We start from the raw sequence: 72,089 nt of genomic DNA, 5'->3' as shown, positions 1-72,089 counted from the left end.
AGCTTTAAACTAGTATATGTTGCTTAGCAAGCAAAATACCCCTATATCTGGCATTACCATGCCCTGCTAAAACACTTCTAAATGGTCAAAGTAACTGACATTAGGAAGAAAGTGCTAGCACAGAGAATATTATAAATGCAAAACTTGAATATAATTATAAACTAATCATATTTATGTAAGGAATATTTTCTGGGCTGGGATTGTAGCACAGTTGTCCAGTACATACTCAGCATGAAAAGGACAATGGTTCTCATAAGAAATCATTTACATCAAATCAGGTACTACAAGATTCATAAACTTAAGGAACTAAATTCTAATTTTCTTATAATAGTGAAAACTATTGTGTATTTTATCCATGATATGTGTGGGTGTGTATTCTGTGGTGTACATGCAGAAGTCAGAAGCCAACTTTGCATGAACCTACTTTCTCCACCAACTTCTACAAGGATCCCAGAGATCCAACTTAATTGGTTAGGCATATGTGGCAAGAACCTCTCAAAACATTTTTATATAGTCAGGGTGTAATAGCTCTTGCCTATAAACCTAGCACTTGTCTCATTGCTACCAGAAATTTGGTTGCATGAAAGGTTCACTATCACCACTTTGGTTTTCTTTACTTTTCTCAGTGATGCAATTCTTGAATGGTTCAAAACTATTTGCAATGCATAGATGTTCAATTTCAATATATTTTACAATATTTTCAGTTGGGAGTATCTTGGACAACAGCAAAAGTGAACACATTTTCTTTCTAAATTTATCAACTATACCCTAAACTTTGGCCTGGGGATGTAGTTAAATTGATAGAGTCCTTGTCTATCATACATATCTTCCGTGGCTAGAGCCTAAGCACTCCATAAAACTAGGGGTAGTGGTACAGTGTCTGTAATTCCAGAAGATGGAAAGGAGAGAATCTGGAGTTAATGTCATCACTACATAGGCAGTCTGGCTTCCATGAAATATCATTTCAAACCAACAAAGATGAAAATCAAAAAACCTTTTAAGGAGCCTAGGATGGTTCTCAGTGGTAGAACACTTGCTTAGTGAGTGTAAAGTCCTGGGTCCAATCCATGAAAATAAACAAATAAAACAAACAAACAAAGGAAAATCTAAACCTAAACCAAATCAAACCAAACCAAAATTAGTATCAAAAATCTCATCCTGCAAGTTCTAGACCACTTTCTGTCAAACTCACTTGTTCCAGTCAGAAGGAAGTATTTCATCTCTGCACCACAGAATGGAGACTGTGCTTAAAATTGTAACCTATTCCTTCACAAAATAATGTTCCCAGAATTCCCTCTATGTGTGTGTGTGTGTGTGTGTGTGTGTGTGAGAGAGAGAGAGAGAGAGAGAGAGAGAGAGAGAGAGAGAGAGAGAGAGAAAGGGTGAGAGCACATACTTATTAGCTTCAAGGAGGTTGAGTGAAGGTGTCATCAGGTGTCCTGCTCTTACTTTCCAAATTCCTCACTTGAGATAGGGCCTCTTACAGTACTTCGAGCTAAGTCACAGCTAGTCAGATCCTATCTCCATTCTAACAACACTGGGATTACAGATGTACCCTTGACCAAGACCAAGCTCTGCTTTTTGTATGGGTTCCAGGTCTTCATTATTCTTCTGCATGTGCTCTTACCCTGCAGGCAATTTTCCTGTTCAACCACTGTCTAACACCAGATGCCTATATAATACCTTAAAATGCCCTATCCCATTCCCACTCTCCCTCCCTCTATGAGGGTGCTCTTCTACCCACCTGAGCACTCCCTTCTTCCTGCTCTGGCATTTCCTTACACCAGAGCAATGAACACCCTCAGGCCCAAAGACCTCTCATCCTTCTCTGCCTCATATGTGACCAGCAACATGGGTTCCTCCATGTGTATTCTTTGCTTGGTGGTCTACTTCCCGTTAGCTATGGGGGTGGGGGTGGTGGAGTCTGGCCTGTTGACACTGTTACTCCCTCCATGGGGCTGCAAAACCCCCTCAGCTCCTTGAATCACTTCTCCAACTCCTCCATCATGGAACCCCAAACTCAGACCAATGGCTGGCTGTGAGCATCTACCCTACCTCTGTATCTCTCAGGCGCTGGCACAGCCTTTCTGGAGACAGCCATTTCAAGTTAACATCAGCAAACACTTCCCAGCATCCAAGCTGCCTTGGATGCAAGCTGCTTTTCCAGGTGGTTGGCTGTGCTGAGGATAAAACTCAGTACTTTGTGCATGCTCATCAAGCACTCTGCAAACTAAGCTGCACCCTACTTCTGAACAAACACAGTTTACAAATGCAGGCCTTTGACTGTTCTCCTGTTTTTATTTTATTTTATTTTTATTATTCCTTTTATGCATTTACGTTTCAAATAACATCCCCTTCCCTGTTACCCCTCCACAAACTCCACCTCCCCATTCTCCCCACTCTCCTTTGACTTGATGAGTGTGCCTCCATTTTGCCTGTGACTCAAGTGTGTACCTGATGCCTGTGCAGTCCAGAAGATGGCCATGTGATGGGAATCAATCCATGTTGTTTGAGGAAACAGCCCACCCAATGTTCTTAACTATATGGTGTCAGAGGTGAGAAAAAAATAGGATTGAAAGAAAGATGAAATTTCAAGACCTGTAAGTCATAAAATGTACTCAGAAATTGTTGGTTGTTTGTGAGCCTAGAGGCTGCCTGGGGCTGAGAAAAAGGAAAAACAAACCCAGGTATGCCCTGTAGTTAAAACATTACTGGGAATAGCTTAACCTTAAAGATAAAGAGGAATGTGAGGACATACAGATCTATCTAAACTGAGTCAACAACTCACAGAACTCTGACACCCTGCACATACATGTAATTTTTCTGCTGATGTTTGAATAAGACAATAGTGTGTCACTATGCTCAATTCCACACCCCTAAGCCCCTTACTCCATAAAAACTCCTAGCTTTCGAGCCTCGTGGCTGACATCCTTATCTCCTGTGTGGGATGCATGTGAGTTTGGAGCTCCATAATTAAACTACCTCGTCTAATTACATCAAGATGGCCCTTCGTGATTTTTTGGGTGCACACCATATAGGGTATTGAGTAGGGGATTCCCCACTATGTTCTATCATTTGAAGGTCCCACCGAGATCTGCGTGACACCAAGGAACCCTGAAAGACCCCTTGGAGGTACGTTTGTTTGTGTGCGTCTTGTATGTTGTCTGTTGTCTAAGTGTCTAAGTGTGGCACCACTGAATTTGTGTCTTGGTTTATCAGTTCTGAGATTGTGGGTTTGAGTCCCACCTTGTGTCTTGGTTTTTCAGTTCTGGTATTCTGTATTCTGGCAGCTGCCACTGTGGACTGTGAGGGCCTAGTGGCTGCAGGAGGAAGACATTCTAAGGCTCCTTAGGCTGCATCCTTGGAAGACATTCCAAGGGTGACCCTGGAGGAAGTGCCCAGGGTGAGGGACAGTTAGAAAGGTCTGACTGTCATCTGGCAGAGTAAGAAAAATAAGGTGCTTTTTCTGCCAGAAATGGAGTCGATGTGGAATCTGACCCCCGTCAGGAAGTCAGGTTTGGCTGGTTGTACAAGTCCAGGCATGGACAAGTGTGCTTAGATATATTGGTGTTTTTTCTTTGTTGCTGTTTTGTTTTTGTTTGTGGTTTTTGTCATGGGACATGGACACTGTACATAGGAGGTAAAGTGGAATCCCTTCCTGCTGGTCTGTTTGTATGTTTGTGTTTGTATGTCTGTCTGATTTGTTCACTTGTGTGTCCTCCATTATACCACCTTCTGATTCTGTTTTGCTTTTGTTTTGTCTGGTTTCAAGTCTGGTTTTGGTCCCAAGGGGTTGACTAATTATCTTGGTTTTCTTTTAGGCCAGTCTCAGGTTCTGGGGGCCTTCCCATGGAGAGAGGCCCATTTGGGTTGGTTGCAGTGACAGTGAGACATGCCAAAACGCTGGTGGATGCTCTGGTGTCAAGCTGGGAAGTTGGATCTGAAACAGTCCTTCTCAACCCAGCAGCAGCTAGGGTTCAGTATATGCCTGGAACAGATAGTGTCAGGCTATCTCTGGAAACTGAGTGTGAGACGCCCTGTATTGGTCTTGCTTGTGTTTGTCATTTCTGTGGTACTGTGATTCTATGGTGGTTGCTTGAAAACGGTTTCTGTGTGTGTCTTGTGTGTCTCTTTGTGTTCGGACTTGGACTAACAACTGACGACTCTTTTTGAGTTATGCCCTCTGAAATAAGCCTAAGAATTCTGTCAGATACCTATGCTGACCACTTCCTTTCAGATCCTCAGCTGCCCTGCCTCCCACTCCAACTCCAGGGAGCAGCCAGCAGGTCACTGTGGTCCTGCCCATGGACCTGGAGCCTAGGGAGAAATAAGATCAGGAAACTCGGAGAAAAAGAGGGGTGGTCTCTGAGAAGTCAGTGGCCCTGGATATTGTGGCTGCTGAAGGGGAGATAGAGGAGGCTGTGGGAGTGGCCGGCCAAGTGCGCCACGGGTTCCCTGGCTGCTTCTCATTCCCCTGTCCCCTGTATCCAGTCTCTTGTTAAAAGAAAAAGTGCTTTCACTTTGAGATATTGGTGGCCCGGTACAGCCAGCTGTGAGAGCTGTGCTCCCTTCCCTGCCCTACATGTTTTCTCTTCTAGGGAAGCCCTGAGCTGCTGGCAGTGAGTCTGTTCCAAGCTCCAGTGAGGGAGGAATTTGCCCACTTGGGGTTTCTGTTCAAGGTAAGGAGCACCTGCGAATCTAACTGCCAGGCTCTGATGGGGGTCTCATCTCTATAGGACTAAAACGTGACCCAACAATCTGACCAAGCTAATAGGAAGTTACAGAAGTTAAGAGAAGGACAGGGTAAGTCGATAAGAAAGTGCAGAGGAGGAGAAACGAAGGAAGGATAGAGGTCTGCAAAGAAGTGAGCTAAGAGCAAAGCTTCAGCATACTCAGGAGAGATGGATGACAGTGGTAAATAGAGATCTTAACAGTGAAGAAAAGTAAAAATAGAGATGAAGGAGATTAGAGAAGTCTGAGATGAGAGAGAGAGAGATACTCTAAATGAATAAATATTTAGAGGAAGAACCAGTAAATAAGAGTCAGACAGGAAGAAGAGTTAAGGAAACATGAGGCTGACAAAGACAGAGACCAGAGACAGAATCAGAGATGTGCTGTGAGACAGAAAGATTAACCAGGGTAGAAGAGAACTATGAAAGAAGATAAGTGACAGGATAAAGATGTGATAATTAGATAACATCCAAAGGAAACAAAGACAAAGAGGAGGAACAAAAGATATATATATATATATATATATATATATATATATATATATATAGAGAGAGAGAGAGAGAGAGAGAGAGAGAGAGAGAGAGAGAGAAAACATTACATGAGATCTCCGTTACAGTTAGGAAACAGGAGCAAAGAGAGGTAAATGACAAAGACTAGAACCTAGCAAAGTGGCACATGCTAATAATGCTAGCACTTAGAAATGATCTGTAAGAAACAGGAAGCCAGAGAATTAAAAAGAGAAAAGAGAAATGAAATTCTGGCCACAAAAGTCAGGGAAAATAGAAAACTTAGATAGTACCTGGCAAAAAAAGAAAGCTTTTGGCTAAAGATCAATGTGTTTACTGTAAAGAAAATGGCACTGGGTGAGAGACTGCCCCAACAAAAAGAAGAGGAGCCCCCCTCATGTCCAAACCCTTCACCTGTTCGTGGCTAAAAGTAAAGAGATAGCAAAAGGGGTGCTAACACAGAAGCTGAGTCCTTAGAAGAGGCCGGTGGCCTACCTGTGGAAGCAGCTAGAATACAGACTGTGTTTCCTATTCCCCCACCGACCAGTGCAAAACAAGTTAGAAAAGTTCCTGGGCACTGCAGGCTTTTGCAGATTGTGGATTTCAGGTTTTGCTGAATTAAAGAGATAAACAGCCCTTCATATAGAGAAACAAGGAACAACAGGCCTTGGATGCCATTAAGACTGACTTAAAGTTGTTCCCAGCTTTGGGACATCTCAGATGTGACTGAGAACAAAGGTATTGCTAAAGAGGTTCTTACTCAGAGATTGGAACACTGGAAAAGACCTGTGGCATACTTGTAAGAAATTAGACCCGGTGGCTGTAGAATGACCTGCTTGTCTGCACATAGTGGCTTCTGGTCAAAGATGCAGATAAATTGACTCTGAGACAAAACTTGGCACATGCCCTAGAAAGTGTGGTTCAGCCCCCCTGACCGATGGCTGACTAACGCTCTTGAAAACATTATCCAACCGTTCTCCTGAATGACGGACACATTATCAGTGCTTTTTGTTGACTGAACGAGTGACCTTCACTACCCTACTGGCTGAGACTTCACCTACTCATCACTGTGATGACATTCTGGCAAAAGAAACTGATACTCGAAATGATCTGAAGGATCAGATCAGCCTTGGCCTGAGAGTTTGAGCTGGTACATGGATGGCAGTAGCCTCGAGGTTGAAGGTAAGCAGAAGGCGGGGACAACAGCTCAGTGGTAGACAGAAAGCTGAACTTGTGGCTTTGATACAAGCTCTATAAATGGTAAAGGAGGAGTCTACACTGACAGCAGGTATGCTTTTGCCACTGTACAGAGCAATATACAGACAAAGAGGGCTGTTGACATCTGCAGAGAAAGGCCTAAGTTGCTGTGGCTAAAAGAAATCAGATGGCAGATCAAACCACCAAACAGGTATGCCAAAGAGCAATGATCCTGGCAGTCTGAAGACTATCAAGTTATAGACAAATTAAGACTGGTAAAAGAAACCCTGTATAGAATAGTAGAAACTGGAGAAAGAAAACTAGTCCTACCATGGGAAGACAGACCCGACATCTACTGAGAGGTAGACTTTACTGAGAAAAATATGTGTATGAATACCTTCTGGTTTTGTGAACATTCTCAAGATGGAAAGAAGATTTTCCCTGTAAAAATGAGACTGTTCAGATAGTCATCAAGAAGATTATTAAAGAAAAATTTTCCAAGGTTCGGAGTGCCAAAAGCAATAGTGTCAGATAATGGCCCTGTCTTTGTTGCCCAGGTAAGTCAGGATGTGGCCAAGTATTTAGAGGTCAAATAAAAATTACATTGTGTGTGCAGACCTCAGAGCTCAGGACAGATAGAAAGAATAAATAGAACTCTAAAAGAGTTCTTGACAAAATTAATCATGGAGACTGGCACAGACATGGTGCTCCTTCCCCTTGCCCTATTTGGAACTCGAAATACTCCATCTTGATTCAGCCTTACTCTTTTTGAGATCCTTTATGGGACTTCCATGCCCATCACTGTCTTAAATGATGTGTTTAAACCCATGTTGTTATAATAATTATCTGTATGATAACTTAAAAGGTGGTGCAGAAAGTAGTCTGGTCACAACTGGCTACAGCATGTGAGCAGGGTTCCCCAAAGACATCTCACTAGTTCTAGCCAGAGATCTGATCTATGTATATCTACATCATGCACAGACCCTCAAGCCTCGCTAGAAGGGCCCCTGCCAAGTCCTCTTTACTATTCCTTCATATTCTATTTTTGTTACAACTTATGGTCCTCCAGCATCAGTACCAAGCTATAGTTAAGATAGAAAAAGAATATGATTTCTATTCTCCACATAGAGAAATAGACTTCTGAAATTCTAAGATTAGAATTACTTACTAGAAGAAGAGGGGAATGAAAGAAAGATGAAATTTCAAGACCTGTAAGTCATATAAAGTACTCAGAAATTGCTGGTTGTTTGTGAGCCTGGGGCTGAGAAAAAGAAAAAGAAAAACAAACCATACATGTAATTTTTTTGCTGATGTTTGAATAAGGCAATAGTGTGTCCTATGCTGAATTCCACACCCCTAAGCACCTTACCCCATAAAAACCCCTAGCTTTCGAGCCTCATGGCCGACATCCATTATCTCCTGTGTGGGATGCATGTTGGTCCAGAGCTCCATAATTAAACTACCTCATGTAATTACATCAGGTCAGTCTATTCATGATTCTTTGGGTGCACGCCTAATCGGGAATTGTGGGGTTTCCCCACAAGCTTCTATCAGAATATGACTCAGGGGTTCCTAGAGGAGGATAGAATGCAGACTATGGTTTTATAATTGGAAAGGGCAACTAAGCCCAAATCCGAAAGAATTTTTAAACGTATGTACTTCCCATTCAAATTGGAAGGAAATTATACATTTGAAGTACATGTTGTATCTACATTTTTGAAGTATTCCTGTCTGGTCATGAACTTATGCTGTAGCTTAAGAGGCCATGTAAATAACTCTTATCATCTTGACCTACCCTCATTACATTTTCTTACCTACACATATTCGAGGATATTATTAGGTTTCCAGTACATTATCCCGGGCATCAAACTCAGATTCTCATGCTTGCACGCATGCACTATGTCCCAGAACTCAGCCTAGCCAGCAGACATTTAATGTTCCAGTGGATTACATGAGCCTGGTATTGTAGTTTTAAAAAATCAGATTGTCTATTTTGAAGAGTACTCCAGGTAGGACTGTGTATATGTAAAATCCCAGCACTGTTAAAAGCAGAAGTAGGGGGCATTTCCTGTCATCCTCAACCACAATGGGTGTTTCCAGCCAGCAGGCTTTAAAGGAAACATGTTCCTAAAAACCAATCCAAACAAATGAAAATATCACATCCATGAATGAGCATCACCTGCAGATTATATCTACAATTTCATGTCTAAAACTGCAGAAACAGAAGGATTGCATTGGAGGCCAGGCTCAGTAAATACTGGATTTTAGGACAGCCTTTTGACTACAGTATTGTTTCAGGACAGGTTGGCCCTACACTATGAAGTTTCACATAAAAAATCAAGAGGTGAATAAACAAAGTAATGAATACACAAACACATGAACAAATGCAGCACAATTTCAACTGAAAGGTCATTACATTGTAATAGGATAAGTTTTCTTTGCTCTCAAACTCTCACTTTGCCCCTTCTTAGAATTGGGAACAAAACACCCATGATAGGAGTTACAGAGACAAAGTTTGGAGCTGTGATGAAAGGAAAGACCATCTAGACACTGCCACATCTGGGTATCCACCACATAATCAGCCTCCAAACGCTGACACCACTGCATACAGTAGCAAGATTTTGCCGAAAGGACCCAGATATAGCTGTCTCTTGTGAGACTATGCCGCGGCCTAGCAAACACAAAAGTGGATGCTCACAGTCAGCTATTGGATGGATCACAGGGCCCACAATGGTGGAGCTAGAGAAAGTACCCAAGGAGCTAAAGGGATCTGCAACCCTCTAGGTGGAACAACATTATGAACTAACCAGTACCCTGGAACTCTTGACTCTAGCTGCATATGTATCAAAAGATGGCCTAGTTAGCCATCACCGGAAAGAGAGGCTTATTGGACTTGCAAACTTTATATGCCCCAGTACAGGGGAAGGCCAGGGCCAAAAAGTGGGAGTGGGTGAGAAGGGTAGTGGGGGGGGGGGGCGGGGAGGGTATGGGGGACTTTTGGGACTGCATTGGAAATGTAAATGATTAAAATACCCAATAAAAATATTAAAAAAAGAAAATATCTAATAAAAAATAAATAAATAAAAATCAAAAAATAAAAAAAAATAAAAAAGAGAGACTTTTCCTGAAAGCTCTAGAATAAAAAGAAGCAAAAACATGCAATAGGTTTAGATGGCAAAAAATAGTCAAACTCAGGGTTGAAATAATCAATCAGACACAAAGAGAACAAAACAAAAACTCAGGAAAATCAAGAGCTGGGTTATTTGTTTTTTGTTTGTAATTAATTTATTTTTTTATAAAATCAACATGATAGATAAATCCTTAATCAAACTCACTAAAAGGCACTGAAGCAGTATCCAAATTAACAAAATCAGAAATGAAATGGGAGGCATAACAACAGAAAATGAGGAAATTAAAAATTCATTCAAAAGCATGTACTTGACAAAACTGGAAAATCTGAATGAAATGGCTGGTTTTCTAGACAGATACCATGTACCAAAGTTAAATCAAGATTCAAGATTAGGTAACCCGACTAAGCTACCAAACACAGAAACACATGGAGGGACCCATAGCTCCAGCTGCATATGTAGCAGAGGATGGCCTTCTCAGGCACCAGTGGGAGGAGAGGACCTTGGTCCTGTGAATAGATCCTCCATTATAGGGTAATTTTAGGTCAGGGAGTTAGGAGTGGGTGTAGGAACACCCTCAGAAGTAGGGACAGGGAGGATGGGATAGGGGGTTTCCGGAAAGGGGGGGCACTGAAAGGGGATAACATTTGAAATGTAAATAAAGAAAATATTCTATAATAAAAAGGGTTAGTTAAACCATCTAAACAGTTCCATAATTCCCCAAGGAAATAGAAGCAGTCATTAATAACCTCCCAACCAATAAAAGCCCAGGGCCAGATGGTTTTAGTAGAGAATTCTATAAGACTTTAGCGAAGAGCTCAATGAAATCTTGTTTCTTTTGATTTGCATTTCCCTGATGCTTAATTATGTTGACCATTTTTTCAGGTGCTCTCAGTCCTTCGGTATTCCTCAGTTGAGAATTCTTTGTTTAGCTCTGTACCCCATTTTTAAATGGGGTTATGTGATTTTCTGGAGTCCAGCTTCACAAAAGAGGTCACTTGATATGCACTCAGGAATTGTACAGACTAGTGATTGTTACTCTGTTCTGGGTCTCTGCAGTGGAGTTGGAATGTTCCAGAGAACATCCACTCCTTCATCATGGGTTGTAGAGGGAGAATATATGTGCAGCTCAGTTGAGCAGTGTCCAACTGAGCTGTAGAGTGTGAGCAGTGGAGAAACTTATTGATGTACATGGTACCACTTGTCATTGAAGCTACTCTCTATTGCTCTAAATGGGAAGTCAGGCAGGTCCACTCTTGACGCCTACCACAGACTGAGACTGACACTGGAAAAAACAGTATCTTCATAGTTTGGCTCAAATTTAGGGAGTAAAGATTATCTCAATTTTCTTTTGTCTCTAGCACCTTTAGGGTGTATAGAAAAGACAACAAGATTTGGGGAAATGGCTCAGTTGGCCAAGTACTTGCCAGTAAGTGTAAGGATCCAAGTTGCACCCAGGGCCCCATTAAGATAAGCCATGATGTGTGGCTGTAAGCCTGAAGAGCCCAGGTCCTTTATGGCAGAGGGGTTTTCCATCTTATCTTTTTCCTCCACCCCAACACCTGCCTTGGAAATATGTTTTTTGTTTGTTTGTTTGTTTGTTTGTTTGTTTTTGTTTTTTCTTGATCAGCCATTCTAGCTTTTTCTGCAATTTGAAGTCTGTAATCGATTACTTGAGGACAGAAGATCCTCAAAATCCTCTGGACGTTCTTCTGAACGTTGCTATCATCTAATATCAGTAGTGTCTAATTTCAAATGCTTAATGTGTGTGTGGAGAGATGGCTGACAAACCTGAAGCTTGGTGGTAGATGGGAGAACTTACCTATGTATGATGTGTGAGTCATGTGTTCAGTCACCAGCACCTTTGGTGGGACACACAGGTGTAGCTTTAAAATGTTTGTGGAGTTTCCACTCCACAGGGAGCAGACAGCTAAGCTCAGTAAGAAGATGACATTTCCAAATACAGTTGTATTGCAGATGACACTGCTCCTTCACAGGACGACTTATAATATTCACCTGGTATGTCATTTGATGTAGCTTGCCTTCAGTAAAGGCAATGTAGTCTTTGGAAGAGCAAAGTGGGCCCAGATAAACAATATTGAGGTTCAAAAACAAGTTTTCAAGTACATGTGTTTTTCTTCAGAGCTGGGACCGAATCGAAGACCTCACTGATGGGTAGCAAGCACTCTGCCATCTTACAATATTAGTAACAACAAAAATCAAGCAACATGCACCGCCCCCAGACTCTATTATAATTATCTTAAAAAGCAGTTCATCTAAGTTAGGGCCAGGCTAATTTTTTTTTTTTTTGGACGTTGAATGCTGCCTTCTGCTGGCTGTCATGGAGGAGGGCAACCTTTCAGACACAAGGAAACCAAACACCCACACAGCCTCAGAGGTGAAAGCCAGATTCAACATAATTTTACCCATAAAATGATTGCTCCTTTTACAATGTAAGTAAAATATGATTCTTTTAAAATGTGTAAAATATAGAAAAAGTGAATATGGAAAAGTATAAATTTCCTATCACCTTAGCCCAACACTTTGGTGATTTTTGTGTTTGCCCATTCCCCTCTTTCATGTTCCCTTTTCCCCTGTGTGTGTGTGTGTGTGTGTGTGAGTGTGTGTGTGTATGTATTGTTAGCTTATTTGTTTATTTTGATTTAGAGCTTTGTATATAGCTGAGGCTGACCTTGAAACTGACCTTTCCCTGTCTCTGCTTCAGAGTACTGGGTTAACAGGGGGACATTACCACTACCAGCCACCCAGTCTGTAATGTGTATATTGATTCATGTATTGGATTGAAACATGTTTTCCTTTATCCAAGGCTGCCTTAGACCTTTCTAGTTAGCCTTGAACTTCTGACCCTAGAGGTTCTACTTTGAGAATGCTGGGATTTCAGGGGTGTGCCACCATATCCAGTTTACCCAGGCTCACCCATGTGGGCATCCAAGCAATTTAACTCAAATTTGAATCTCCAAACTTTACCTGTTACTCCCATTTTGAGGTGCTGTGCATGAAATTCAGTGGCACAGCATGCTGAGCAAGCACCTTGCCATTGAGCTCCAGCCTCTCTCTCTTGTTTCTATCATACAATATTTGGATTTGTATTCCAAACTCTGTTTTTATGCGAGCATTAGTTGCATTTAACAAACAGTTATTGAAAATTTTCTATATGCTAAGCATTTTATTATGCAACAGGTATAAAACAATGGAAGGCTGGAGATGTGACTCATTTGGTGATGTTAGAGCCCTTTGCCTAGAGGGCACTGGACCCCTTATTAGATTTCCAACCATAAAAATCAAAAATAAGGATGCAGGGATGGTTCAACAGAGGAAAATTTATCAAAGTAACCCACTATATAAACAAACTTAAAAAATCGCATGATCATCTCAGTAGATGCTTACAAGGTACTTCATTCTTAAGCCCAGCATTTTTTCTAGATTTTAGGACCAAACCCCTAACTTTTCTTGCTGATCATGGTATCACATAGCTGTAAGCACTCATGAGGTAGAGGAAGGTGGATTGCCCCAAGTTTCTGATCTCATAGCACGTTTGAAGCCCAGCAGACACACATAGGGAAAAAATGCCTATCAAAGCAAAAGCAAACTCCACTGTGAATGTAGAAATGAGCAGAAGAGCACTTGACACCTTAGCTCACAACTTCCTGCAACTCCAGCTCGAAGGAACTCAACACTCCTCCGTGGCCTCTGTGGCTTTCTGTACCCACATTCTCATATCCACATGCACAAACATAATTCCAAATAAAACCATTCTTTTTCATAGGAATTCAAAGCATTGAGAGAGAGGAAGGACACAGAGCCCCACATAGACTATAACTTCAACCATCTCAGTCAGAAATCTCAGTTGCTAATCATAATCATTACAGTGTATCACCTGAGAGATTAGGGTTTTTTTTTTTAAATGTGGGTTTCTGGGTCCTGTAATTGGAGTCTCTTATTCAAGAGTTATTAAGTGATGCCTGGGATTTTGCAAGTTCCCAGTTGATGCTGCTCTGAGGATCAACCTTGAAACATTAGGTCCAGGTGAGAGAAGCATAGTGAATCAAGTCACTGTTTCTTTGTTCACATTCTAACAAATGGAAGAAAGCTTGGCTCTTTGAAGTGCTTAACACTATAATTTATATTCCCTTGCTTCTGTTATTCAAGGCAAATAAGGAGTGACTTGTGAGTGATGTGGCTGAGGTTTAATCACTCATGGCAAGCAATTCTGCATTCTCAGTCTGTTTACATATGAGAAAATATACACTTTTTAGAAGTAGAGCAGTTTGTTAAACAGTTCAGTCTTCCAGTGCTGCAATTTATTATACTATATAGCATTCTACAGGTGTACCATTTGGTCTAGTTCTCTTCTAGAAAATTACCATATAGAATGAGCTAAGCATATATTGTAAATATATACTACATGGAACTTCTCTATGAACATAATTTAGCAAAATCTCTCTGGAAACTGCTTAGCAGTCCAGCAATGGGAAAGTGCATACATACAATGGAGAAATTGATTGTGACCAGAAAAGAAGGGTGAAAGTAGAGACATCAAGTAAGAGGTATTGTTCTTCTCATCCTTCCTCACTGCTCCCACATCCTGTGAGGCCACAAGGCTCACAAGTTGTGCACTGTACATGGGCGTGTCATTGGGAACAGATTGTAAATTTGTGGCACCCATTTTCTTGCTCAGTGATGCCACTCATGTTTGATGCTCTCTTGCCCCAGGAACAGATTTTATTTGTGGGAAATAGATGCATTGTAATGTGGATCCAAGTACTCTAGGGACCAAAATATAAGAGAACATTATGCCACAAAACTGGAAGAGCTGTACAGATTGCAGATACCAACTATAACCTTACTAGAGAAAATGGAGTCAGTACCAGGCTGGTGTCTGCCAAACTGCTGGAACATAGACATAGGGCAATAGCTATGACATAGTTAAGGAAAAGTTCCCATTACTTCTGGGTTTGCTTAAACACTTAGTTTTATTATCTTTGAATTATGGTTTAAATTCCAAATATGTTAATCCCCTCCCTTTCATAACAGAGCAAACATTTTTGTTTTATAAGTCAGAATGGTAAAGGACAGCTTTTGAAGATGTGTTTTGTGGATGGCTGTTGGATGTCATGATGCAGGTCAACAAGCTTGAGCCATAGCTCCTCCATCTGTAAGCCAGAAATTGCCCAGAAAGGACTCTTTGCCTGCATCCCAAAGATACTATCTTGTCTGAATCCTGGTCTAAAATTTTGATGTTTCCCAGATATGATACTCAAGGTGAGAGAGGATGGAGATTTGAGGCACTTGGTAGATTGTTTTCCTATCACACATAAACCCTGGTTGGATCCCCAGAGTTGCAAAACTGGGTGTGATCTTGTGGACCTGTAATCACAACTCGAGTGGGAGGTAGATGCAAGAGCATCAGAAGGCTCGGTGGGTAAAAGTAATTGGCAGTACAAACTGACATTCTGAGAAGCTGTATTTGATCCCCAAGAGCCTACATTGAAAGGAGAGAACCTGAGCCAGGCATGCCCATGCACCCTCACTCACACTCATCATCTACAACATACAAAAGTATGACAGTATTTTTGAACAGTGAGACGGTGCCAGTGAGATGGCTCGGACTTAAAAGAACTTGCCATGCAAACCTGAAGACTTGAAATCAGTCTTCCAGAGGTCCTGTGCTCAATTCCCAGAGTTCAATTCCCAGCAAACACATGGTGGCTCACAACCATCTGTAATGGAATCCAATGCACTCTTCTGTTGTGTCTGAAGACAATAGTGTACTCATATACATAAAGTAAATAACCTTTAAAAAAACTCAATCTTCAGATACCAACTATGGTGGTAGATTAACTGGGTCAGCCAAGCTGTCTTTTGATTTCCACATGTGAGTCCCAGTGGCATTTATACTCTTGAGAATATGTAATCACACACACAAATAATACAATTTTAACAATTTTATAATTGAAAAAAAACCCTTCAGTTTGAAATCTTTGTATTTTGCAGGAGAATGTCCGAAGGACTACATGCATTATTCAATTATCAGTATTAATACAGAAAAGTACCTTATTTCTATTATTCATAATTTAGCAGGCACATGAAGAATAGTTTCCATTATTTAAAAAAGGGCCACTATAAATGTAAGATAGATGCCATACTCTGCATTTTATTTCTTTTTCTTGTTCCTCTTGAATATGAAGGCACTATCAACATTTTTTCCCAGATAATTCCTTGTCATGAAAGATTCTCCTGCACTCAATCATGTTTTAGTATCAGCTCTACAGTCATATTTTAAGCACAACATCATATACCAAATTAGAACAAGGTGCAATATCAATATTGGACTGCTATGATTTATATATTGCCTTTTGGTAGCTTTCTTATTGTGGTCTAGCGAGTTTTTGATTTATTAATTTATTATTAATTTTCTAATTAATATTAATATCGACATAAACAGTAAAGGCAGCTGGTTTCTTTGCCACTTTCACTTAGCATAGAAGTTTCAATTAATCTTAGAGAGTGAGAACATTTTTCAACTCTTAGGAATGTATTGGTAAGTGAAGTTTGCCAATAAGTCACACTATGAGTGGAACGTCTCACTACAGTTGTTGTAGCACTGTGCAGAATTATCTTAAGATTTTTTTTAATAGGAACAAATTTGTAATTTTTCTATCATGAGGTTCAACAATGCAATGGCCATATGTGGGTATGTATATTTTTCCATTTTATGCCTTTTCAAATTTCTCCAATGACGATGTATTAATTTTGTACCAGAAGAAATATTTTTGGGCTGAAGATGCAGCTCATTTGGAAGAGGGCTTATTTGGCATACACAAAGACTGTAGCACCTATAACCTCAGCACTTGGAAGATGGAGGCAGGAAGCCCAAAAGTTCAAAGTTATCCTTGGTGTCATAGCAAGCAGGAGGCCAGCCTGGAATACATGAGCCCCACGAAAGGATGGACTATCCAGAGAGTGCCCCACCCGGGTATCCATCTCATAATCAGCCACCAGACCCAGACACTATTACATATGCCAGCAAGATTTTGCTGAAGGGTCCCTGATATAGCTGTCTCCTATGAGGCTATGCAATTGCCTGGCAAATATACAGAAGTGGATGCTCACAGTCATCTATAGGATGGAACACAGGGTCCCCAAAGGAGGAGATAGAGAAGGTACACATTGAACTGAAGGGGTCTGCAAACATATAGGTGTAAGAACAGTATGAACTTAACAGTACCCCAGAGCTCGTGTCTCTAGCTGCATATGTAGCAGATGGCCTAGTAGGCCATCATTGGGAAGAGAGGCCCCTAGGTCTTGGAAACTTTATATACCCCAGTACAGGGGAACACCAGGGTCAAGATGTGGGAGTTGGTGGGTAGGGAAGCAGGGTGGGGGAGGGTGTAGGGAACTGTCTGGATAGCATTTGAAATGTAAATAAAGAAAATATTTAATAAAATAAACAAAACAGAAAGAAAGAAAGAAAGAAAGAAAGAAAGAAAGAAAGAAAGAAGGAAGGAAGGAAGGAAGGAAGGAAGGAAGGAAGGAAGGAAGAAAGAAAGAAAGAAAGAAAGAAAGAAAGAAAGAAAGAAAGAAAGAAAGAAAGAAAGAAGGAAAGAAAGGCAATAACCCTATGTTACTCCCTTTTTCAAGAGCTGAACAAATAAAAGGGAACACAATGACAGAAAAAAAAAATTAGAAAATACATACAAATCTTTCACAATTCATAATATTTTTTAAAGGGAGAATACACATTTGCTCTCAAAGTAATTGGCCATATAAATGATATTAGGGCAGGGCAGGGCAAGCCAGAGCCAAGCACATCTACATTCCGTGGATCTTGGAGGCTGAGGCAGGATAACCAAAAACTTGAGGACTGCCTCAATGATCGCTACATTTTTCAGTCCAATAATATAAATAATTTTAAGCCATTGTTAATTTTGTTAAGGAAACAGTGCGAAAGTATAGACTTGAATTGTTCTCATGTCACTACACTGTATCTAATTATCCTCAGAGAAGCCACTCAATGTGAGGACAAGACTTCCTTTGTTATTCTTAAAAGTACTGGATCCTTATTTATATTCATGTCACTGTGCTTAAAAAAAAAAAGAAAAAGAAAAAGAAAAAAAAAAACAGAAAAAGCTGCACTTGGTGCTGCATGCCCTTAATCCCAGCACTTGGGAGGCAGAGGCAGGTGGATTTCTGAGTTCAAGACCAGCCTGGTCTATAGAGTGAGTTTCAGGACAGCCACAGCCATTCAGAGAAACTCTGTCTCGAAACAAACAAACAAACAAACAAACAAAAACAAACAAACAAACAACCGGATAAAAGCAACTTATGGAAGAAAGAAAGGGGTATTGTAGTTCACTTTTAAGGTTACAGAGTGTCAGGGTTATGAAATCAGAGCAATGGGAACTTGGGACAGGCATGAAAGCTTGTATTCATGCACTTTATCCTTTTCACACAGTAAAATCACAGCCCAGGGAATGATGTCACCCATACTGAGTGGCTCTTCCTACCTTAATGGACATACACAAGACCATCCTCGAGAAGCATATATGCTCTCCTAATTTACTCTAGAGCTCATCAATAACTGAAATGAACCATCATACACACCTTCAAAAGAAATAAAATTACAGTGTCACTATTTGGAATGTATAGCTGGGAGCTGAGGTCCAAAACTTATTTTGATGATTCATCCATGGCAAGATTATTATTACTTACTCCAAATATTCATAGTCAGGAAAAAAATGGCATTTGTATTTAAATGTTATTTGAGCTGGAGAGAGAGCACAATAGTAAAGAATTACCTGCCATGCTTAAGGCCCTGGTTCTTTATAAATTTTATTTATTTTTTTTTTTAATTTTTTAATTATATATTTTCTTCATTTACATTTCAAATGCTATTAGCTCATTGGTAGAGTGCTTTTCTAGCAAGAGCAAGGTCCTGGGTTCAGTCCTCAGCTCTGGGGAAAAAAAGACAAAATAACAAAAAGATCCCCCAAAAAAGGTAAATTACATTTTCTTTAGTGTTTATGTTGTGTGCACATATGTGTGTGTGTGTGTGTGTGTGTGTGTGTGTCTGTGTGTGTGTGTGTGTGTGTACATGAAGGATGTTAGAGGAAAATTTGTAGGAAAGAGTTCTAAGATTTGGGCAGGCTTGGTGTCAGCAGTGTTATCTCACTGACCCTAAGGCCTGCCTGGGCTCCAGTCATAGAACTGAAACAAACAAACAAACAAACAAACAAACAAACAAACAAACACAAAAAAGAAATAACAATGTTCACAACTCTTTATTGAATTTCATGTGTTTGCAAATCCAACAATAAAAAAGTTACATGTAGAATTCTGACAAAAGTAAGAAAAAATTAAGTTGCCTTTCATGTTACAGTAAAATGGAAAAGAAAAAAAAAGCTTACTAGTGTAATACTCATACAGTTGAAGTCATTCACATGGATTGCTTTTGTGCATAAAACCTTCTTATCACTTGTATGGGTTCCAGAGCTTAAGGATTATGGTAAATTACACAGTTTCTCTAACATTGAAAAAAAAAATCCCATGTATTCTGAAAATAGCTGATTTCTTAAAACAACCCCATTGAAACCAGCATTCATCTTGCTCATCTCCTTGTTCTTTTATGCAAACAGTACTAAACACTTTTTCTTCAAATAGCTTAGTATGAACAGAATCCTGACATTTAATCCTAAGAAAGTACATTAACAAGAACAGTCCAAACTCGAACATTATATGAATGTACGTATGCTCTCAAGTGTGGTTCAGTGCAATTAGCTAGCTGCCAACGCCCGAAGGAAAAGGCAGTTTAGTCTTCAGGTCTTCTCATTCTATTATTGCTCATCCTGGCTTCTCGAAGATTCCTTAGTATAGTGTATCTAGCATGGAGCGACAGGTTAGTCTGTGAAAGAGAGAAAAATTCTTTAAGTTGGGGAGCTTAACAATTTAGCAAAAACTCCTGAAATTTGATTATTAAATATAGACTAGAGAGCACAGTGTAGCCCACAATGAAATCCAGTACTTGGAGTTGGAGGCAGGAGGGCCAGGTATTCAGTCATCCTTGCTACAATACTGAATTAGATAGAGGTCAGCCTGGGCTACCTGTGACTCAAAATTCTAAAAAAGAAAAGAAAAGAAAAAAGAACAATGAACAAAGGAAGCAATTGAGCAGGCAAGGAGGCAGGCAGGCCTGTTGTTATTCACCTATAAATGCAGGTAATGGAAGTTTGAAATCTGATTGGGCTAAAAAGGGTGTTCAAGGTACCAGAAAAAGACAAAAGGAGCATACTGAGATGGTTTGAGAAGATTCTGAGCGGGGCTGATGCCTGTTTAAGTTTGGAGAATGTACACCAGCTCTCCTTGAGACTCCAGAATCACCGGTGGTTTGCCTGGTCCTTGGTCTACCCCTGAGGTCACTATGTACTTCACCCACAATAAACAGCAAAATCCTAGACCTTTAATGGAAGAACATATTACTACAAAGACCAAGCAGTGGTATCTTTCACTGTAGAACAAATGGCAGGCTTAATTCTACATGCTCAAATTAAAATGACTGCCCTATATTCAGGATTTACAATCTATTATGTGAGAGCAATCCTAGATACCAATGTCTTCCTATTGGTCTTACTGTACAGCTGAGGAGAGTACCTCTAAGGCTGCCTTTAGTCATACTTCATTCCAGCTTCATCTTATATACATGACCACAAAGCCAAGGTTTTTCCTCATCATTCAGACATTCCCTTTTCATCTTAAAACCCAAGTTAGAAAGGGTTAGCATTGTTGTGAGATTGAGGTAGTTTGTATGTTTTCTGTTTTCCACTTATGAAACACACACACACACACACACACACACACACACACGTACACACACTTTATTTTTTTCTGTTTTAATAAGAAAGAGCATTTATATAAGAGTTTAAGATGTCCTTGGTCTCATGATTCTCTGCACTAGTCTGCCTTACTTATGTGTTACGTACGTCTTCCCCTAATATAATCAGAATCCTGATGGATTAGTATACTTTTCTTATGTCAGCTCATTGCTCAATGAAGAATGTTAGAAAGTTCTTTTAATTTCAATCCCTTTTAAAAGTCTTTTGCCATGTATTAATTTGCTTCTTTGCTCTAGTACATAGTCTACTAAACATGCTTGCTTTCTTTTGTGAGAATCACTCTAAGCCTGTATGCGGCTGAGCATTTAAGTATAAAGGATTATGGGCTAAATTTGTGTTTCAACAGAGGTTTGTTTGAAAATCAGTCTGGAGAGGGGGCTCAGCAGGTAGTTACCTGAGGTTATTTCCAGGCGCTTACATTAGGTAGCTCACATGTGGCTGCAGCTGCAGTTCCAGGGATCAGGAAGACATGTGGACATGCACATGCACACATCCATGCTCACAGTGTGAGAGGGAGGATGATAGTGTAGACAGATGGATAGACAGGTAGCTGGATATATAGACAGACATACTGACTGACTGAGAAAGAAACAGAAACAGACTCAGAGACAGATGCACAAAGACAGAGAGGCAGACAAAGATAATTATAAACACACGTAAAAGAGGTTGGCTTATTTTCCTAACATTTTTGTCCCTCACAAAGGCAGAGAATGGGAAAAGATTCCATGTGTATTAAGGGGGTCTCATGTTTCCTATATGTAAAAGATAACATTATTGATTTCAAGTTGACCTAAAATGAACATGGCTTCTTTAATATCTAATGAGCAAGCAATTCTGCCATTTCATCATAAGTACCCGGTCAGTCTGCACTACAACATCGAAGTTTAGTCTCACTCTTTTTGGGTGACATGTTAGAGTCTTAATTGTGGTGTATGTACCATCAACAAATTCAGCATCAACTTCAGGTCTCCAGCAACTGTCAATTAAGGCACAATAATTAGTAAGTCGCTATAGTGGCCTCCTATCAGATAAGCAACTTTGGGGCCTTCAACTTTGTGTCTGAAGGTCTCAGACACAAAGAGGTCTAAAAGGAGAAGGTGCAGTCAATTAATATCTATGCTCCCTGTAGAACCCATATTCTGAGTCATGGAGTATGTCTGCAGGCTTTTCCCTGCTGTTGAGAAAACTCAGGCCTCTAATGCATTGTGTGCTTTACCACTGAATTATACTCCTATCGCTAGGTATTGTAATCAATTTACTTTACATCTTTAGGTGAGTTTTCACCTGTTAGACAGGAATCCAGTTCTACTCCTTTTTAAGTGTAGTATATTTTGGAACAAAAGTAATCTAAACTTCCATAGGATGAAAATGGATTTGTGAGTGTCTTGGACTAGGATGCAGAGAACATGGGGCAAGAAAGGTCTGCATGAAGAGTGTCTCAGTAGGAGCATGGCAATTTGGAGGCAAACAGTGAAAATGTTCAAAAATTACATCAGGATGAAGACTGCACACCTCATAATCTACTAAAAGCCACAGAATTGTGTAGTCTAACTACATAATATAAAAATTGTAGCTTAGTAAAATTCATCAAAGCTGTGCCTTATAATTTTACTTCTTGGTAGGTAGAGGCAGTGTCTTAGTCAGAGTTTCTATTCCTGCATAAACATCATGAACAAGAAGCAAGCTGGGGTGAAAAAGGTTTATTTGGCTTACACTTCCATACTGCTGTTCATCACCAAGGAAGTCAGGACTGGATCTCAAGCAGGTCAGGAAGCAGAATCTGATGCAGAGGCCATGGAGAAATATTCTTTACTGGCTTGCCTCCTCTGGCTTGCTCAGGCTGCTCTCTTATAGAACCCAAGACTACCAGCCCATAAATTGTCCCACCCAAAATGGGCCTTTCCCCCTTGATCACTAATTGAGAAAATGCCTTACAGTTGGATCTCATGGAGGCATTTCCTCAACTGAAGCTCCTTTCTCTGTGATAACTCCAGCTGTGTCAACTTAACACAACACTAGCCAGTACAGTCAGATTGATCAGGAGCTCATGAATATCCTTGGAAACAGTGTTTGAGGACAGCCTTGTCTATGAAACCCTCTCAAAAAAAAGAACAAAAATAACAACAACAACAACAACAACAAAACACCAACCAACCAACCAACCAACCAACCAAACAAACAAACAAACAAACCAAACAACAAAGCAGTTGCTTGCTGTTATGTACAACTATACCTAACTACTTTTCTGAGTCCTAACTTCAAAACTGTTAACGTTTCCTTTCCTCATTTATATTACTTTTTAAATAGTGCTTAAACTCCTAAGCCTGTTCAGACAGTCTGGCCACTCTTATTCTTTCTCCGCATACTTCCCCACACAGCTGATGAGTATGTAGGCTTTCTTGGACCCTATGTTAAAAGTCAGGAGGACTTCCTTTCTTTTGCTTCTCCATCTCCCTCCTCCTGGCAGCTGCTGATTTTTGCAACTCATCTGCCCTGTCTCTATGTCATTTTTCTAACTCATAAAATGATTCTCAAAGTTAAGCAAAAAGGAAGAAAATTACAAAAATGTTAGCTGGAGTGTTGAGAGTGCAGAGAAGTGGTAGAGCACTTGCTAGCTTGAGTGAAACCGGAGTCCCATTCTTAGCATCATAAATACTCCAATGAACATGGGACCAAAAATTGAAAGTAGGATCACATATCTAGAATCCCCTAAACCTGGAGATTGATGCAGAAGGATTTGCATTTAAGGGCAGTCTGATTAGATAGAAGGTTGAAGCCATCCTATAATATCACGACCTTGAGGTCTCTCACCCAATAAAAAGACAATGGAAAAAAATGTGGTAGCACATACCAAGAATCCCTCAAACCAAGATTTGGGGCAGGAGGATCTTGACTTTAAAGGTAGCCTGGTTATACAGGAATTAGTACAAAAGCCAGTCCGGCTTCCTTTGATATTTGTTGCAAAAGGCCTCAGGTATGGCTGCTAGTGGGTCTGGTTTATGCTTTGTTGTAATAGGGCTTCATGTCAGTAATCAGTATAGAAAAAAATTGAGACATTGTCTCATGTATCCAAGGCTGGAATTAATATCACTATATACATGAAGATGGCTTTGAACTTTGGATACTATTGCCTCTACCTCCTGAGTCTTGTGGTTGCAGACATAGACCAGTAAACCTGCTATTATGCATTTCTGGGTAACGAACCAAGGGAAACATACATGTTAGACATTAAAAAACTGGACTATTTCCCAGTCTAAGAAGGAAGATTTTACTGGGGAGGTAAATTAATCCCGGGGAAAAGTTTTATCATATACAGTCTCACTTTGCCATGAAACAACAAATGTCCAAAGGCTGTGTTGCCTTTGGGATAGTTATTTTAGTTGTTATAGTCAGTAGTTCTGCATGACCAAGTTACTTTCTGTATTGTTATAAATACTGTTACTTTTAGGCCTTGAGTGGACTAAACAGTGTTTGAGGAGAGGATGAAAGTTCGATGTTAGTTCAATGTTAGTAATATTTATAAATTAGATCAATATTACATTCCTTCCTCCCCTTCCTTTACCTCTCCCTCCATCCTTGCCTCCCTCCCTTCCTTTTGCAGTGCTAGTCATGGAACTCAGCACTAAAAGATTCTACACAGGCACTCTACTGACTACTTTCATATTAGTTTCCTTATAAAAAATTTCCCTCCCTCCCTCCCTCCCTCCCTCCCTCCCTCCCTCCCTCCTTCCTTCCTTCCTTCCTTCCTCAATATACCACCAAGCTGTAGTGGTAGTACATGCCTTTAACCCAAGCACATGGGAGGTAGAGACAGGCATATCTTTGAATTCATAGCCAGGCTGGCCTACAGAGTGAATTCTAGGACAGTCAAGCCTACATAGAGAAACCCTGCCTCAAAACTAAATAAAAGAAAACAAAACAACAAACCAAAGAAAAAACCCACCGAACCCTTCCCCCAAATCAAAAGCCAAAGGAAAACAATACAACAATATATTCCTGGGTTAGCCTAATGCAATCTATAGGACAAAGATAGAAGTGGAAGCCAGGAAGGACAGTAAGAAGGTTGCAATTTCAGAAGAAATATGTCTTAGTTTTGTTGAAGACAGAACTGGTCTCTTACAGGAGGGAGAGAGAGGTAGTTCAGGTTTTGGTTTTAAAAGAATGGACTCTGACAAGCAGCAAGATTCTGCCAAGAGCTAGAATGATCTAGGAAGTAGATACTTCCCCATAACCTTCTAGCAAGAGGGAACTCAGGGCAAAACTACAATTTCAGGCATGTGTGTCTCTAGCAGACAGCAGCCAACAAACCTGGACATGCAACCTACCAAGCTGGGAGATGATGGATGGGTCCTGTACTAAAGTGTTAAGTGAGGTAATGGTAGATGCCAGGCAGGCATGTTTTGCGGCATACTCCTCATGTGTGGGGGTGGTGAGAGGGCTACTAATGTTTTATCTCGTTAAATAACTCGAGCTTTCAAATCTGGTTGTTGAGCTACTGGTTGAGCTTAAGCCTTTAGAGAAATTTTTAGTCTGTGACTCATTTACTTCAGTTGACCCTGGGAACATTTTTTTTTATATTGTACTAAATTCTCCACCTAGCGACATTTTGACAGCATTTTCATTTTGTGTTTTAACATATGATACATCATGATCTTTGATTGAGCATGTTTTCTAATATGCTAGGCTCTTAAAACCGCAGGTCTGAGAATGTTTTTTCTGGAGACCAAGAACATCAGAAGAGATTTATATTTCCTGGTTTCTTAGTATCTCTTAGTCCTGCCTAGAAGCTCTGCAGGAAGAAGTGACTTGAGACTGTGAGGATGTGCCAGACACCTCATATTGGGTGCCCTACTGGACTTACAGTTGTATTTCCCTACTTATGCCTCACACCATCTTTTGTCCTAAGTTCTTAAACTAGTCCCCAGACTACCATTTCAATGGTCCTGTGTCGCTGGATGCACACCCTTCCTCTATAGGAACCATGCATTCTTCTAAGCTGGCCACAATAAAATGCTTCATTCTAACCCTCCCCTGCCACCCCAAGGCCCAGGAATTTCATTTTTCAAATCTGCAAGACAAGATCTAGAAATCACCTGTCTTTGGAGGATACTGAGTTTTCTTACCTGTCTAAAGCTGAGTTCACCAAGAACTGAGAAAGGCTGCACTCCCAAAGACACGACAAACATTTCCTCTATAACTTACCTGTCTGAAAAATCAACCCCTTTCCACTCTTGCTCCCTGGTTGTGATTATCCTTTTCCTACTCACCAAGACTAAATCCACTGTCTACAGCTATAGAAACTGTTTAAGCAACAAAATATACTGAGCATTCTAGTACTGTAAGAATCATACCTTCTCTGTAATTGTAGGTGTGGAAAGGCAATATGGACAGTAAAATACCCATATATATTTGTAGAAACACAAACTGTGTTTGAATATATCTTCAAGCTTTTATTGATTGTATGATTTGGGTGAAGTTAAAAGCCAAAACAACACAAAAGAAAACACCCCCTTCCTCGGCTGGAGTAGAGTTCATGCACAGTTCCGTGATATATCTTTTCACTCAGTGTGTGCACGTGATGCTACAATTCGTTCCCAGTAGTGCCAGAAACAAGCAACAACCAGCACTAGTTCCTCAGTTTCAATGTATCCTTCTGTAATATGGAAATGGTAGTATCTACCCACAAAGGCCATGTGCTGATTTAATATTCAAGGCCCTTTTTAAATATTTTTTCCTCTAAGCACTATACAAAGTCTGTGTAAAGTTACCTGTCAAAACTTTCATCACTCTCTTCAGCACTGCTGTAGCCGTCTTCTAGCTAAATAGAAAACATTGAGATAAACGATTGAAAATACATCCTTACTCAGTACGAGGTGATTTTTAAAAAATTCTCAATAGCAAGTCTTAGCATTTAAACAATATTCCCTTCTTTCCTTGGTTCTTAATATTCTTAACTATGGGCTTGGCCATTTTGTAAAGCTTCTGTATCTTGGTTAACCACAACAATACCCAAATTTCACCCCTATAACTAAAGTAAGTTGCTTTTCTATATTCCTGTCTCTCTTATTATTTCTACTCCCCAGTAATGGCTAGTCAAGTCATAATGATCCTCTGGCATTCTGTAACTTAACATTGACTGGCTAGTCTTGCAATGGCCAAGATCCCATCAAAAGGGAAAATTTTCTGTCCCCTTCTCCCTTTCCCACCCTCTAACTACTCTTGTGTCTAAGAGGGCTTCTGGCTCTCTAATGTCTTGAACTAGAAATCTCCTCACAACACATCCTTTCCCAAACAAAGCCTGTGCTATTATAGAGTCCCTTGCTCCTGTATTTCACTTTTATTCTTACTGATCTTACAAGTGTAACATTCAATTTCTGATATTGTACACACATGCAAGAACATCCAAGGCAGTGTGCCCTTAGAGATAAATCAGTCTAAGACTGCTTAACATGTCAGAAAACTGTAGCCCAGAAGGTGACATCCCCAAGTCACAATCATGAATACAAATAAATACTAAAATTTTGAAGAAGGAAAGAAGATCCAAAAGAAGAGCCTAGTTGAAAGAAAATAATACATGGAACCTCATAGAATTTCGAGGTAGAAAATAGAAAGTATTGTACTTACCGCTACATTCAGTTCAACTGTCTCATTTCTTCGATGTTCCTGTACCCATAAATAGTCAGTCCTTTCTCTTATTGCAGACGATCTGGTATATGTCATAAAGGGTGAAAAATTAGAAAAAAAATTAAAAACGCCTATTACTAACAGATTTCACATATGCAAATGATTTATTTAATTTCATGTATACATCATATCTGTGCTGATGGATATTCCTCTAGATACATGCAGAGTCAAGAAGAGGGCAGCATGTTTCCTCCATTATCACTTTCCAACTTGTAGGTGGGTTTCTCCTTGACAGTATACCTTGCATTTTCTTGGCTAGTTCGGAAGCTAGGAAGGCCCAGTGACTATCCTGTCTTCCCCATTTCAGCAATTGGGCTAGAGGTTTGTGTAGCATCACTGATTCATGGTGTGGATGATGGGACTTGAACTCTAGTCTCCATGCTAGTACATCAAGTGCTCTAACTCCTAAGTTGCCTCTCTAGACCCCTATTTAAAACTTCTGCATTACAAATTATTTATCTTTAGAGTATTAATATGTAATCAGTTAGAGCTGTATGCTACATTTATGAATTGTGCCAGCAAATGGATGAATACACTAAGAAATATTAGTTTGTGGATTATCTGAATCTGTAGATGTGATTGTATAACCTCAGAAACCATGAAAGTACAAGGGAACATAGTGGGAGTAGGAACTCTAGAGAGCAGTGAAATAGGACAAGGGTGCTATGAAGGGATAATAAGAAAACAGGGTTGAGATTTAACTGAAAAGGAGGAAGGAAACACAGATCAAGAAGAAAGGAACCCTAAATAACACCAAGAATGGTTAATAAAAACATCTATTTTGTTTACTTCACATACATATGTTGTGTCTGAACCTGTGCTCTGAGCAGAACATGGACACTAACTCCATACCGAGTCACACAACATCCAAAAGAAGGTCAATTCCCAGGTGTTTTAACACACATAGGATCATAGGAATTCAGGAGCTAGGTCACACCAGGATTTCAGGATCCCAAAGGCAGCTTGACTCCCAGGAGCTCTAACACACGCACAATCAAAGGAACTCAGGAGCTTGGTCACGCCAGGATTTCAGGATCCCTGAAGCACCTTGATTCCTAGGATCTATGACATCCCCAGGATCTCAGGATCTCAGGGTCTCAGGATCTCAGGATCTCAGGATCTCAGGATCTCAGGATCTCAGGGTCTCAGGGTCTCAGGGTCTCAGGGTCTCAGGTTCTCAGGATACAAGGATACCAGGATACTAGAGACAGCAAGAATCTGAGGAGTTCTGACACAACCAGGAACACAGAAGGGACAGGCTCATGTCCCAGAGAAAACTAGGGCAGGTAGCACTAGAGATAACCAGAGGCAAGCATAAGATCATAAGCAATAGAAACCAAGGTTACTTGACATCATCAGAACCCAACTCTCCCAACACAGCAAGTCCTGGAAACACTATCATACCAGAAAAGCAAGATTCAGATCTAAAAATCACTTCTCATCATGATGAAAGAGGACTTTAAGAAGGATATAAATTAACAGCCTTAAAGAAACACAGGAGAACACAGGTAATCAGGTAGAAGCCCTTAAAGAGGAAAGACAAAAATCCCATACAGAATTACAGGAAAACACAACCAAACAGGAGAAGGAATTGAACAAGGCCATCCAGGATCTAAAAATGAAAACAGAAACAATAAAGAAAACACAAAGGGAGGAAATGCTGGAGATAGAACACCTAGGAAAGACATTAGGAGTCATAAACACAAGTGTCAGCAAGAGATAGAAGAGAGAATGTCAGTTGCATTAAATACCATAGAAAACATTAACACTGTCAAAGAAAATGCAAAATGCAAAAATCTCCTAACTCCAAACATACAGGAAATCCAGAACACAATGAGAAGACCAAACCTAAGGATAATAGGTATAGAAGAGAGCAAAGATTCCCATCATTGTAAATACCTTCTACAAAACTATAGAAGAAAACTACCCTAACCTAAAGAAAGAGATGGCCATGAACATAAAAGTTGCCTACAGAACTCCAAATAGATTGGACCAGAAAAGAAATTCCTCTGGTCACATAATAATCAAAATACCAAATGCACAAAACAAAGAAAGAATATTACAAGCAGTAAGGGAAAATATCAAGTAACATAAAAGGCAGATGTAATAAGAATTACACCAGACTTCTCGCCAGAGACTATGAAAGCCAGAAGATCCTGGGCAGATGTCATATAGAACCTAAGAGATCACAATGTCAGTCCAGGCTACTATACCCTGCAAAACTCTCAATTACCATAGATGAGGAAATCAAATTATTTAAATGGCAAAAACAAATTTACACAGTATCTTTCCACAAATCTAGCCTTACAAAGGATAATATATGGAAAACTCCAACACAAGGAGGGAAACTACACTCTTAGCCACATAAGCATAATTCCAATTCTAACTACTAAAATGACAGGAAGCAACAATCACTTTTCCTTACTAACTCCTTACATCAATGTACCTAATTCCTCATTAAAAACATAGACTAAGAGACTCCATAAGTAAATAGGTCCCACCATTTTGCTTCATAAAGAAATCACAACTCAGTGACAAAGAAAAACTCTACTCAGAGTTAAAGGCTGAAAAGAAATTTCCAACTAAATGGTCCCAAGAAAAAAGCTGGAGTAGCCATTCTAATACTGAATACAATTGACTTTCAACAAAAAGTTATCAAAAAAGATAAGGACACTTCATACTCATCAAAGGAAAAATCTACCAAGATGAACTCTCAATTCTGAACATCTATGCTTCAAATTCAAGGGCTTCCACATTCATTAAGAAATTTTAGGATCTTGGTTATGGGATTCCACAGAAAGTAGTCTGCACAGGTTAGAGTGTGGAATACAGAAGCTAACAGCTTCTGAGACAGATGAGAGCCACAGAGCTTCTGAGGCAGCACCATTTTCAGGCTCCAGACATCCGGCCAATTCCTGGCCAGAGGACAGGTGTCCGCCAGGCCTGGGAGGCCTTTCCCTCAGGATCCGTGGAAGCCATCTTGGTTCCGGGACTCTGAAGAAAGTAGTCTGTACAGGTGAGAGTGTGGACTACTGAAACTAACAGCTTCTGTGACAGGCCAAAGCAACACAGCTTCTGGGAAAGGTCCTGTTTTGGGCCTTCATCTTCAGCCAAGAGGAGGTCCAAACACCAGATAACAGTGGACTTTCCCTGTAAGAGGAGAGCTTCCCTGCAAAGACTGCTCTGACCACTGAAACTCAGAGGAGAGAGCTAGTCTCCCAGGTCTGCTGATAGAGGGTAACAGAATCACCAGAGGAACAATCTCTAAATGGCAAAAGGTAAACATAAGAATATTACTAAAAGAAACCAAGACCACTCACCATCATCAGAACCCAGCACTCCCACTTTGCCCAGTCCAGGGCACCCCAACACACCAGAAAAGCTAGACCGAGATTAAAAGCATATCTCATGATGATGGTAGAGGACATCAAGAAGGACTTTAATAACTCACTTAAAGAAATACAGAAGAACACTGCTAAACAGGTAGAAAGACATAAAAGAAGAAGCACAAAAATCCCTTAAAGAATTTCATGAAAACACAACCAAACAGGTGATGGAATTGAATAAAACCATCCAAGACCTAAAAAGGGAAGTAGACACAATAAAGAAAACCCAAAGTGAGGTAACACTGGAGATAGAAACCCTAGGAAAGAAATCTGGAACCAAAGATGCCAGCATCAGCAACAGAATACAAAAGTTGGAAGAGAGAATCTCAGGTGCAGAAGATTCCATAGAGAACATCGTCACAACAATCAAAGAAAATGGAAAATGCAAAAAGCTCCTAACTCAAAACATCCAGGAAATCCAGGACACAATGAGAAGACCAAACCTACAGATAATAGGAGTGGATGAGAATGAAGATTTTCAACTTAAAGGACCGGCAAATATCTTCAACAAAATTATAGAAGAAAACTTCCCAAATTTAAAGAAATAGATGCCCATGAACATACATGAAGCTTGCAGAACTCCAAATAGACTGGACCAGAAAAGAAATTCCTCCTGACACATAATAATCAGAACAACAAATGCACTAAATAAAGATAGAATACTAAAAGCAGTAAGGGAAAAGGTCAAGTAAAATATAAAGATGGGCCTATCAAAATTAAACCAGATTTTTCACCAGAGACTATGAAAGCCAGAAGAGCCTGGACAGATGTTATACAGACACTAAGAGAACACAAATTCCAGCCCAGGCTACTATGCCCATCCAAATTCTCAATTACCATAGATGGAGAAACCAAAGTATTCCACGACAAAACAAAATTCACACATTACCTTTCCACAAATCCATCCCTTCATTGGATAATAACAGAAAAAAAAAACAATACAAGGAAGGAAACCATGCCCTAGAAAAAGCAAGAAGGTCAACAAACCTAAAAGAAGACAGCCACAAGAACAGAATGCTAACTTTAACAACAAAAATAATAGGAAGCAACAATTACTTTTCCTTAATATCTCTTAATATCAATGGACTCAACTCCCCAATAAAAAGACATAGATTAACAAACTGGCTACACAAACAAAACCCAACATTTTGGTGCTTAGAGGAAAGTCATCTCAGGGAAAAAGATAGACACTACCTCAGAACGAAAGGCTGGAAAAGAATTTTCCAAGCAAAAGGTATGAAGAAACAAGCTGGAGTAGTCATTTTAATATCTAATAAAATCGACTTCCAACAGAAAGTCATCAAAAAAGACAAGGAGGGGCACTTCATTGTCATCAAAGGAAAAATCGTCCAAGAGGAACTATCAATTCTGCATATCTATGCTCCAAATAAAAGGGCAGCCACATTTATTAAAGAAACTTTAGTAAAGCTCAAAGCACACATTGCACCTCACACAGTAATAGTGGGAGATTTCAACACACCACTTTCACCAATGGACAGATCATGGAAACAGAAACTGAACAGGGACACAGTGAAACTAACAGAAGTTATGAAACAAATGGATCTGACAAATATCTACCGAACATTTCATCGTAAAACAAAAGGATATACCTTCTTCTCATCACCTCATGTGACCTTCTCCAAAATTGAACACACAATTGGTCACAAAACAAGTCTCAACATGTACAAAAACATTGAAATTGCCCCATGCATCCTATCAGATCACCATGGACTAAGGCTGATCTTCAATAAAAAAATAAATAATAGAAAGCCAACTTTCACGTGGAAACTGAACAACACTCTTCTCAATGATACCTTGGTCAAGGAAGGAATAAAGAAAGTAATTATGGACTTTTTGGAGTATAATGAAAATGAAGTCACAACATACCCAAACTTATGGAACACAATGAAAGCATTTCTAAGAGGAAAACTTATAGCTCTCCCACAATACCTCTCCTCGGCATATATGCAGAAGATGTTCCAACCGGTAAGAAGGACACATGGTCCACTATGTTCATAGCAGCCTTACTTATAATAGACAGAAGCTGGAAAGAACCTAGATGCCCCTCAACAGAGGAATGGATACAGAAAATGTGGTACATTAACACAATGGAGTACTACTCAGCTATTAAAAAGAACGAATTTATGAAATTCCTAGGGACATGGATGGACCTGGAGGGCATCATTGTGAGTGAGGTAACTCAATCGCAAAAGAACTCACATGATATATACTCACTGATAAGTGGATATTAGCCCAGAAACTTAGAATACCCAAGATATAAGATACAATTTGCAAAACACATGAAGCTTGGGGAGAACGAAGACCAAGGTGTGGATACTTTGCCCCTTCTTGGAATTGGGAGCAAGGCACCCATAGAAGTAGCTACAGAGAAAGATTTTGGAGCTGAGATGAAAGGATGCACCATCTAGAGGCTGCCATACCCGGGGATCCATCCCATAATCAGCCTCCAAACGCTGACACCATTGCATACAATAGCAAGATTTTGCTGAAAGGACCCTGATATAGCTGTCTCTTGTGAGAATATTCTGGGGCCTATAAAAACACAGAAGTGGATGCTCACAGTCACCTACTGGATGGATCACAGGGCCCCCAAAGGAGGAGCTGGAGGAAGTACCCAGGAAGCTGGGGGATCTGCAACACTATAGGTGGAACAACATATGAACTAACCAGAACCCCTCAGAGCTCGTGTCTCTAGCTGCATATGTATCAGAAGATGGCCTGGTTGGCCATCCGTGGAAAGAGAGGCCCATTGGTCCTGCAGACTTTATATGCCTCAGTACAGGGGAGTGCCAGGGCCAAGATGCGGGAGTGTGTGTGTGTGGGAGGGTGTGGGGGACTTTTGGGATAGCATTGGAAATGTAAATGAAATAAATACCCAATAATAAAAAATAAATAAAATAAAATATTATGTATACTGATGAGCTGGAAAAAAATAAATTCCAAAAGTGAAAGTATGACTCTACACAGTGCATGCCAATAGCCATAATATTCCTTATATTTTGAAAGTTTGAAGAAGTATGTAAATACTAGAAACTAACAATTGAAAGTATACTACTCAGTCAGCTTTAAAAATGTGCAACATTAAGGAGGTGAGAGAAAAATCAATAAGGAAGTTGTCTCAGCCCCTAATTCATTCATTGTGTCATTGTAGATAGTTCCTATTTAGACTTCTATGTAAACAAACCATGAAAATATTTTGCTGTTTGTATCAGACACTATCCTCTTATCAAAATGTTTTGAAGATATTTTAATGCTGGTATTCCATGATACCATTATTTAAATAGATTGATATCCATGTTAGTAAAATTTGATAGTACATTCTTAGGGTCATGGTATATTAGGTTTTGAGTCCTTATTCTAGAGGTAACTGTGAAATTACCATGTGAAAAAGAAAGAAAGAAAGGAAGGAAGAAAGAAAGAAAGAAAGAAAGAAGGAAGGAAGGAAGGAAGGAAGGAAGGAAGGAAGGAAGGAAGGAAGGAAAGAGAGAGAGAGAGAAAGAAAGAAAGAAAGAAAAAGAGACTTAACAACAGAAACTGTAAAAATCGAAAAAATAATCAGATCCTACTACAAAAGCCTATATACAACTAAATTGGAAAATCTGGATGAAATGGAAAATATTCTAAGCAGATACAATGTGACAAATCTAACCCATCTACACAGCCCCATAACCCCTTAAGAAACAGAAGCAGTCATTAAAAGGATGTGGAGAAAGAGGAACTCTCCTCCATTTTTGGTGGGATTGCAAGCTGAGACAACCACGGTGAAAACCAGTCTGGCAGTTCCTTAGAAAAATGGGACATAGTAGTTACTACCTGAGGATCCAGCTATACCACTCCTGGGAATATACCGAAAAGGTGTTCTAACATATAACAAGGACACTTGCTCCACCATATTCTGAGAAGCCATATTTATAATAGCCAGAAGCTGAAAAGAACCCACATGTCCTTCAACAGAGGAATGAATACAGAAATTGTGGCACATTTACACAATACTACTCAGGGTATTAAAAGCAATGACTTCATGAAATTCTTAGGCAAATGTTTGGAACTAGAAAAAAAAAATAATCCTGAGTGAGTTAATAACACAACCACTAAAAGAACATATATGGTATACACTTACTGATAATACCCAAGATATAATTCATGTTCTTATTACCCAAGATGTAATTCACAGACTACATGAACCTCAAGAAGCAGGAAGACAAAAGTGTGGATACTTCGCTCCTTAGAAGGTGGAACAAAATACCCATCGGAGGAGTTACATACACAAAGTGTGGAGCTGATGGAAAGGCTATCCAGTGACTGCCCCACCTGGGGATCCATCCCAAATACAGTTACCAAATCTAGACACTATTTCAGGATGCCAAGAAGTGCTTGCTGACAGGATCCAGATATAGCTGTCTCCTGAGAGGCTCTGCCAATGCCTGACAAATACAGAGGGGGATGCTCACAGCCAACCATGGAACTGAGCATAGGTTCCCCAATGGAGGAGATAGATAAAGTACTGAAGGAGTTGAATGGGGTTGCAGCCCCATAGGAGGAACAACAATATGAACCAACCAGATCCTCCAGAGTTCCCGGGGACTAAACCACCAAACAAAGAGTACACATGGTGGGAAGCATGGCTCTAGCTGCATATGTAGCCAAGGATGGCCTTGTTGGACATCAGTGGTAGTCCTTTGGTCCTGTGAAGTCTCGATGCCCCAGTGTAGGGTAATTGGAGGGCAGGTAAGTGGGAGTGGGTGGATGGGTGGGGGAATACTATCATAGAAGCAGGGGAGGGTGGATAGGATGGGGGTTCTGGGGGTGACTGAGAATGGGGACATTTAAAATGTAAATAAAGAAAATATCCAGTAAGAAATTAAAAATATTAATAAAATACTTATGTCATATATGTGCATATTTAAACATATGTATGTATGTAGTTTAAATGAAGTTTTACAATTCTAAGTGCCAGCTCTCAGCACAAGGATTATAGACTACATAACATAAACCCTGTGCTAGGTACAGGAAACCTGCTCTTCAAGTGTTAGACACAGCAATAGAAGAGACTCCCAAAATAATATTGGCTACTGCTGTTGCCCTGTTTGCTTCACATAATTTGAAGGCAAGTTTCTACAGCTAAAGACAGCATACACTTTGGAGAGTGGATTTGGAGAAACTGCTGTAAGATATACTTGTTGGGCTTAGACATAAATCACTTGACTAATGTGTACAGGCTCTATCACAATTTGCACAACAACATACAACCTCACACACATACAAACATGCACTCTCTCTCACACAGATACATACACACACATACATGAAAACACACAAAGAAGGAGAGATAATTTGTCTGATGAAGCCTTTAAGGCTCCTAAGGAAGGAAATAAAGGAAAGAAACAGGTTGATTACCATTAGTTATATCCTATCATATCAATTTCGTACAATTTGTTGGTATATTTTCTTGCTTACTAGCTTGAAAGATGCAAAAGGAGTAGCTACTCTGAGTCGTGCATAGGCCTAGTAAGAAAGGCCAGAAACTGGGAAACAATCTTAGGCCATCGCATATGCATGTGAGTTGATATCATGAGCCACAAAATTGTTCCCATACACTCCTGAATTGTACCAGTGTCTGAAAGACTATCCTTTCAGGGATCATTTCTATAGTTTGTTACCAGACAAGTTTCTCCTACTGTGTGCAGCAGTGTCTGAATTGGGAAAATACTAATTTAGTTATTAAGACACAGAAATTCTTATACTTTTCTATGTCATTCCAAACATTGTACTAACATTGATAAAGTACTGATTTTGTTTCTACCTGTCAATTTCTGGCTCAGATCCTGGTGGTGATGCATCCCTTGGTCCATTTCTTCCTCTTGGACCATGGTATCTTTCTCTTTCATGAAGCATCCATGACTGGATGCTACTAGATCTCAATGAGGTGTGATAACGATCTCTCCGTGACCGGATGTTATGAGCTCTCCATGACTGATCATTATGACCTCTCTGTGACTGGTTGTCATGACCTCTCTGTGACTGGTTGTCATGACCTCTACGTGACTGGTTGTCATGACCTCTCCGTGACTGGTTGTCATGACCTCTCTGTGACTGGTTGTTCTGACCTCTCCATGACTGGTTAAGATCTCTCCATGACTGGTTGTTATCAGATCTCCATGACTGGTTGTTATGAGCTCTCCTTGCATGGCCGTGATAAGCTCTCCCTGAGTGGTCATGATGAGATCTGCCATCATGGTTGTGATGAGCTAATCCTGATTGGTTATCATGAGCTCTCCCTCTTTGGACTTGATTATCTCTCTCTGTGTGGCCAGGATGAGCTATCCCTGAGTTGTTAGGAAGAACTCTCTCTGTATGGGTAAGATGATATCTATCTGAGTGGCCATGTTGAAGCCTAACTGCATGGTTTTGATGTGGTCTACCTGAGTAGTCATGAAGTGGTCTACCTGAGAGGTCAGGATGTGGTCTCACTGAGAGTTGATTGTGTGGTCTATCTGAGAGGTCATGGTGTGGTCTATCTGTATAGTTATTAGTTCTACCTGAGTAGACATGAGATCTCTCTGACTGAACAGGAGCTCTCCTGAATCGATTACATGATCTTCTGGAATCGTGGCCATGAGATCTGCCAATGTGGTGGTCATGAGATTGGGAGAGGCCATGTAAACTCCTGAAGAACAATTGGATTCTTTCTTGTTGTAGCTGTCTCTCTTCTGATTGGTTTCCATTCCTCCTTGTTAGACTTTCTAGGTTGACTTGTCTTGTCTGCAAAAGATCCCAGTTATATAATATAAATGAGACAGTCTATGATTAGATTAAGCCATAAGTGTATTTTTAAAGCCCCTCCTTTCTTTCTTCCTTCCTCTATTCCTCCCCTACTTTGCTTTTTTAGAGGTCCTAATTATATTGTTTAGGTTAGCCTGAAACACGTGATTTTCACGAAGTTTGGATTTATAGGCTTGTGCCACCACATCAGCTTCTCAAGACTATTTCTATCAGTGATTTTATCCTAGAATGAATGACAATACTTTTATTTAATAGTTTACGGAGCTATCCTATATACCATGTCACTTTCACAAGGAAAATTACTTGTATGTATCATAAAAATAATGAAAATTAGCTGTCTTGTGTATTTTACCAACTAAACCATTTGACATCGTACTTGAGAGTAAAGAGATATTTTGGGGGGAACTTGCAGAATTTCATGATAGCCAGTAACTTACTACATATACAACTGTGATCTTGAACTTCTAAACTCCTCCATCAACCTCTTCAACACTAGGATTAAAGACACTTGCCACTACAAATGGTACTATATGGCAATGAGGTTTGAACTCAGGGTTTTATGCATGCTAGCTAAGTACCCTACCAACTGAGTTACATCTACATTTAAGAATGTTCTGTAATACAACTCTTTAAGATCAAAGAAAAATATTCCAAATTATTCTACTGAGTATTTCTCTACCCAGTGGTCATTAAAAATTTATATTTGAATGTAAACAAATATTTAATTCTAGGGAGAATAACTAAGTGAGTGGAATACAAATGCTATAAAGGTAGCAAAGAGTTGGCTTGGTACAATTCAAATAAATGGATCTGGTAATAGCTTAGCTTTATTTTCATTCTTTTTATCTCTTTAACCAAAGAGGTATAATAGTGAGTCACTCGAAAGGAGACAGTAAAAACTTTGACAGTGTCTATGATAATCCTTAAGAGTAAGTGAGCAATATTATACAGACAGTACTAAAAAAGGTAGCTTTACACCAGTATATTTTGCTTAGAAAGCAAAAGACCCCTATATTTGGTATTTCCATGTCCTGCTACAACACTTCTGAATGGTCAAAGTAACTGACATTAGGAAGAAGGTGCTACAACAAGGACTATTTAAATGCAAACTTGCATACTATTGTAAAATAATCATTTGTGTAAGGAATATTTTCTGTATTGGGATTGTAGCTCAGTTGTCCAGTACATACTCAGCATGAGCAGGGCTGTGGTTCTCATAAGAAATCATTTACATGAAATTAGGTACTACATGATTTGTAAACTTAAGGAAAGAAATACTAATTTTCTTTTAATAGTGAAAACTATTGTGTATTTTGTCCATGATATGTGTGGGTGTGTATGCTGTGGTGTGCATGCAGAAGTCAGAAGGCAACCTTGCATGAACCTACTTTCTCCATCCACTTCTACAAGCATCCCAGAGATCCAACTTAATTGGCTAGGCTTTTGTGACAAGAATCTCTCAAAATATTTTTATATAGTCAGGGTGTAATATCTCTTGCCTATATTCCCAGTACTTGTCTCAATGCTATCAGAAATTGGTTTGCATGAATGGTCCACTATCCCCACTTTGGTTTTCTTTACTTTTCTCAGTGATTTCTGGTATGAAATTCTTGAATGGTTCAAAACTATTTGCAATGGATAGATGATTTCAATTTCAATATACTTTAAAATATTTTCAGTTGGGAGTATCTTGGACGACAGCAAAAGGGAACATATTTTTTTCATTCTTTCTATATTTATCACTTGTACCCCAAACTTTGGACAGGGGATCTAGTTAAATTGGTAGAGTCCTTGTCTATCATACATATCTCCCTTGACTTAAGCCTATACATTCCATAAAACTAGGTGAAGTGTCTATAATTCCAGAAGATAGAAAGGAGAGAATCTTGAGTTAATGTCATCCCTATATAGGCAACCTGGCTTTCATGAAATATCATTTCAAACAAACAAAGAGAAAAATCAAAAACCCTTTAAGGAATCTAGGATATTGCCCTTTGGTTGAATACTTGTTTAGCATGTGCAAACTACTGGGTGCATTCCATGAAAATAAACAAACAAAACAAACAAAGAAAAACCTAAACCTAAACGAAATAAAACCAAACCAGAAGTAGTATCACAAATATCATCCTGCAAGATCTAGACCTCTTTCGGTCAAATTCAATTCTTCAAAACAGAAGGAAGTATTTCATCTCTGCAACACAGAATGGAGACTATGCTAAAAAATGTAACCTATTCCTTCACAAAATAATGTTCCCTGAATTGCCACTGTGTGTGTGAGTGTGTGTGAGTGTGTGTGTGTGTGTGACAGAGAGAGAGAGAGAGAGAGAGAGAGAGAGAGAGAGAGAGAGAGAGAGAGAGAGAGAGAGAGAGAGAGAGAAAGTGTGAGTACACATAATTTTGAGCTTCAAGGAGCTTGAGTGAAGTTGTCATCAGGTGTCCTGCTCTTACTTTCCAAATTACTACCTTGAGATAGGGCCTCTTACAGTACTTGGAGCTAAGTCACAGCTAGTCAGATCCTATATCCATTCCAACAACACTGGGATTACAGGTGTACCCTTGACCAAGACCAAGTTCTGCTTTTTGTGTGGGTTCCATGTCCCCATTCTCCTTTGCAAGTGCTCTTACCCTGCAGACAATTTTCCCGTTCAACCACTGTTTAACACCAGATGCTTATATAACAGTTTAAGAATAACTAGTTCTTACTGTTAAGCTGAACTACTGATACATATCAAAATTCTTGTCCCATGACCCAGTTACCTATGCCAGTTTAGAAGTACAGGGAAGTATAAATTTTTCCTCTGGAAAGTTCCAGAATGTGTTTCATATCCCATTTCACTTAATTTCTATCTTCACGTGATTTTTTAATGTGTATAGGTTTGTGTGTGTGTGTGTGTGTGTGTGTGTGTGTGTGTGTTTATGTGTGTGTTTTATGTGAGATTATGCCCCATGTGTGTGGTGCTTACAGAAATCAGAGGAGGGGTTAAAGCCCTTGAAACTGCATTTAAGTTATAGGACCACTGATGTGGGTGTTGAGAGCTGAACTTGGGTCATCTGGAACACTAGCAAGCACTTTTAAATACTAGGGTATCTCTCTACTCCAGATTTCTGGTTCATACCATTAGTTTTTGAGGGTAGTAAACTATTTTTATACTATAGCTTAAGATAAAAATTTATAAGAGGACAAAATGAGAATAATATTTACAATTAATGACAATCACAAACTATCTATTTTTGTACCTTATAAATTCAAAATTCCCAATGATTAAAATAAAAAATAAAATGTTTCCTGAAATAGTTGAAGGGGCCTTCCTCCTGCTGCAATACACTGCCCACCCCATGATGATCAAGGTTTCTGACCCTCTTCCTTTTGTACACTGCCTTGATCATAGTGTTTTTTTACAAAGAAAAGTAATTATGATACCTAACATATAACACCTTCTCTTAGTTTCATCACTGGAAGATTGAGACAGGATGAACATCAGAAATTCTTTACCAACCTAGGCTACATAGTAAGTAATATACTACCTTGTACTATTGAACTTGTAAGACCTTGTCTTCAAAGAAACAAACACACTCATCTCTAAAAGAACTATGTTACATCTCAGACTCTTGATTTCTGTTAACCCTTAGTGTTCACTTACCAGATGAAGTAGAGGATGATTTGCTGAAAATCTTTGTCTGAAAAAATGGCCATTTCTTCCCCTACTGTCACGTCTGTGTCCTGTGTATTATTTTGAGAAAATTTATTTTCCATATTTTCAGCAGTGAATTCAGTATCTTTTAGAAACAGTTTTTAAAAGATAGGCCTTGTTTTGAAAAATGACTTAGTATTTCAACACTCTAACGTTGTCTGCTTGTCTCACTGAATGCTATACAAGAGTGATTGTCCATTCTATCTATACTCAGCATTTCAAAGTGGCAGTCTTCAGTTTATGTGGAATTCAACATTTGGTTGTATATGGTACCAAACTGGAAACCTATCTAGAAATAATATAAAGACTACGACAACATAAAAATTCTGTCACAATATGTTCCCTACTCCAAACAATACTGTTAGGTTTAAAGAAGACATTCTTCCCATTCAACCTTATTCCATTCACTCAGTGACATTGTTTTCTAACAAAATGTCTTTGTTATGGTGATTAGGCTATTGATCATGCACTTAACACTCCTGTATTGCCTCCCAGTAGTGGATCAACCTGGCAAATTTAAAACAATTACCTCCATTGTTAATTTCTACCCCTGCTCTCCATTAGAAAAGCAGCTCTTATAAATGAAACATATTTTTTTTCATCTGAACTGGAATTAAACTCTTACCAACCTTGTACAAGTCCATGTCTGAAAAATATGAAGCATGTAACATAATATAACATTAGAACAGTGCAAGTTCAAAAATCTGCCTGCTCGTTTTTACCACCTGTGCTGTTCAGTGTACTTTACCTCTCCCTCGCGGATGTCCAGGGAAAAATGCTTGCCCTCTGGAGCTTTCTGACTGTATGTCATTCTCCTCATTGTATTCTTCTTCAGAATTAGCAGCTTCTAGATATCTCAGCTGTCTAATTTCGTCTGTACAAGATATTACAGAAAAATTAAAGAAATGAGAAGTCAAATGACAATAACGTCTTCTTAGCCAGAAATTGACATTATATTTCATCATATTATGGAATATATAGAACTGTTAATCCTTTAAAAATCCTAACACTATAGTAAAAGAAAGAATAATTTGTAACAAACTTGCACAACGATAGCAAGATTAAGAGGTTTTATTGTTTCTCTTTACACCACACACACACACACACACACACACACACACACACACACACACACACACACACACACATTAGCAGGTGTGTTAGAAAGAAATGTTACGTCTCTTCTCCTGGAGCTGGAGCTAGAGTTAGAGTTGCAGGCAGGCATGAAGCAACCAGCTTATATGTAGGAATTGAACTCTGATCCTCTGAAAGAAAAAATACTCTTGAAAAAAAAGTTAAATGTTTTTTAAAAATTAATTCTTGGAGAATTTCATACAATCTATTTTGATCATAATCACCCTACTCATCCCAGATCTAACTCTTCTTCCTTACCCATTCAACTGTGAATCCACCTATTTTTAAAACTCATTAAGTCCAATCTATGTTGCCTATATACTCTTGGATATGCAGCTATCCACTTGAGTGTGGGTAACATGCTAGCATCACAACGTTAAAGAATACAGACTATCCCCATCTAAGCAGCTAACAGTTGCCAGGAGAAATTTCCCAGCTCTCCTCAACATGCCAGGAGCTTGTTTGACTTGAGGTACTGGTTGTTCTAGTACTACAATTTCTCCATCTCCATGAGAGTCAACAAGCTATTTCAAAGTATTTATCAGTTTCCACACTAATCTTAAATTTGAATAAGAGCTGATATTTTATTTGGTCAATTGACAATGATCCTGTGAAAGGCATCCCTACAACACAGAAACCTTTGAGAAACATCAAACATATTTAGCAATAATCAGCAATTCTACATGTTACTGAATCAACTAGGGCAATTCAGTAGCTTTTCTATATACCATCAATAAACATACAGATAATAAATATGTGTTATATGTACATTATGCAATATTATTCAGTTGTAAAGAAAAATGATATCATGGAAACTTTGCAGGCAAATAGATGAAGGTAAAAGAGATCATTGTGAGTAAAGTAACAGACTCAGAAAGATTAATGTTTCATATTCTCACTTTCTGTCTCTTCTGAGGTTCCTAACTATAAATATGCAGATATGAATATATATCCTAGAGTAACTACAGAGACTTAGGAAGGCAAAAGTCATCCCTCCAATAGTAGGAGCATGGAGAAGCTAAAGAGAGGAGGCTGTTAGTATCATAGAAATGATCTGATCAGGGAAATTCAAAACAGATCTCTAATTACTGAAAATGAGTGAGGTAAATATAGAAGGGGTACAATAACATTAGAGATGTTTAGAAGAAGCACGAGGAATAACTTGAAACTATGTAAAGAAACACTTATGACAATATAATTCTCTGATATATATATATATATATATATATATATATACACACAGACATACATATATACATATATATAGACATACATATATAAATATATATATACACAGACATACATATATATGTGTGTATATATATATATACATATATATATATATATATATATATATATATATATATATATATATAATTTAAATGACACATTTTCATCTAGTTGAAAATGCTACTTGTAAGAGCCAAAGACAAGCAAGCAAATTCACTAACTCCCACTGAGAGAACCCCTTTTTTGAGGTCTTTGTCAGGGTTGTTCAAGAAACTCCCAAAATATTTCAAGCTGTTTCTATTGCCCTTGATTGCGATTGGGAGTGTAAGGAAAGTCCATATTGGAGAAGTGAACATGCACATCAGATGCTGGCCCAGAGACCTCTGAGTTGGAACTGACCTGAAAGCCTCCTCCCTGAGAACTTGCACTCATGATACCATAAGGACATACAGGTTTCCAATGGATGGAAGCAACCAACACTCCTACCCACTTATGATACCTAAATTCCAGACCAATCAGCATTGCATAATAGCACTGGCAGTATAGTTTTAGCACCAATCCTTGCAGTAATCAACTGCTCTTTAACTGGACTTAAAGACTCATTCAACAGGTGGGAAATCACGGTTGGTACGTTAAACTAGCCAAGTACCCAGGTCTAATGAAGCCATGGATTGTGAAGAAGAATGTACAAATACTACATTACTTAACCAGACAAATAATTTCTTTTTCAACGTTTTTTATATACCCCCAGAGAAATAGAGTCTGTTGCAAAGAGAGGACAAAAACTTCTCTTTGTACCAGATTGAAACAATTACAGAAAACTAGAAGTAATCCAAGAATTTCTTGATCCCAGTCTAATGCATTAATACACCAATAAAACAAAGTGCCTACTTGAATATTATGCAACTTCAGGCAAGAGAAGGATGAATGGTTTTTAGAGCCAGAGGTATAATGAGTTTGCTCTCATAATGTATCTCCCCGGAATGCCAGAAGTGAAATTCATAGTCTCACCAACCTGACTTATAGGAGACCTGAACAAGAGTGTCGCCAATGGACATGCTAATGTGGACATTGAACACTCAAGAGAGCTTAACACTACCTAAAGAACTTTAGGCAACTGAAGAACACTGAGAGGAAGACAAAGTCTCCTCCCCAGGGAAGAGCACACCAATTGTTTACCACAAAGCAAATGGTCAGCCCTAAAAACATAAACATAGAAGATATATTAAATAGACTTTTCATGTTTCATTTATATTTTAGGAATACACATTAACACATATACATACCTGTGATGGGGTAGGGAAAGAAAGAGTTTAGTGACAACTATTTAATGAATAAAGAGTACAATATACTTGGAAACAGCAAAGAGGAGTAATATGGTAGGTTTTGTAGGAAGGGAAGGGAGAAATAGTGTAATTATAATATCGAAAACTGTTCAAATATATGGAAAATATTAATCTGAAGGAAACAAATGTACAATCTAAACTGATGGATGATCCTGGCATTACCAGTGATAAGCACAATCTCAGCACTTAGAAGGGTAAGGCAGGTGGGCTTCTACACATCAAATTATCTCAAAAATGTGAAAGAAAAATAAATAAATTCAGCAATATTTCAATTGAAATGAAAGGAAAATGATTATTAAAAATGGTATCTACGTTCCCATATTAGAAATGTCTGATGACTAAAAAGAAATATTTAAAATTGATTCTTGAAAATATATCAAGTATTTTAACAGTGACATCCCTTTAATTTTTATAAAATGGTTTATTTATTTTTTTAGATCCTGCTAGCTAGACAATAAAATAGAAGGGGACAGAAATACTTCTGTTTTGTTTCTTATAGCTTCTGTTTGATGGCAGGATCCATATGTCACAGTTGGTAAACACTTGCCATGCAAGTTTTAGGACCTGAACTGGAACCTCACAAGCTTCCCTTTTCTGAGGACCTGTGAGATGGTTTAGTGTGTAAATCCAGTTCTTGCCATGCCTGACCCTGTGACCTCCGTGTTGAAAGGAGAGGAGCAGCTACTCTAAGTCAAACTCTGACTACCACAGGTACACTGTAACATGACACACAAGCCCTGAACACACACAAAGCAAATTAACAGAAAACTTGAAAATGTTTGAACCAAAGGGTATATAAATTATGAACTTTTAGAAGGAAAAAAGACAGGAGAAGCCCTGGGACTTACTGGACAGTCAATCTAGCCTAATCAATAAATTCCAAGTCTCAGGGAGAGACTTCTTTCAAAACAACAACAACAACAACAACAAAAACAAAAAACAAAACACACAGGAAGATGGCTCCTGGGGAATAAGACTCAAATTTGACCTCTAGGGTATTTTCAATCTTGTACAAGAATTCCTACACATGTAACAGCTACCGTGTACACACAAACATGCTTACACACATGTATATATACACCTGCAAATGAACTTGTCTACACACACACATACACCAATTTGTTAGGAAAAGTGCAAAAGAAAATTTCTCACATTATGCAGTTTGTATTTGATTACTACAGTAAATGAAATTGGTATGAAATTGAAATAGTTTTTTTTTAACAGAAAACTTTTTTTCTCAAATGTATCCATGTGGCCTGTGAAAATTACGGTATATTATTTGTGACCCAGGAACAGCACACAACTCATTTCATAGGAGATAAAGGTAACACAAAGCACCAACTTCCTGGTTTGGTGGCTTACAGTAACAAATTCTGACATTAGAGGGCAGAAACGAGAAAAGGAAAACAAGGGGCAGCCGGTGCTATGCAGACAGATCCTGTCTAACTAAAAATAGGAGAAGATACAGGATCAGAGATCAAGTCCAAGTAGATCAAGGACCTTCACATGAAACCAGATACACTGATAGAAGAAAAGTTAGGAAAGAGCCTCTAACACATCTGCACAGGGGAAAATTTCCTGAACAGAACACTGATGGCTCAGGCTCTAAGATCAACAATTGAAAATGTGACTTTATAAAATTGAAAAGCTTCTGAAAGGCAAAGGACACTGTTAAAAGGAGAAAACGGGAACCAACAGATTGGCCAAAGATCTTCACCAACCCTACATTCTATAGAGTGCTAATAACCAAAATATACAAAGAATTCAAGAAGTTAGACTCTAGAGAACCAAATAACCTTATTAAAAAATGGGGTACAGATCTTCTGTATTCATTTCTTTGTTGAGGGAAATCTGGGCAGTTTCCAGCTTCTGGCTACTATAAATATAGCTGCAATGAACATAGTGGAGCATGTGTCCTTATGACATGTGGCAGCACCTTCTGTGTATATGGCCAGGAGTGGTATAGCTGGATCTTCATTACTATGTCCAATTTTCTGAGGTCCTGCAAGACTGATTTCCATATGGGTGGTACTAGCTTGCAATCCCACCAGCAATGAAGGAGTGTTCTTCTATCTCCACATCCTCACCCACATCTGCTGTTAGCTGAGAGTTTTTATTATTGGATATTTTCTTCATTTACATTTCAAAAGTTTTCTCTTCTCCTGGTTTCCCCTCCAAAAAACACCATCCCCCTACTCAGCAACCCACCCACTCCCAATTTCTGGTCCTGTCATTCCCCCAAACTGGGGCATAGAGCCTTCAAAGGACAAATGGCCTATCCTCCCATTGATGGACATCCTACTAGCCCATCCTCTGCTGCACATGCAGGTCAGCTGAGTTTTTGATCTTAGCAATTCTGACTGGTGTGAGGTGTAATGTCATGGTCTTTTTGATTTGCATTTCCCTGATATCTAAGAATGTTGAGATTTTCTTTAGGTGTTTCTCAGAGCCATTTGAGATTCCTCAGTTGTAAACTCCTTGTTTAGAGCTGTATCCCATTTTTTATTGGATATTTTCTTTATTTACATTTCAAATATTTTCCCCTTTCTGGGTCTGTCTCCCCTTCTGAAATGCTCTATCCCATCTCCACTCTCCCTGCATCTATGAGGGTGCTCACCCACCCACCTGACCACTCCTTTCTTCCTGATCTGGCATTTCCTTACACAAGGGCAATGAACAGCCTCAGGCCCAAAGACCTCTCATCCTTCTCTGCCTCATATGTGACCAGCAACATGGGTTCCTCCATGTGTATTCTTTGCTTGGTGGTCTACTTCCGGGGAGCTTCAGGGGCGGGTGGGGGGGGGAGTCTGGTCTGTTCACACTGTTATTCCCTCTATGGGGCTGAAAACCCCTCAGCTCCTTGAATCACTTCTCCAATTCCTCCATCAGAAAACCCCAAACTTGTCCAATGGCTGGCTGTGAGCATCTACCTCTGTATCAGTCAGGTTCAGGAACAGTCTTTCTGGAGACAGCCATATCAAGTTAACATCAGCAAGCACTTCCCAGCATCCAAGCTGTCTTGGATGCAAGCTGCTTTTCATGGTGGTTGGTTGTGCTGAGGATCAAACTCAGTACTTTGTGCATGCTGGTCAAGCACTCTGCCAACTAAGCTGGACCCTACTTCTTAACAAACACAGTTTACAAATACAGGCCTTTGACAGTTCTCCTGTTTTTATTTTATTTTGTTTCATTTTATTTCATTTTTATTGTCCCTTTCATGCATCCCCCTTCCCTGTTACCCCTCCACAAACTCCACCTCCCCCCTCTCCCCACTCTCCTTTGACTTGATGAGGGTGCTCCTCCACATACTCACCCACTCCCACCTCACAGATCTAGCTTCCCCCTACACTGGGGCACCAAACCTCCACAGGACCAATGGCCTCCCTTCCCATTGATATCAGATAAGCCCACCCTCTGCTACATATGTACCTAGTGTCATGGATCCTACAACTGCTGTGCCCAAATCACCGTAGCCACAGCATCCAAAGGAGCACAGATTTGGATTGGCAAGATGTTGTTTTACAAGCCATACTATGGTCATTTAAAAAGAAAAGCAAAAGCAAAACCAAAGAACCCTGTTTTTAAAAGTGTATGTTTTGTACATCATTGAGACCAGGTATCACTTTGCAGCTCAAACTTTACTCAAAATTATATAAACCTGTTTCACCTGCCCCAGTCTTCTGGCTACAGGGTGAGCCTCCACGTCCAGTCTTTTATGAAGAGCCTGAAAACAATCTCTCTGTGGACCTGGAGTTTGAAACTGAGGGTCTTGTGAATACAACATTCAGACCTACACCCACTAAGTTCCATTACTGGAAGGGGATTATAAGCATGTGCCATTATATTGAATGCAGGGGTTTATCTGTGTTAGGCATGTAAAGTACAAGGTTAACTACATCTCCAGGTGTGTGCTCTCCATTTTTATACAGGAATGATCCCATACAACATTTATTAAAAACTCAAGCAAAGAAATTTTAGACTTTGGACCCTCGTTGGCTTGTAAATTGTATTAATATTTTTATCTGAAAGCATTAATTTTGTGAGAGCATTATTCAATAATTACAAAATATTAAAACAAGACAAGTTTTCTACACACTGAATCACAACTGAGAAAGTACTTCATACAGTGGACACTCTAAAGAATGTGACAGAGGAGATGGGGGAAAATTCATGAGTCTCGATCCAGTGCATGGGAGACCCTGGGTGTCATCACCTGTGATGGGTGGAGACAAGTTAAGTAACAGGTTCCTCTCACTCTCTGAGATTCAAGCTATACTTACTTCCAGAAGCCTTTAAAATGGGGATTCTACAGATTTCCTTAGTGTCTTTCTTAACTAGATAATTGTAAATTTAAGAAGACAGCATTGCTCACATATTAGAGTGCCAAGTGTTAAATTAATAGTGTACACTCCATACATCTTTGTGTGACTATAGTTGAGGACATCTGTTAGGCTGTCTTGGAAGTGCAAGAGAATATCACAGAACTCTGAACTAGGCCTTTTTTTTTTTTTTTTGTCTTACTGTCTAAAAGATAGACATGGCGAACAGAGAGCCACAATTTTAGGCATGTGTTTGCTTTTAAATCCAATTCTGGTATATTTAACACCTTTTACCTTAAGTAAGATTTATAATGTAGTTTGGGATATTAATATTAATGACAAGTATAAAAATGACATCTTGGACCTTTTATATATTTATTTTGTAATTATTTGTATGTGCTTATCTATATGGCCATGTACTTGCATGTGTGTTCTGGAAAGCAGAGTATGGACTTGGATACCAGGGACCTGTAGTTAGTCATGTTTTAGATCTCTTGGCCCCAGAACCCAGTACCATAATAAAAGGGGGAAACTGGGGTTGAAGGGTGCTCAATAGGCAGTCTGAAAGGAAAGATCCTTTCTAAACAACAACAACAACAAAAAAAAAAAAAACCCAAAAAACAAAAAAACAGAAAAATCAAAAAACCACCCAACTCAGTTACTACCTCTTCATCTATCCATACCATCCCCAAGGCCCAACTTTAGACTCTCATATTGGCTTGGTACACCACAAAGAACATCAGACTGAAAGCTCTGCCATTAGTTAAGGAAATTAATACACTAATATTGCAGGCCAGAAAGTGAGCCTTTATTCGCTTCCTCCTCAAACAACTTCTAATAATGATTTCTAAGAACAATCAAGGAAACCAACGAAATTAATGCTCACTCTTTCTCTCACTTCAAATATAGATATTTAAATTTTTACTTTTATGCACATGGCTTTGGAGACAAGATTATCTGCTTTTGGTCACCCCTTATCAGACTTTCTTTTCCTATCTCTGGTCTGGTGCTGTTTTCTGTAATCTGAATCCTCTATACCATATATTTTTAAACTTTGGGTTTTTTGTTTGTTTGTTTGTTTGTTTGTTTTCAGAGACAGGATCTATCTGAGTGACACCTCAGTCTGGGCTCAAATACATAAATATTTAATTGTCTCTACCTCACACGTGATGAGACTTAAGTCATGGGTTATCAGGCCCTGCAACCTCTCCCCATTTCTTTCACTCTTTCTGTGTCTTCCTGTTTCCAACTCTGGGTATAAGTATATTCTCTATTCTGTGCTTCCAGTCAGTTACTCCTTTCTCAACAGTGTGCTGATCCACTTGTTCCTGCAGCCGAAGTTGCTTGTTAAACAGTTTATGCCATATTCAAAAATATACTCTCACAGACAGACTCTCACAGTCACAAAAACACCCAGAAACACAGTTGCACACACTCACAGACACACACAGACTCAGGCAAACAGACACAGAAACTCACACAGACACACACACCCCATACACACACACACACACACACACACACACACACACACACACACACACATTTTTCTGTTACTTTGAAGCCCTTGTTAATGATAACAAAGTGCCTCTTAGTGAGAATGTTCAGGGAGTAAAAGAAGGAAAGGACTGGGCAGGGAGGGGCTGCAGTATTAAGCTGTGGCTTGTGGGATAATTGAAGTCTATATCCAGGCATGGGACAATAGTGATTTATACAAACAGTCAAGGACACCCATCCAACAAATGTTCATGCTCTACTTTTTCTGGCGTTTTAATTTGAGGATCCCTTGAAAGCTAGCCGTACATCCATGAATGAAGCCCATCCCACACTCTCCCAGACTTGCCCTCCTAAAAAAAAATCATGTGCTATGCCCTTCTGGCATTCTAATTCCCAGATTCCTAGAAGGCGATCCCTAGGCTCTAGGTATGTGATCCTGGAGGTGGGAACTCTGCAAGTCCCCTCTCCTCACTCGAAAATAAGGGCCAATTTACTGTCACCCTATCCAAAAACCATCAATCACCAGGTTGTTTATAGTTTCCCTTCCAGAATAGAGGGTTTGATGGGGTAGAGGGGCACTATGCAAGAAAGTCTAAAAGCCCCTCCTCGAATGAGGAAGTCAGGAGAGACAGAGCCTGAGCCCTCTTGGGAAATCTCCACACCTGCAGGCGCCATTTTGAGCAGCCCCTGTTATGCAGAGGTCTCCCAGTCAACATCCTTTTCTGACCAGTGGGAACCCTGAGCAAGGAGAGGGGTCGCGCTGCTACTCTCAAACTAGAGAGAACTGGTTACCTTCATGGTTCTCCATCAGGTTGCCACCTCCTGTGGGAGTCCCAGCCACCTCAAAGACCAGAGATCCACATGCTGAGGTTTGTCTTCCCCTGACTCAACAGTTTCCTAAAGGCGTCCTCCAATCACTGTGCTTCCTGCACTCTGGCAGAGGCTCAGTGGCCAGTGTTCAGCCTATGCAAAATTCCTTGAAATATATAACCTGAAAGTAAGAATGCTTTTCCCCCCAACAGCTGGTCCCTTGATTTTCTGTGTACCCAGCTTGATGACTTGCTGGCTGGATTAGAAATCAAAATGGGAATTATTTTCCTGCTTTTTTTTCTCTGTTAAAACAACTGGAGACATATAACAGGTGTTAAACTCTTTCCATGGAGGCCTTAAGACATGAATTAGATGCCCAGATTCCCTGCAGAAACCACACACTCAAGGGCCAGTGAAATGGCTCAGTGAGTCACTGTAGTTGCTGTCTTTGGAACAACCTAAGCTGGATCCCTGGGAATGGCATGGTGAAAATAATGAACCAACTCCTGCACCTTATGCTCTAATCCACACATATATGCACCATAGCATGCCACATGACATCTGACTCCATACCAAAAGAAACAATATATGGAAATAATATGTAGAGCACCATGATTTAAAACAGTAATCCCTCCTGTGTGAAGGCAGAACTCAGAGAATCCCTAGGATGTTATAGTGGACAACTACCTTGGCCTGAATGTTAAGCCCCAGGTCCCTCTGAGAGACTGATCTCAGCAGACATGAGGAGGATTCCTGATGAACAAGTGTCAGAGGTACCAGTTAGCCTCCACATGGAATTAGACACACCTAACAGCACTACTGTTACATACAGTACATAAAAATGTGTACGTGTTCACATACTAACAGAAGCACACAGAGATGTAGCCACACCTTCACCATCATACACGCACACAAGAGATTCTGGCAGAGAAGAAAAGAAAAAATAGATTATTTGCACAGTGAGCATGTAATTATTCCTCAACCTCTTGCTCAGGAATCATTTTAGACCTCAAAATGTTTGCTCCTGTTTCTCCAAGAGGCCTGTCAAAGGTACGTAGTAACTGATTTTCTCTGTAGCTCTAGAATATAATACAATCCACTTTATGGAAAGACAAACTTAAAGCAAAGTGAACAACGAACCTGTGTGGTGGCTGACACTAAAATCTTGCTCTAGCGGAAGACCACAGCAATGTAAGACAGAGAGGGCCAGCCAGTGTTGTGTATCCAAAATCTACCTATATACATAAAAATCACCCAAGGTCTTAACTTGTTCAGAAGTCCTGAGGATTACTTTATCATAGAGTGCTTGACTAGATTGCACCAAACACTGAATTTGATACCCAGGGCAACATCTGATCCAGACAGACTGTACCAGTCTTGAATCCAGTTTATTGCTTGCTTCATGACTCAATGGAAGATAACCATGTTAAAAATATATAACATGTTAAATAAAAAAAATTAAAATTTTACTTTAGGCACATGGCTTTGGAGACAAGACTACCTGATATTTTTCAGACCCTAGTTTTTCAGACCTTCTTTCCCATGCCTGCCCTGGTTCTGTTTTCTCTAATCTGAATCCTCTATATCATTTTTTTTAATCTTTGGTTTTGTTTTAGGAGAAAGTGTCTTTCTGTATGAAAGCTCAGTCTGGGCTCACATCCACAAATATGCCCTTGCCTCTGCCTCACCACTGCTAAGAATCAAGTCATGTGCTACCATGCCCTGCAACCTCTCTTTTCTTTCACTCCTTCTGTGTCTTCCTGTTTCCAGCTCTGGGTCTAACTGTTTTTTTAATTCTGTGCTTCTAGTCAATTACTCTCTTCTCACCAATGTGCAGACACTCCTGTAACCTGCACCCTATGTAACTTGTTAAATATTTTATGCCATATTCACATTCATACTCTCACAGACAGACTCACATAGACACAAACACACCCAGAGACAGTCGCACACACTCACAGACACACACACACACAGAATACACAGACCCTCAGACACACAGACACAGGCAATCACACAGACACACACATCCCATACACACACACACACACACACACACATTTTTCTGTTACTTTGAAGCCCTTGTTAATGCCAACAAATTGCTGCTTAGTGGATAGCCAGGGAATGTTCAGGGAGTGAAAGAAGGAAAGGACTGGGCAGGGAGGGGCTGCAGGATTAATCTGTGGTTTGTGGGATAATTGAAGTCTCTATCCAGGCATGGGACAATAGTGATTTATACAAACAATCAAGGAAACCCATCCAACAAATGTTCATGCTCCATTTAATTTGAGGATCCCTGGAAAGCTAGCCTTACATCCATGAATGAAGCCCATCACACATGCTCACAGCCATGCCCCCTAAAAAATCATGTGCTATACCCTTCTGGCATTCTAATTCCCAGTTTCCTAGAAGACTAACACTAGGCTTTAGTTATGTGATACTGTAGGTGGGAACTCACCAAGGCCCTTGTGCTTACTCAAAAATAAGGCCCATTTTACTGTTGCCCCATCCAATAACCATCAATAGCTAGGATATTAAAGTTTCCCTTCTAGAATAGATACATTGATGGGGTAGAGGGGCACTGTGCCAGAACGGCTAAAAGCCCCTCCTCGAATGAGGAAGACAGGAACACAGTGCCCTAGCACTCTCAGGAAATCTCCACACCTCCAAATGCCATTTTGAGGCACCGGGGTTATGCAGAGGTCTCCCAGTCAACATCCTTTTCTGACCAGTGGGAACCCTAAGCAGGGAGAGGGGTCACACTGCTACTCTCAAACTAGAGAGAACTGGTTACCTTCACGGTTCTCCATCAGGTTGACACATCCTGTGGGAGTCCCAGCCACCTCATAGCACAGAGATCCACATCCTGAGGTGTGTCTTCCCTGAACCAACCCAAGGCTCTCAACACTTCTGTAAATATGTTCTCCAATCACTGTCCTTCCTGCACAGTTACAGAGGCTCAGGGGCCAGTGTTCAGCCTATGCCAGGCCACAACATGCCTCCAATCCCAAGTGAGGGGCAGGGAAAGCAGCTATCTTCACATGCGTGCTACTCTGCTCCCGAGGGGCATTTTCACAAAGTTCAACTGCTGTGATGGAAAACCTGGAAGAACTTCATCATGCCACAAGCTTTTCTACCAGCTCCTTAAATGTATTCTCTGTTGTATACTAGGGAAATCCAGATCATTACTAGCGGGTTCTAAATAGTTCTGTTCACACTGCTCTTAACTGGTTTTATTTCTTTTCATTTTGATTTCTCAGTTCATCCTTTTGGTTATTTTGCCTCCATGTTGCCTGTGACTCAAGTGTGAGCATGATGCCTGTGCAGTCCATAAGAGGGCTCAGTTCTCCTGGAATCCATGGTTGTGAGCAATGTGCTGGGAATCAATCCGTGTTGTTTGAAGAAACAGCCCACCCAATATTCTTAACTATATGGTGTCAGAGGTGAGGAAAAAATATGATAGAAAGAAAGATGAAATTTTAAGACCTGTAAGTCATGCAAAGAACTCAGAAATTGCTAGTAGTTTGTGAGTCTAGAGGCTGCCTGGTGGTGAGAAAAAAAAGAAAAACCAACCCGGATATTCCCCTTAGTTAAAACATTCTTGGGAACAGCTCAACCTTAAATATAGAGGAATGTGAGGACATAACAGGGCTATCTAAACTGAGTCAACAAGTCACAGAACTCTGACACCCTGCACGTACATGTAATTTTTCTGCTGATGTTTGAATAAGCCAATAATGTGCCGCTATTTTGAATTCCATACCCCTAAGCCCCTTACCCCATGAAAACCCCGAGCTTTTGAGCCTAGTGGACAACATCCTTTATCTCCTGTGTGGGGATTCATGTTGGTCTAGAACTCTGTAATTAAACTACCTTGTCTAATTACATCAAGATGGTCCTTCGTGATTTTTTGGATGCATGCTGAATGGGGAATTGAGTGAGGGTTTCCCCACTAGGTTCTATCAGGATATGACTCAAGGGTTCCTAAAGGAGTATAGAATGCAGACTATGATTTTTTAATTGGAAAGGGTAATTAAGACCAAATCTTGAAGGATTTTTAAACTTAAATGTACTTCCCATTCAAATTGGAAGGAAATTATACATTTGTAGTACATGTTTTATCTAAATTTCTGATATATTCCTCTCTGGTCCTGAAATTGTGCTGTAGCTGAAGTGTCCATGTAAATAACTCTTATCTTCCTGACCTAGCCTCATTACATTTGATTACCTACAAACATTCTAAGATATTATTATGTTTCTAGTCCATTATTCTTGACATCAAACTCAGATTCTCATGCTTGCAAGCATGCACTATGTCCCAGAACTCAGTCTAGCCAGCAGTCATTTAATGTTACATTGTATTACATGAGCCTGGTATTGAAGTTTTAAAAAAAAACAGTTTGTCTATTTTGAAGAATACTCCAGGTAGGACTGTGTGTATGCAAAATCCCAGCACGGTTTAAAGCAGAAGAATGGGGAATTTACTGTCACCCTCAGTGACAATGGTTGTTTCCAGCCAGCAGGCTTTAAAGGAAACACTTTCTTAAAAACCAAACCAAACAAATGAAATTATCACATCCCTGAAGAAGCATTACCTGACAGATTATATCTACAATTTCATGTCTTAAACTTCAGAAGCAGAAAGATTGTATTGGAATGCCAGTTCAGTGAACACTGGATTTTAGGACAGACCATTGACCACAATATTGTTTCAAGACAGGTTGCCCCTACACTATGAAGTTTCACAGAAAAAAAATCAAGAGGTAAATAAACGAAGTTATGAATACACAAACACATAAACAAATGCAGCATAATATCAACTGAAAGGTCAGAAAATCGAAATAGGATAAGTTTTCTTTGCTTCCAAACTCTAAATGTACCGATGATAAATGCATATGTTATTTGAAAGTAAGAATTTTTCCCCCACGCACCCACCCACAACTGGTTCCTTGATTTTCTGTGTACGAAGCTTAATATCTTGATGGCTGGATTAGAAAATCGGAATGGGAATAATTTTTCTGTCTTTCTTTTTTTTCTGTTAAAAGATCTTGTCTTTTTTTTTTGTCTGTTAAATAAACTGGAGACATATAGCAGTTGGTAAACTCTTTCCATGGATTCCTTAGGACCTGAATTAGATGCCCAGATTCCCTGAAGAACCACACACTCAAGGGCCAGTGAAATGCCTCAGTGAGTCACTGTAGTTGCTCTTTTTCTGGGCAAAATATGTTGGATCCCTAGGAATGGCATTGTGAAAAGAATGAACAAACTCCTGCACTATATGCTCTAATCCACACATATTTGCACCATAACATGCCACATGACACCTGACTCCATACCAAAAGAAACAATATACATAAATAATATGTGGAGCACCATGATTTATAACAGTAATCCCTAGTGTGTAAAGGCCGAGCTCAGAGAATCCCTAGGATGTTGTAGTGGACAACTACCCTGGCCTGACTCCTAAGCCCCAGATACCTATGAGAGTCTGGTCAGAAGACAGGAGGAGTATTCCTGATGAACAAGAGTCAGAGGTAACAACCTCCACATGGAAGTAGACACACCTAATAGCACAAATACACAAATATGTGCACCTGTTCACATACCAACAAAAGCACACAAATATGTAACAACACCTTTACCTACATACACACACAAGCGATTCTGGCAGAGAAGAAAGGAAATATTATGTTAGGTGTGCAGTAAGTAATTATTCCTTAACCTCTTGCTCTGGGATCATTTTAGACCTCAAACCGTTTGCTGCTGTTTCTCCATGAAGCCAGTCAAAGGTACTTCATAACTGATTTTATCTGTAGCTCAGGAAATGAATACAATCGGTTTTTTGGAAGGACAAACCAAAAGCAGAGTGAACAACAAGCCAGGTGTGGTGGCTGACACTAAAATCTTGCACTGGCAGCAGACCCCAGCAATGTAAGACAAAGAAGGCCAGCCTGTGCTGTGTATCCAGAATCTGCCGACATATATAAAAACCACTCAAGGTCTTAACTTGTTCAGAAGACGGGAAAGTTACTTTTTCATAGAGTGCTTGACTAGATTGCACCAAAGCACTGAATTTGATACCCAGGGCAGCATCTGATTCAGACAGACTGTACCAGCCTTAAATTCAGATTATCCCATGCTTCAGGACCCAATGGAAGATATCCTGCAGTGAGACCTTGTTAAAAAACAATACCTTGGTAAGTAAAAAATTTAAATTTTACATTAGGCACATGGCTTTGGAGACAAGATTAACTGCTGTTTGTCAGACCCTAGTCAGACCTTTTCTCATGAATGTTCTGGTTCTTATTTCTCTATTCTGAATCTGCTATATAATTTCTTTTTTAATCTTGTTTTGTTTTAGGAGAATGGGTCTGTCTGTATGACAGATCAGTCTGGGCTCACATCCAGAAATATGCACTTGCCTCTGCCTCACCACTGATAAGACTGAAGTCATGGGCTACCATGCCCTGCAACTTCTCCCCACTTCTTTTACTCCTTCTGTGTCTTCCTGTTTCTAGCTCTGGATGTGACTGTATTCTTAATTCTGTGCTTCCAGTCACTTACTCCCTTCTCAACAGTGTGCAGACATTCCTGTAACCTGCAGCCTATGTAACTTGTTAAACATTTTATGCCATATTCACATACATACTCTCATAGACAGACTCACACAGACAGAAACACACCCAGAGACAGTCCCCCCCACACACACACAGAATACAAAGACCCTCAGACACACAGACACTGACACAGACAGACAGACAGACAGACAGACAGACACAGAAAACACACACACACACACACACACACACACACACACAAACACACACACACACACATTTTCACGGTTACTTTGAAGCCCTTGTTAATGATAACAAAGTGCTGCTTAGTGAGAATATTCAGGGAGTAAAAGAAGGAAAGGACTGGGCAGGGAGGGGCTGCAGTATTAAGCTGTGGCTTGTGGGATAATTGAAGTCTATATCCAGGCATGGGACAATAGTGATTTATACAAACAGTCAAGGACACCCATCCAACAAATGGTCATGCTCTACTTTTTCTGGCGTTTTAATTTGAGGATCCCTGGAAAGCTAGCCTTACATCCATGAGCGAAGCCCATCCCACACCCTCCCAGCCACATCCCCCTAAAAAAAATCCTCTGTTATACCCTTCTGGCATTCTAATTCCCAGATTCCTAGAAGGCGATCCCTAGGCTCTAGGTATGTGATCCTGGAGGTGGGAACTCTGCAAGCCCCCTGTCCTCACTCGAAAATAAGGGCCATTTTACTGTCGCCCCATCCAATAACCATCAATCGCCAGGATGTTTAAAGTTTCCCTTCTAGAATAGATACTTTGATGGGGTAGAGGGGCACTGCGCCAAAACGTCTAAAAGCCCCTCCTCGAATGAGGAAGTCAGGAGAGACAGAGCCCGAGCCCTCTAGGGAATTCTCCACACCTCCAGGCGCCATTTTGAGCCGCCGGGATTATGCAGAGGTCTCCCAGTCAACATCCTTTTCTGACCAGTGGGAACCCTGAGCAGGGAGAGGGGTCGCGCTGCTACTCTCAAACTAGAGAGAACTGGTTACCTTCATGGTTCGCCATCACTTTGCCACCTCCTGTGGGAGTCCCAGCCACCTCAAAGCACAGAGATCCACTTGCTGAGGTGTGTCTTTCACGGACCAGCCTGAGGCTCTCAACACTTCCCTAAAGGCGTCCTCCAATCACTATCCTTCCTGCACTGTTGCAGAGGCTCAGTGGCCAGATTTCAGCCTATGCCAGGCCACACCACACCTCCAATCCCAAGTGAGGGGCGGGGAAAGCAGCTATCTTCACATGCCTGCTACTCTGCTCCTGAGGGGAATTTTCACAGAGTTCCACAGCTGGCCTGGATAACTTCGAAGAACTTCATCATGCCACAAGCTTTCCTACCAGTTACTTAAAACTATTCTCTGTTGTATACTAGGGAAATCCTGATCATTATTGACAGGTTCTGAATAATTCTGTTCAGAATAATCTCAATGTGTTTTATTTCTTTTCATTTTGATTTTTCAGTACATCTTTTTGGTTATTTTCCTCTGAGTTGCCTGTGACTCAAGTGTGTGCCAGATGCCTTATCAGTCCAGAAGAGGGCTCGATTCTCCTGGAATCGATGGCTGTGAGCAATGTGCTGGGAATCAATCCCTGTTGTTTGAGGAAATGTTCTAGACTATATGGTGTCAGAGGTGAGAAAAAAATAGGATATAACTCAGGAGTCCCTAAAGGAGCATAGAATGCAGATTATGGTTTTATAATTGGAAATGGTACTTAAGACCAAATCCGAAAGAATTGTTAAACTTAAATGGTGTCAGAGGTGAGAAAAAAAATATGACTGAAAGAAAGATGAAATTTCAAGACCTGTAAGTCATACAACGAACTCAGAAATTGCTCAACCTAGAGGCTGCCAGGGGCTGAGGAAAAAGAAAACCAAACCCAGGATTGCCCCGTAATTAAAACAATCCTGGGAACAGCTTAACCTTAGAGATAAAGAGGAATGTGAAGACATAACAGTTCTATCTAAACTGAGTCAACTACTCACAGAACTCTGACACCCTGCACTTACATGTAAATCTTCTGCTGATGTTTGAATAAGCCAATAGTGTGTCGATATGCTGAATTCCAGACCCCTAAGCCCCTTACCCCATGAAAAACCCTAGCTTTTGAGTATCCTGGTCGACATCCTTTATCTCCTGTGTGGGATGCATGTGGGTCCAGAGCTCTGTAATTAAACTACCTAGTCTAATTACAGCAAGATGGTCCTCCGTGATTTTTGGGGGGTGCACACCGAATCGGGAATTGAGTGAGGGTATCCCTACTAGGTTCTATCAGGGTATGACTCAGGGGTTCCTAAAGGAGTATAGAATGCACAATATGGTTTTATAATTGGAAAGGGTAATTAAGACCATATCTTAAAGGATTTTTAAACTTAAATGTACTTCCCATTCAAATTGGAAGGAAATTATACATTTGAAGTACATGTTTTAGCTACATTTCTGATATATTCCTGTCTGGTCCTGAAATTGTGCTGTAGCTGAAGAGTCCATGTAAATAACTCTTATCTTCTTGACCTAGCCTCATTACATTTGATTACCTACACATATTTGAGGATATTATTAGGTTTCCAATCCATTTTCCTGGGCATCAAACTCAGATTCTCATGCTTACAAGCATACACTATGTCCCAGAACTCAGCCTAGACAGTAGTCAGTTCATGTTCCAGTGGATTACATGAGCCTGGTATTGAAGTTTTTTAAAAACAGTTTGTCTCTTTTGAAGAATACTCCAGGTAGGACTGTGTATATGCAAAATCCCAGCACTGTTAAAAGCAGAATAATGGGGCATTTCCTGTCATCCTGAGCCACAATGGGTGTCTCCAGCCAGCAGGCTTTAAAGGAAACACGTTCCTAGAAACCAATCCAAACAAATGAAATTATCACATCCCTGAATGAGCATTACCTGGCAGCTTATATCTACAATTTCATGTCTAAAACTGCAGAAGCAGAACGATTGCATTGGAATTCAGGCTCAGTGAATACTGGATTTTAGGACAGGCTTTTGACCAAAGTATTTTTTTCAAGACAGGTTGCCCCTTCACTCTGTAGCTTCATATAAAAAATTAAGAGGTAAATAAACGAAGCAATGAACACACAAACACATAAACAAACGCAGCATAATTTCAAATGAAAGGTCAGAAAATGGTAATAGGGTAAGTGTTCTTTGCTCCCAAACTCTCAATGTACCAATGAAAGATGCATAAATTACGTGAAATGTGTAACCTGAAAGTGAGAATGCTTTTCCCCCCAACAGCTGGCCCCTGGATTTTCTGTGTACCCAGCTTGATGTCTTGTTGGCTGGATTAGAAATCAAAATGGGAATAATTTTCCTGGCTTTGTTTTCTCTGTCAAAAGAACTGGAGACATATAACAGCTGTTAAACTCTTTCCTTAAATGCCTTAGGACCTGAATTAGATGCCCAGATTCCCTGCAGAAACCACCAACTCAAGGACCAGTGAAATGGCTCAGTGAGTCACTGTAGTTGCTCCCTTACTGGGCAACCTATGTTGGATCCCTGGGAATGGCATTTTGAAAATAATGAAGCAACTCCTTCACCTTTTGGGCTAATCCACACATATATGCACCATAGCATGCCACATGACATCTGAATCAATCACAAAGACACAATATATGGAAATAATATGCGGAGCATCATGATTTATAACAGTATTCACTCATGTGGGAAGGCAGAGCTCAGAGAATCCCTGGGATATTGTAGTGGACACCTACCCTGGCCTGACTGCTAAGCCCCAGGTCCCTATTAGAGATTGATCTCAGCAAACATGAGGAGGATTCCTGATGAACAAGTGTCAGTGGTAACAGTAAGCGTCCACATGGAAGTAGACAAACCTAACAGCACTACTACACACACATGTGCTCCTGTTCACATACTAACAGAAGCACACAGAGATGTAGTCATACCTTCACCATCATACACACACACAAGAGATACTGGCAGAGAAGAAAAGAAAAATTAGGTTATGTGCACAGTGAGCATGTAATTATTCCTCAACCCCTTGCTCAGGGATCATTTTAGACCTCAAAATGTTTGCTCCTGTTTCTCCAAGAGGCCAGTCAAATGTACGTAGCAACTGATTTTCTCTGTGGCTCAGGAATAGACTACAATCCGTTTTATGGAAGGACAAACCAAAAGCATAGTGAGCAACAAACCAGGTGTGGCGGCTGACACTAAAATCTTGCACTAGCTGCAGACCACAGCAATGTAAGACAAAGAGGGCCAGCCTGTGCTGTGTATCCAGAATCTGCCGACATATGTAAAAACCACTCAAGGTCTTAACTTGTTCAGAAGACGGGAAAGTTACTTTTCATAGAGTGCTTGACTAGATTGCACCAAAGCACTGAATTTGATACCCAGGGCAGCACCTGATCCAGACAGACTGTACCAGCCTTGAATTCAGATTATCCCATGCTTCATGACACAGTGGATGATAAAATTGTTAAAAGAAACGATAACATGTTAAGTAAAAAAAATTAAAATTTTACTTTAGGCACATGGCTTTGGAGACAAGACTACCTGCTGTTTTTCAGACCCTAGTTTTTCAGACCTTCTTTCCCATGCCTGCCCTGGTTCTGTTTTCTCTAATCTGAATCCTCTATATCATTTTTTTTTAATCATTGGTTTTGTTTTAGGAGAAAGTGTCTTTCTGTATGAAAGCTCAGTCTGGGCTCACATCCACAAATATGCCCTTGCCTCTGCCTCACCACTGCTAAGAATCAAGTCATGTGCTACCATGCCCTGCAACCTCTCATTTCTTTCACTCCTTCTGTGTCTTCCTGTTTCCAGCTCTGGGTCTAACTGGTTTTTTTTAATTCTGTGCTTCTATTCAGTTACTCCCTTCTCACCAATGTGCAGACACTCCTGTAACCTGCACCCTATGTAACTTGTTAAATATTTTATGCCATATTCACATTCATACTCTCACAGACAGACTCACATAGACACAAACACACCCAGAGACAGTCGCACACACTCACAGACACACACACAGAGAATACACAGACCCTCAGATACACAGACACAGGCACGCACGCACACACACACACACACACACACACACACACACACACACACATACACACATACACACACACACACTTTCACTGTTGCTTTTAAGCCCTTGTTAAAGCCAATAAATTGCTGCTTAATGGATAGCCAGGGAATGTTCAGGGAGTGAAAGAAGGAAAGGACTGGGCAGGAAGCAGCAGCAGGATTTAGCTGTGGCTTGTGGGATAACTGAAGTCTATATGCAGGCATGGGACAATAGTGATTTATACAAACAATCAAGGAAACCCATCCAACAAATGTTCATGCTCCATTTAATTTGAGGATCCCTGGAAAGCTAGCATTACATCCATGAATGAAGCCCATCACACATGCTCACAGCCACACCCCCTAAAAAATCGTGTGCTATACCCTTCTGGCATTCTAATTCCCAGATTCCTAGAAGACTAACACTAGGCTTTAGTTATGTGATACTGTAGGTGGGAACTCACCAAGGCCCTTGTGCTTACTCAAAAATAAGGGCCATTTTACTGTTGCCCCATCCAATAACCATCAATAGCTAGGATACTAAAGTTTCCCTTCTAGAATAGATACTTTGATGGGGTAGAGGGGCACTATGCCAGAAAGGCTAAAAGCCCCTCCTTGAATGAGGAAGACAGGAGAGACAGTGCCCTAGCACTCTCTGGAAATCTCCACACCTCCAGATGCCATTTTGAGGCATCGGGGTCATGCAGAGGTCTCCCAGTCAACATCCTTTTCTGACCAGTGGGAATCCTGAGCAGGAAGAGGGGTCACACTGCTACTCTCAAACTAGAGAGAACTGGTTACCTTCACGGTTCGCCATCAGATTGACACATCCTGTGGGAGTCCCAGCCACCTCAAAGCACAGAGATCCACTTGCTGAGTTGTGTCTTCCCCAGATCAACCCCAGGCTCTCAACACTTCCATAAATGTGTCCTCCAATCACTGTCCTTCCTGCACAGTTACAGAGGTTCAGGGGCCAGAGTTCAGCCTATGCCAGGCCACACCATGCCTCCAAACTCAATGAGGGGCAGGGAAAGCAGCTATCTTCTCATGCCTGCTACTCTGCTCCCGAGGGGCATTTTCACAAAGTTCCACCGCTGGGCTGGAAAACCTGGAAGAATTTCATCATGCCACAAGCTTTTCTACCAGCTCCTTAAATGTATTCTTTGTTGTATACTAGGGAAATCCAGATCATTACTAATGGGCTCTAAATAGTTCTGTTCACACTGATCTCAACTTGTTTTATTTCTTTTCATTTTGATTTCTCAGTTCATCTTTTTGGTTATTTTGCCTCCATGTTGCCTGTTACTCAAGTGTGTGCCTGATGCCTGTGCAAACCAGAAGAGGGCTCAGTTCTCCTGGAATTCATGGTTGTGAGCAATGTGTTGGGAATTAATCCGTGTTGTTTGAAGAAACAGCCCACCCAATATTCTTAACTATATGGTGTCAGAGGTGAGGAAAAAATATGATAGAAAGAAAGATGAAAATTTAAGACCTTAAGTCATGCAAAGAACTCAGAAATTGCTAGTAGTTTGTGAGCCTAGATGCTGCCTGGGGGTGAGAAAAAAAGAAAACCCAACCCGGATATGCCCCTTAGTTAAAACATTCCTTGGAACAGCTTAACCTTAAATATAAAGAGGAACGTGAGGACATACAGGTCTATCTAAACTGAGTCAACATGACACAGAATTCTGACACCCTACACGTACATGTAATTTTTCTGCTGATGTTTGAATAAGCCAATAGTGTGCAGCTATTCTGAATTCCACACCCCTAAGCCCCTTACCCCATGAAAATCCCGAGCTTTTGAGCCTTGTGGACAACATCCTTTATCTCCTGTGTGGGGATTCATGTTGGTCCAGAACTCTGTAATTAAACTACCTTGTCTAATTACATCAAGATGGTCCTTCGTGATTTTTTGGATGCATGCTGAATGGGGAATTGAGTGAGGGTTTCCCCACTAGGTTCTATCAGGATATGACTCAAGGGTTCCTAAAGGAGTATAGAATGCAGACTATGATTTTTTAATTGGAAAGGGTAATTAAGACCAAATCTTGAAGGATTTTTAAACTTAAATGTACTTCCCATTCAAATTGGAAGGAAATTATACATTTGTAGTACATGTTTTATCTAAATTTCTGATATATTCCTCTATGGTCCTGAAATTGTGCTGTAGCTGAAGTGTCCATGTAAATAACTCTTGTCTTCCTGACCTAGCCTCATTACATTTGATTACCTACAAATATTCTAAGATATTATTATGTTTCTAGTCCATTATTCTTGACATCAAACTCAGATTCTCATGCTTGCAAGCATGCACTATGTCCCAGAACTCAGTCTAGCCAGCAGTCATTTAATGTTACATTGTATTACATGAGCCTGGTATTGAAGTTTTAAAAAAAAACAGTTTGTCTATTTTGAAGAATACTCCAGGTAGGACTGTGTATATGCAAAATCCCAGCACAGTTAAAAGCAGAATGGGGAATTTACTGTCACCCTCAGTGACAATGGTTGTTTCCAGCCAGCAGGCTTTAAAGGAAACACTTTCTTAAAAACCAAACCAAACAAATGAAATTATCACATCCCTGAAGAAGCATTACCTGACAGATTATATCTACAATTTCATGTCTTAAACTGCAGAAGCAGAAAGATTGTATTGGAATGCCAGTTCAGTGAACACTGGATTTTAAGACAGACCATTGACCACAATATTGTTTCAAGACAGGTTGCCCCTACACTATGAAGTTTCACAGAAAAAAAATCAAGAGGTAAATAAACGAAGTTATGAATACACAAACACATAAACAAATGCAGCATAATATCAACTGAAAGGTCAGAAAATCGTAATAGGATAAGTTTTCTTTGCTTCCAAACTCTAAATGTACCAATGATAAATGCATATGTTATTTCAAAGTAAGAATTTTTCCCCCACGCACCCACCCACAACTGGTTCCTTGATTTTCTGTGTACGCAGCTTAATATCTTGATGGCTGGATTAGAAAATCAGAATGGGAATAATTTTTCTGTCTTTCTTTTTTTTCTGTTAAAAGATCTTGTCTTTTTTTTTTTTTGTCTGTTAAATAAACTGGAGACATATAGCAGTTGGTAAACTCTTTCCATGGATTCCTTAGGACCTGAATTAGATGCCCAGATTCCCTGAAGAACCACACACTCAAGGGCCAGTGAAATGCCTCAGTGAGTCACTGTAGTTGCTCTTTTTCTGGGCAAAATATGTTGGATCCCTAGGAATGGCATTGTGAAAAGAATGAACAAACTCCTGCACCATATGCTCTAATCCACACATATTTGCACCATAACATGCCACATGACACCTGACTCCATACCAAAAGAAACAATATACATAAATAATATGTGGAGCACCATGATTTATAACAGTAATCCCTAGTGTGTAAAGGCCGAGCTCAGAGAATCCCTAGGATGTTGTAGTGGACAACTACCCTGGCCTGACTCCTAAGCCCCAGATACCTATGAGAGTCTGGTCAGAAGACAGGAGGAGTATTCCTGATGAACAAGAGTCAGAGGTAACAACCTCCACATGGAAGTAGACACACCTAATAGCACAAATACACAAATATGTGCACCTGTTCACATACCAACAAAAGCACACAAATATGTAACAACGCCTTTACCTACATACACACACAAGCGATTCTGGCAGAGAAGAAAGGAAATATTATGTTAGGTGTGCAGTGAGCATGTAATTATTCCTTAACCTCTTGCTCTGGGATCATTTTAGACCTCAAACCGTTTGCTCCTGTTTCTCCATGAAGCCAGTCAAAGGTACTTCGTAACTGATTTTATCTGTAGCTCAGGAAATGAATACAATCGGTTTTTTGGAAGGACAAACCAAAAGCAGAGTGAACAACAAACCTGGTGTGGCGGCTGACACTAAAATCTTGCACTGGCAGCAGACCCCAGCAATGTAAGACAAAGAAGGCCAGCCTGTGCTGTGTATCCAGAATCTGCCGACATATATAAAAACCACTCTAGGTCTTAACTTGTTCAGAAGACGGGAAAGTTACTTTTTCATAGAGTGCTTGACTAGATTGCACCAAAGCACTGAATTTGATACCCAGGGCAGCATCTGATTCAGACAGACTGTACCAGCCTTGAATTTAAGTTATCCCATGCTTCAAGACCCAATGGAAGATATCCTGCAGTGAGACCTTGTTAAAAAACAATACCTTGGTAAGTAAAAAATTTAAATTTTACATTAGGCACATGGCTTTGGAGACAAGATTAACTGCTGTTTGTCAGACCCTAGTCAGACCTTTTCTCATGAATGTTCTGGTTCTTATTTCTCTATTCTGAATCTGCTATATAATTTCTTTTTTAATCTTGTTTTGTTTTAGGAGAATGGGTCTGTCTGTATGACAGATCAGTCTGGGCTCACATCCAGAAATATGCACTTGCCTCTGCCTCACCACTGATAAGACTGAAGTCATGGGCTACCATGCCCTGCAACTTCTCCCCACTTCTTTTACTCCTTCTGTGTCTTCCTGTTTCTAGCTCTGGATGTGACTGTATTCTTAATTCTGTGCTTCCAGTCACTTACTCCCTTCTCAACAGTGTGCAGACATTCCTGTAACCTGCAGCCTATGTAACTTGTTAAACATTTTATGCCATATTCACATACATACTCTCATAGACAGACTCACACAGACAGAAACACACCCAGAGACAGTCCCCCCCCCACACACACAGAATACAAAGACCCTCAGACACACAGACACTGACACAGACAGACAGACAGACAGACAGACACAGACACAGACACACACACACACACACACACACACACACACAAACACACACACACACACACATTTTCACGGTTACTTTGAAGCCCTTGTTAATGATAACAAAGTGCTGCTTAGTGAGAATGTTCAGGGAGTAAAAGAAGGAAAGGACTGGGCAGGGAGGGGCTGCAGTATTAAGCTGTGGCTTGTGGGATAATTGAAGTCTATATCCAGGCATGGGACAATAGTGATTTATACAATCAAGGACACCCATCCAACAAATGGTCATGCTCTACTTTTTCTGGCGTTTTAATTTGAGGATCCCTTGAAAGCTAGCCTTACATCCATGAATGAAGCCCATCCCACACCATCCCAGCCACATCCCCCAAATGAAATCCTCTGTTATACTCTTCTGGCATTCTAATTCCCAGATTCCTAGAAGGCGATCCCTAGGCTCTAGGTATGTGATCCTGGAGGTGGGAACTCTGCAAGCCCCCTGTCCTCACTCAAAAATAAGGGCCGTTTTACTGTCGCCCCATCCAATAACCATCAATCGCCACGATGTTTAAAGTTTCCCTTCTAGAATAGAGGGGTTAATGGGGTAGAGGGGCACTGCGCCAAAACGTCTAAAAGCCCCTCCTCGAATGAGGAAGTCAGGAGAGACAGAGCCCGAGCCCTCTAGGGAATTCTCCACACCTCCAGGCGCCATTTTGAGCCGCCGGGATTATGCAGAGGTCTCCCAGTCAACATCCTTTTCTGACCAGTGGGAACCCTGAGCAGGGAGAGGGGTCGCGCTGCTACTCTCAAACTAGAGAGAACTGGTTACCTTCATGGTTCGCCATCACTTTGCCACCTCCTGTGGGAGTCCCAGCCACCTCAAAGCACAGAGATCCACTTGCTGAGGTGTGTCTTTCACGGACCAGCCTGAGGCTCTCAACACTTCCCTAAAGGCGTCCTCCAATCACTATCCTTCCTGCACTGTTGCAGAGGCTCAGTGGCCAGATTTCAGCCTATGCCAGGCCACACCACGCCTCCAATCCCAAGTGAGGGGCGGGGAAAGCAGCTATCTTCACATGCCTGCTACTCTGCTCCTGAGGGGAATTTTCACAGAGTTCCACAGCTGGTCTGGATAACTTCGAAGAACTTCATCATGCCACAAGCTTTCCTACCAGTTACTTAAAACTATTCTCTGTTGTATACTAGGGAAAACCTGATCATTATTGACGGGTTCTGAATAATTCTGTTCACACTAATCTCAATGTGTTTTATTTCTTTTCATTTTGATTTTTCAGTACATCTTTTTGGTTATTTTCCTCTGAGTTGCCTGTGACTCAAGTGTGTGCCAGATGCCTTATCAGTCCAGAAGAGGGCTTGATTCTCCTGGAATCGATGGCTGTGAGCAATGTGCTGGGAATCAATCCCTGTTGTTTGAGGAAATGCTCTTAACTATATGGTTAACTATATGGTCAGAGGTGAGAAAAAAATAGGATACAACTAAGGAGTCCCTAAAGGAGCATAGAATGCAGATTATGGTTTTATAATTGGAAAGGGTACTTAAGACCAAATCCGAAAGAATTGTTAAACTTAAATGGTGTCAGAGGTGAGAAAAAAAATATGACTGAAAGAAAGATGAAATTTCAAGACCTGTAAGTCATACAACGAACTCAGAAATTGCTCATTATTTCCAACCTAGAGGCTGCCTGGGGCTGAGGAAAAAGAAAACCAAACCCAGGATTGCCCCGTAGTTAAAACAATCCTGGGAACAGCTTAACCTTAAAGATAAAGAGGAATGTGCGGACATAACAGGTCTATCTAAACTGAGTCAACTACTCACAGAACTCTGACACCCTGCACTTACATGTAAATCTTCTGCTGATGTTTGAATAAGTGTGTAGATATGCTGAATTACAGACCCCTAAGCCCCTTACCCCATGAAAAACCCTAGCTTTTGAGTATCCTTGTCGACATCCTTTATCTCCTGTGTGGGATGCATGTGGGTCCAGAGCTCTGTAATTAAACTACCTAGTCTAATTACAGCAAGATGGTCCATCTTGATTTTTTTTTTGGGTGCACACCGAATCGGGAATTGAGTGGGGGTATCCCCACTAGGTTCTATCAGGGTATGACTCAGGGGTTCCTAAAGGAGTATAGAATGCACAATATGGTTTTATAATTGGAGAGGGTAATTAAGACCAAATCTTGAAGGATTTTTAAACTTAAATGTACTTCCCATTCAAATTGGAAGGAAATTATACATTTGAAGTACATGTTTTATCTACATTACTGATATATTCCTGTCTGGTCCTGAAATTGTGCTGTAGCTGAAGAGTCCATGTAAATAACTCTTATCTTCTTGACCTAGCCTTATTACATTTGATTACCTACACATATTTGAGGATATTTTTAGTTTTCCAGTCCATTTTCCTGGGCATCAAACTCAGATTCTCATGTTTACAAGCATACAATATGTCCCAGAACTCAGCCTAGCCAGCAGTCATTTAATGTTCCAGTGGATTACATGAGCCTGGTATTGAAGTTTTGAAAAAACAGTTTGTCTGTTTTGAAGAATGCTCCAGGTAGGACTGTGTATATGCAAAATCCCAACACTGTTAAAAGCAGAATAATGGGGCATTTCCTGTCATCCTCAGCCACAATGTGTGTCTCCAGCCAGCAGGCTTTAAAGGAAACACTTTCCTAAAAACCAAACCAAACAAATGAAATTATCACATCCGTGAATGAGCATTACCTGGCAGATTATATCTACAATTTCTTGTCTAAAACTGCAGAAGCAGAAGGATTGCATTGGAATTCAGGCTCAGTGAATACTGGATTTTAGGACAGGCTTTTGACCAAAGTATTTTTTTCAAGACAGGTTGCCCCTTCACTCTGTAGCTTCATATAAAAAATTAAGAGGTAAATAAACGAAGCAATGAATACACAAACACATAAACAAATGCAGCACAATTTCAACTGAAAGGTCAGAAAACGGTAATAGGGTAAGTGTTCTTTGCTCCCAAACTCTCAATGTACCAATGAAAGATGCATAAATTACGTGAAATGTGTAACCTGAAAGTAAGAATGCTTTTCCCCCCAACAACTGGTCCCTTGATTTTCTGTGTACCTAGCTTGGTGTCTTGTTGGCTGGATTAGAAATCAAAATGGGAATCATTATCCTGGCTTTGTTTTCTCTGTCAAAAGAACTGGATACATATAACAGCTGTTAAACTCTTTCCTTAGATGCCTTAGGACCTGAATTAGATGCCCAGATTCCCTGCAGAAACCACACACTCAAGGACCAGTGAAATGGCTCAGTGAGTCACTGTAGTTGCTCCCTTACTGGGCAACCTATGTTGGATCCCTGGGAATGGCAGTTTGAAAATAATGAAGCAACTCCTTCACCTTATGCACTTATCCACACATATATGCACCATAGCATGCCACATGACATCTGAATCAATCACAAAAGAAACAATATATGGAAGTAATATGTGAAGCATCATGATTTATAACAGTATTCCCTCATGTGGGAAGGCAGAGCTCAGAGAATCCCTGGGATATTGTAGTGGACAAATACCCGGCCTGACTGCTAAGACCTTGGTCCCTATTAAAGACTGATCTCAGCAGACATGAGGAAGAATCCTGATGAACAAGTGTCAGTAGTAACAGTGAGCATCCAAATGGAAGTAGACAAACCTAACAGCACTCCTATACACACATGTGCACCTGTTCACATACTAACAGAAGCACACAGAGATGTAGCCATACCTTCACCATCATACACACACACACAAGAGATTCTGGCAGAGAAGAAAAGAAAAATTAGGTTATTTGCACAGTGAACATGTAATTATTCCTTAACCTTTGCTCTGGTTTCATTTTATACCTCAAAATGTTTGCTCCTGTTTCTCCATGAGGCCAGTCAATGGTACTTAGTAACTGATTTTCTCTGTAGCTCTGGAATATAATACAATCCACTTTATGGAAAGACAAACAAAAGCAAATTGAACAATAAACCTGTTGTGGTGGCTGACACTAAAATCTTGCTCTAACGGAAGACCACAGCAATATATGACTGAGAGAGCCAGCCTGTGCTGTATATCTAGAATCTACCTATATACATAAAAATCACCCAAGATCTTAACTTGTTCAGAAGTCCGGAGGGTTGCTTTAACATAGAGTGCTTGACTAGATTGCACCAAACACTGAAATTGATACCCAGGGCACCATCTGATCCAGACAGACTGTACCAGTCTTGAATTCAGTTTATCGCTTGCTTTATGACTCAATGGAAGATAACCATGTTAAAAATATATATATACCATGG

General features: G+C 40.1%; 1 protein-coding gene across 1 annotated transcript; it reads right to left on the bottom strand.

Annotated features, from left to right (window-relative positions):
* Positions 1-18,845: 18,845 nt before the first annotated feature.
* Positions 18,846-59,046, bottom strand: Ott (ovary testis transcribed). Its single transcript, NM_011022.1, has 7 exons — positions 58,955-59,046; positions 41,787-41,912; positions 40,988-41,067; positions 36,367-37,325; positions 27,097-27,178; positions 26,241-26,290; positions 18,846-19,484 (listed from the first exon to the last, which is right to left on the bottom strand). Exons 1-7 carry the CDS (start codon positions 58,968-58,970, stop codon positions 19,448-19,450), a joined length of 1,350 nt encoding a protein of 449 aa, NP_035152.1. The 5' UTR covers positions 58,971-59,046; the 3' UTR covers positions 18,846-19,447.
* Between the last annotated feature and the right edge of the window lie 13,043 nt (positions 59,047-72,089).

Source organism: Mus musculus, chromosome X (assembly GCF_000001635.26).
Source record: "Mus musculus strain C57BL/6J chromosome X, GRCm38.p6 C57BL/6J".
NCBI classification, from domain to species: domain Eukaryota; kingdom Metazoa; phylum Chordata; class Mammalia; order Rodentia; family Muridae; genus Mus; species Mus musculus.
The sequence above is the reverse complement of the archived record's forward strand: the minus strand, read 5'-3'. Positions and strand labels throughout refer to the sequence as shown.

Bases quoted from the DNA above. Each gene is read 5' to 3' on its own strand.
- Ott (NM_011022.1), bottom strand. The intron at 37,326-40,987 runs GTAAGTGAACAC...GATCTTTTGCAG, and splicing joins ATCATCCTCTACTTCATCTG to ACAAGACAAGTCAACCTAGA. The intron at 26,291-27,096 runs GTAAGTACAATA...TTTTCTATTTAG, and splicing joins CAGTTGAACTGAATGTAGCG to CTAGAAGACGGCTACAGCAG.